The sequence below is a fragment of the Malus sylvestris genome, chromosome 5, assembly GCF_916048215.2.
Source record: "Malus sylvestris chromosome 5, drMalSylv7.2, whole genome shotgun sequence".
Taxonomy (NCBI): Eukaryota; Viridiplantae; Streptophyta; class Magnoliopsida; order Rosales; family Rosaceae; genus Malus; species Malus sylvestris.
The window spans coordinates 16,337,952-16,410,040 of NC_062264.1; the positions used below are offsets into that span (position 1 = coordinate 16,337,952).

A 72,089-nucleotide genomic window follows, 5' to 3' on the forward strand; every position below is an offset into this window, starting at 1 on the left:
GATGGGGTCATTTCTGAGACGTTCAACATCGCAGATGCCATTAGGATAAGACTTTGAAAGCCTTTGAGGTTTAGGTATGAATGTCATTGTCAGATTCCTGCGTGCCCGGCTACACCAGCTTGTAAGTCTTGCTTCGCGGGCCAAGAGGATGAGGAGCTTGGACTCCAAGCCTTGGAGGCAAAGCTTTTGGAAGTTAAAGAGGCCATAACTAGTCTCGACTCAAAACCGCAAATACAAGTTCGGAGAAGCTTGAGCTTATGTTCCAAGTGATTTCTAGAAAAACGCTTCAAAGCGTTTCTATGAACCAAAATCACTTTTAGACTTTTAGTTGTTAGAAAACATGTTAGCCCTTCATTAGCAATACTAAATCGTCCTGGAGCATTACAAGCTGGTTTGGTGTTGTGGTGCTTTCAAAAAAATTAAAAAAAAATTATTAAAAAATTTGAAATAACAAATGTGTTAAGTAAAACAAAAAAAAAATGAATTTTTAAAAAAGCTGCTGTCAGTAGCAAAGCGAAAAGTATGAGCAAGGTCCACCACACTTCTAAAAAACATGTGTTTTTTTTCAAAACATAGTGAACAATGGCCATTTAATGAAGGCTCTTTAGCCAAAATGGTCCATAAGATTTGCATAACACATCACTTTGGTTTCTGAGATTGAAAATCAATAGAAATGGTCCTTGAGATTGTCCACAATCCATTATTTTGGTCATTCCGTTAAAAACTCCATTCAGTGTCCTGGAGCTCTTGGCCGGAAGTTTGGGCAATTTTCAAAGCTTCGTAACTCAATCGTTTCTTAACCAAATTCAACCCATAATATATCAAAATGAAGAGAGGAAAGTGTAGAACAAGAATATACCTATTTAGAAGCCAAATGGTTTCCAAAGATGGCCGGAAAATAGCCTGAATGGTGACTAGTCAGTGGAAAAACTGAAAAACTCGCCTGAAACTGGGTAAACTTTAAACGTTCATAACTTCTTCAATACTCAATGAAATTAAGTGATTCAAAAATAAAAATCATACTTCTCAATGAGATGAAGAGAATGTTACCTTTATCGATGGCTAATTTTCCATGGTTTGGCCGGAAAGTGGCTCGAAAGTGGCTAACTCGAGACCAAGGCAGCCACTTTTGAGCGTGTCAGCCAAATCATGGTGATTTAGCCATTGAAAATGGTACCATTCTCTTTATCTCGTCGAGAAGTATGATTTTCTTTTTTGAATCACTCGATTTCGTTGAGTATTGAAGAAGTTATGAACGTTTAAAGTTTACTAAGTTTCTGGCGAGTTTTTTAGTTTTATCACCTTTCAGGCTATTTTCTGGCCATCTCTGGTAACCATTGTGCTTACAAATAGGTATGATCTTGTTCTACACTTTCCTATCTTCATTTTAATACATTATGGGTCGAATTTGGTTAAGAAACGATTGAGTTACGAAACTTTGAAAATTGCCCAAACTTTCAGCCAAGAGCTCCGGGACACTTAACGATGTTTTTAACGGAATGACCAAAATAATGGATAGTGAACAATCTCAGGAACCATTTCTATTGATTTTCAATTTCTGTTGATTTTCAATCTCAAGCACCAAAGTAATGTGTTATGCAAATTTCAAAGATCATTTTAGCTAAAAAGCCTTTAATGAAATTTCAAATGAAAAGTATACATCCACGTATTTTACATATGGGCCGGGTCTAGTGAACATGAAAGAGAGTTAAGGAGGTGGGCGAGTGAAATTTTTTTGTACAGCCTAGACAAGTGAGCTAGTCCAAGTCTCGTATGTTAGAATTTCTCCCTAATTAGGAGAATGACTAAGGTAGTTCATCGCAACAGTAGCATTTTGTACTACTATTATAAATGATTAAGGTAGTTCATCGCAATACTAGCGTTTTGAACTACTGTTATAAGGTTAAATGTAAGGTTATTTTCAATAAATTTTTATTAATAGTCCGACAAATACCATAATAATTATGAACCCATTCCGTAGACAAAACTCTTCTTGACTAGAGGTTGTCCAAGGAACATATTATTTGGATTTATGCAAGTTGTCTTGTTAATTATGAGAGCTCTGTATTTTCTGTGTTTTGTAAGCCATGCACATCACTTTCACATCAGAGAAGACTTGTATGAAAACTTGCTTTCTTTTTTCAGAGGAAACGGCCGCAGCCTCAAATTTTACCATATTTACTTGCTATTTGTCTCATTTTCTCCCCACTTTATTTCTAAACTTTTCAGTCTAATTAATGCCACTCAAACCTATCTACTTTTAGTCCAAAAAAATAAAAAAAACGTTACTGTTATCACTTATTTGTATCATTATTTATATTATCTTTATTATTTGTATAATTATTTATATTATTTCTATAATAGCTATGAGATTCAAATGCATTGATGAACTCTACCTCTATTAGAGAGATAGTACAAATAAATGGTAAGTATGAATGACTTCCAAAAAATTAAGCCAAGTATTCCTCATGATAAATTTAAAAACACAAAATTAGAGTAAGTCTTCAATAGCCTGGACTATTTGATAATTCAGCTTTATGTCTATTAAATTGACAAGTAAACATATTATTTTTTTCAATTCAATCCCCGCTGTTTATATTTTGTATTACTGATTAGTCCAAACTATTAAAGAAAATTTGACAAAGTCAATTCATAATTGAATTTTAGAACTCCGTGATCATAAGACAACACAAGTTATACTTCAACTTGGTCTTTGTTCGAAGTTTGCCTATAGAGTTTTTAGACGGTTTACCTAACGAAGGAATGGGAGAACTTAAGAATATGGAAAGTATGAAAAGAGAATTGGATCAACTACTCCTAGTTGATATGAATCATGATTTTAGTGTTTTTTTTTTTTTTTTTTTTTAACTAAGGGGGAGGGGGTCGGTTTAGCCTCACAAGCAATAATGTGATCCAAATTTGTCTTTGGCGAGAATCGAACCTAAGATCTCTTACTTACCAGTAAAGAAAAATACAACTAAACCGTAGTACTAATTATAAATTTTAAAGGGAAGCTAACACTTCTTTTTATTTTTCATGAGTTGATAAATACAGAGAAAACTTACAAAGTGAAATGGTTCTCATACCTATACTTTTATAAAACGAAAGAAACTCAAACTAATTAAGCTCGCTTGTGAGAAAAGAAAAAATTATTTATCAAACTGTATCAATATGCCATTTTTTTTATTACAAGTAATAGTACCTTAGTCTTTTGTTGAAGTTTGCCCATTGAGCTTAGACGGTTTACGTTTATAACTACTTATTAAAACTTAGATATAGTAAATGGATAGTGCTATCCACACATCAATTTTTACTTCTTACATGCCTCTTTTAATTTTCGGGTTGTTAGATCGAATGAGTTGAAAAAAAATTAATAACCAAAAGTTAACAAGTATGTTCGAAAAAAAAAGTTAACAAGTATGTGTGAGAGATAAAAATAGATGTGTGAATAACAATATCCATAAAAATAAGTCAGAATGATTACTCGAACTAAGCTAAGCTCAATTTTGAGAAAAGAAAAACTCATTTATCAAATTGTGTCATTGCATTATTATTTTTCTTTTCTTTTTATAAGTGATATTATTATTTTAATTTAGAGAAATGCTAAGGGCACTCTCTCAAAAGTGAGACTCTTTATGGATTCTCTGTCATTTTATAATTTTGACACAATATTTTATAATATTAAAACGTAAGTAGTTGTGAGGTGACAGAAAATCTATGAAGTCTGAAGATTTCCACTTTTGAGTAATCCACCACTTATTCTGTCAATGCCTCATTTAGTAACAAATGTTCAAAACATTTTAACCAAACTCAAGTTTAATTAGGGGAAAGTTGAAATACCTTATAAAAATAAAAAAAATTAAAAATTAAAAGTCTAACTAAAAATAAGCATCCTGCTTAATTGACGGCTCGGCTCGTCTCGTTCGGCTCGGCTTCTCTTTACAAAGGAGAGTAAAATATTGGGAAATGTTTCCCCCCAAAACCACCCACCCAGTGCACACAGTCCACCTCTGTCCGCAGACTCCGTACGGTCAGCTCTGTAATGATGTCAGATCGCAGCCAGTACCTTCCCCTTCCGTACGGTCAGCTCTCTAATCAAAACCCGGTCAGGCTGGTCACGCTTCCCTATAATCCCACTACTCTCTCTCTCTCTCTCCATTTGGCTCTCTCTCTTCCATCACCAAAACCCAAACTCCATTTCTTCGTTCTCTATTTTTTCTTCAGCTTCTGCTCATAGCCACAACCGCCGTCCGATTCTCAGTCCCACCGCGCCTTCCTTGCTCCGCCGTACTTCTTCTCAACGCCGTCGGCATGCCCCGGACTCAGTCTTCTCCGCCAGGTACGTACTTAGCGCAACTCGCCATTACATCTCCCTCTCAAACCCCACAAACTAAGCTACCCTTTTGTAAAAAAATATTTTTTCTTTTCTGGCTGTGCATAGAGCTTCGTGGTGTGCAAGATGAGGTTGCGGACAAGCTCGGTTTCGAGAAGGTCTCGGAAGATTTCTTCGGAGACTGCAGCTCCAACGCTGTAGTGTACTCTTCCGCCACAAAAAGATCGGCGCCCAAATCATGTCTCTGTCCAACGACGACGACAGAAAGGTCTTCGGAATTGTTTTCCGAACACCGCCGTGAGTTCTCTTCCAAAAATCCCTTCGTTTTCATGTAATGCAGTTGCCCATTTTGGCTTTTCGCCTATTTGTTGTTAATTTTGTTCAACTGTTGATGAAGGATCGATTCGACTGGAGTCGCTGACATACTGCAGCAGAGTGTGTTATGTGGGTCAAGAAAGTACCCCGTGAAAAAACCATTTGATGAGTTGGTTAGAGGGAGCTTCAGTACTTCTCTGCATGCTAAAACAATGGCTGATAGGACCTACTACTCTGGTTCTTGCACAACTACAAAGGTAAAAACGAGCTGGCAAAGTGGAAAGGAAATTACAATGTGGGTGTGTGAAGAATGTATTTATTCTGTATTCCAAACTTACATGGTTTTCGTAACTGAACCGGGAATTGTATAATATGGTTGATGTACACCTTGATGCCGTTTTCTTTCCTAAATGTTTGGAGGACGTCCAGATTTTCCAGCAACAGGGTTGGCATTACGAGCTCAATATCTTATCAAGGTTGGACATTTGATACTTGTGCCGAGTTCTCGTATTCTTGGTTTCCATTCCCTTGACAAAGTTTATGTTTGTTAATTGGTTATACGTTCAATTCTTTTCCAAGCATAAGACTAATATGGCATTTCCTCTTAAATGAATTGTGGACATAATTTCAGGAGTTGTCTTCAATCAGAGGAAAGAGTTCTATTCTCGGCCTTTGCCTGAAGATATAATGAAGCTGACTGCTCAACAGGCAAGCTTTCCTTCTACTCTTTCGTCCAATCGTTTATTGTTTATGTTTGTGGAGTCTTATTCTTTAGTACACCCCAGTATGCTTATGATTTGAGCACCCAAGTATTCTTTGTTAAATCAGATTTTCTCTTGCTGATGAATCACACCTAGCTTCTGTCCCTGTCTCCGTCTCTATTGTGTTCTTGACAATATCATCATGTCCTTGACAGCTTGTTAATGCTGAACACGAGTACAAAAGACATGAATTTTATTCAACTTCATGAATTGGTTAAAAGAAAAACAGGAGGAATATCAATTGATCCAATGACGTCATCTGTGCGGTGCAAGAAAGATCCCTGTGGCCATATAGTTGTTCGAGGGAAAGTCATGGCAGGACGTGCTGAAGACCTATTTGAACTGGTATTGTCTCCCCTCTTATTTCCCGAGTAGCAAATGAGTGTTTCCAGTTTCCTTTGTTTTTTTTGTTTTTTTTCTGATCAATAGGGACTGGGAATTCGAACTTGGATGAAGCGGGCTCCATCCAGCAAAACTCCTGCCTTATTCAAAAATTTAAAAAACTCAAAGAAAATTTGATAATTTCTCATAGTTTAGGCCATTTGGCCAAGTCAGATTGAGAAACACAGATGTTTTCTCTTGGAGCCATTCTAAATATGTCCCATGCAAAATTGACATTGATCTTAATCAATCGAAATAAAGTTCTCTTCGCTAAGAAACCTATATTATAGTTTCTCATTTACTTGCTTTTGCATGTGAGGAGGTGTCTGGGCATGTAATTGGTGTGCCATTACTCTCTAAATTTTTTTTATCCTTATCTTCTATATCATTGTTGCCATTTTTGTTTGGTGCTCAACTAGTGGTTTGGCAGATAATACATCACGGTTTTAATGCATTCATTTCATGTTATTGCAGATCCACTACATTCTTCAAGAAGTCCGATTTACTGAGCCAGAGCCGGTTTAAGCATAATCTTGACTTCGGCCTAATCTTGACTTCCTGTACCTGTTCCTCTCTCTGCAAAGTGTATTGTCCATAAACCTGGAAATATCTGTTATAATTTCCAGGGCAAATGAAATAAAAATTAACATCTTATTGAAGGATTTAAAAGTTAAGGTTCATCTCAGGACCCTTGCCATTTTAGCATTTTTATAAATTATCCTATGAATCTCTTTGAGATGAGGAATAATGTAGGTTGGCATCTTAGCCTATCTTTATTATGAATAGCTGGAAAGCTTTCAAGTTTTGTGCAAATATTTCCTTATAGTATGATAATTAAGCATCGACTTAGGACAAGTAATGGGACAGAGTCAGTTTCTTATACATTTTGTGTAATCTCTGTGCTTAGTCAAGTGGAGTTTCTGCAAGCGCTTGAAAAGAAGGTTTATCAAGATTGGGACGGCATTTCTTCATCTCTAGAGGAAATTCGCAAGTCAGTAATTTGTGAGAAAGGTTGCTTCAAAATTATGACTGCTGAAGGGAAGAATCTTAATCTCAGAAATTTGTGAGCAAATTTCTGGATTTGCTGCCTAGCAAGTCTCCCTTTGCAAGAAGAACCACTTGGAAAGCTACACTACCTTCTGAAAATGAGGCCATCATAATACCTACAAAGGTTAGAATAAAATTGTCACCGTAACTTTTGTTATGAGTTCTTTTTTTGGGCGGGAATGATATTATTCTTAATCCTTACCTTCTACAGGTTAATCATGTTGGAAAATCTGTTATCCTTCATGACACACAAAAGCTCTGTGACCAAGCCACAATTGTTTCTTAGTTTACTGCTTATCTTACGAACTCTTTCCCATCATTTTCTCTCCTGCAGTTTTTTGAAGCGGGATTTAACGGGAGTCACAGAAGAAGAAAGGCAGAGGAGGCATAAAGAGATATTGTCAACCAGGTAAACAGGTTGTAAATTGTCGTCTGTGTTGCGTTCTAGGAATTTGACAGTACTAAAGTTGCCATCTTGACACAGTTTTGAAGAAGTTTGAGCTATATTTCTGCTAAAACTAGACACGGACAATAAAGAAAGGAATTTTAACGTCCTACATGGAAAATTTAACAATAGTTGATCAAATTTACTTGTTATATTTACCCAAGTGAATGTATCATCGTCTTCATTGCCGCTAAAACATGATGCATGATTCGTCTTAGATTCTTATATACATAGCATCTATTAAGGCGCATACATGCATAGATTTTACGTTGTTTTTCCTTTACCCCGCGTGCAGCTTGAAGGACTTCAAGAAATTTGCAGATGCATCCGATGCAGTTAAAGGCAAAGGCGTTGTGGTGACAGTGGGAGCGCCATTGGGTGTCCAAGCAGCACTAAAGAAGCGACCTAAACTCTTCAAATTAAAGATAGTGCCCCTCTTCAGCGAGCTCGACATCGTATCTGGAAGGACTACTACTTCAGAAAATGCTGCAAAATTAAAACTGAATGTCACTTTCTTCTGTCTTGGCTTCCAAGTAATTAGATTTATTAGTGAAAAACAGATACTGACCTTTTACTGTTAATTTCCTTAAGAAGGAAATCTTTGACGGTAACTATCTGCTAAACTATTACTAGGTAACCTTTTGTTTTACTCTGTTAAAAGTGTCCCAATGCAGTGTTAGCAGTTTCTACTCCTCTATTTTTATAGGATCATTTAGACCTGGCATTTTGGACACGATCCGTTAATATTAGTATTTGGGTGAATGCTTAACAGGTCGGGTCGCTAACGGGTGACCCCGTTAACAACCCGTTAAATAACAGGTTACTTTGGGTTAACCCGTTAAACCTGTTAGCACCAATTAGTTGAGGCTGTTTTAGTAATTTCAGTAAAATCTTAACAATAAAAAAATAAACTCTATGCAAAAAAAAAAAATAATAATAATAATTGTTAATGGATGAAATGGGTGACCCGTTAGCTTAACGGGTCGAGTTCGGATGACCCGTTAACTTAACGGGTCGGATTGAACCCGACCCGTTTACAGGTATAAGATCATTAATTAATTCCTGTGAAAAAGCGAATGTGGCTGAGATCTATTGCAACCCTTAGAGTGAAACTCAAATTTTAGGTTCTACTCCATTTTGCTCCAACCATTAGGCCAAATATGAGTTTTAACTCGAAATTTATTTTTGGGACAAATTTAGGCCAAAATTCTCTTGGGTTAATGAGTTGGTCTATCATAAATGTGTATTTTTTATTAGTTTTATATTTATAAATTTATTGAAGTCAACGGCTAAAATCTAATATGATCAATCTTACGGTAAAATATATATCGGCCCAAATTTAAATGAAACGGTTAAAATAATTAAATTATTATTTTTTTATGTATTTCATATTTTTTTTCATAGTGTTTCACGAGTTTTACGATGTCGGTATAGTAATTTTTCAATATTTATCGAAATCTAAATATTTTTAGGTTATAATGTTCATAAAATTAAATTAAGATAGTTTACATAATTTTTTTAAAAGTTACTTTAAGAAAAAAATATTCTAAATTCATTATTTAATAATCTTGGGCTAAAATTTAACCCAGAAGGGTTGAAGTAAACAAATGTTCTGGATTTCTAGAATAAAAATTTTAGGTTTTAACCCAGTGGTTGGAAATGGGCCTGGGTAATCCTTTGAACTGCAAACGGGGGTTGGTTGGGTCAGTGAGTTTGAAGACCTCACTCTGCATATTTGATTCTAACTCGCCATCAATGAGGATTGAACATAAAACTCTTCACTTACAAGTAAAAATAAATATATCATTAGACCGTTGTAACATCCCATATCGTCCAGGGGAGTGATCATTATATGTATATTCCCATCCCTACTTAGCACGAGGCCTTTTGGGAGCTCACTGGCTTCGGGTTCCATCGGAACTTCGAAGTTAAGCGAGTAGCGCGCGAGAACAATCCCATGATGGGTGACCCACTGGGAAGTTCTCGTGTGAGTTCCCAAAAACAAAACCGTGAGGGCGTAGTCGGGGCTCAAAGCAAACAATATCGTGCTATGGTGGTGGAGCGGGCCTGGGATGTGGTGGACCCCAGGCGGGGATGTGACAATTTGGTATCAGAGCCTAACCCTGGCCGTGGTGTGCCGACGAGGACGTCGGGTTCCTAAAGGGGTGGATTGTAACATCCCACATCGTCCAGGGGAGTGATCCTTATATGTATATTTTCATCCCTACCTAGCACGAGGCCTTTTGGGAGCTCACTGGCTTCGGGTTCCATCGGAACTTCGAAGTTAAGCGAGTAGCGCGCGAGAACAATCTCATGATGGGTGACCCACTGTGAAGTTCTCGTGTGAGTTCCCAAAAACAAAATCGTGAGGGCGTAGTAGGGGCTCAAAGCGGACAATATCGTGCTATGGTGGTGGAGCGGGCCTGGGATGTGGTGGACCCCAAACCGGGATGTGACAACAGTAATATCAAAAGATTTGTAAAAAGAATTTTTAATTGTGATTTAGCAAATGAACGGTCCTGATAATGTTGGCTATACCGTAGGTAAAGATTTGCTGCACCTAATTAGAGTTGAGCCTCTTGGACACGTGGAGCTGATTTAGGGTTTTCTTGGAGCCAAAGTAATATTATTATTTGAATTCTGGTAGCTATCTCTGTCTTTCCGTATTTTCTGTGCGTTTTGGACATCAGACATTTATTTACATGAAAACTTTTTCTCTGTCAATAGTCTGCACTGCACTCTCTTTATATGGAAGAGGATCCTCTTCGGAACCATTTTGTAAGCATTTTAAAGATCTCTACATTCTAATCGTTTATTATAAAACTTGCGATTAGTTTTCGTCAGATGCTATTTATATTTACTGGAGTAATTACTCATTTTTTTGTATTTTATATTTTGTTTAACCCTTTGGAAAAATTAAAACATACAAAGTTCATTTTTCATATTTAATTTAGTTAGTTATCAGTCACTTAATAATACGGTCTAGTGGTATTTCTCATCATATATAAGTGAGAGTTGAACTACATTATTATGGCTCGCTTATTATAATATTTAGCCCACTTTCACCTACTTAGTATAGATAATATCGCTCGTCCAAAAAACAAAAAATTAGTTAGCTATCACATAATCATTACACTTGCCGCAGCTCAAGTATCAAGGACGAAGGCATCCTATTGTAAATTGATATTATATAATTATAGTTAGTTAGGTTCGCTCGTTAGAGTTTTAAGTCAACCGAAATATTATACGTTGATATGGATTCACTATGTTGTCTTTTTTAATAGTATAAGGCTTGAGCGTCATATGTTTTTAATTTATTTTTTAATAGATGGATCTCACTACCAATCCATAGGATGAAAATTAAAGCCATTTAGTTATTTATAGATAGTTTTTTTTTTAAATTTTTTTGCCCAGTTATTTATTGATAGTTAATGTAACATGAGATGCAATATATTATAAAATAAATATTTGACACATTTAGTGGATGAGAAGAAGATTTAATGTTCATATTCAATTGCTACATCCACTATCAAATTAAATTTTGACAATAATTATTCTCTTATTATTATTTCAATTAAAAAAAAAATTAATTGAACTTGATTAAGCACCATGATTACTCGGCGGCTTGAGTTGGCTTGGCTTGTTTTGGTTCGGCTTCTTCCTACTAGGAGTTGTAATTATTTCCCTCCCAAAGCACCGCCCCACTAATACGCTAAGCTTGGCCGTACGGTCAGCTCTGCAATCAAAGTACGGTCAGCTGGTCACGCTTCCCCATAAACCCTCTCTCTCTCTCTCCACTTCATTTACCTCTTTCATCATATTTTCTCACATATTTTTCCTCTCCATTTCAACTTCTCCTCTGAGAAATTGAACCACCGTCGCCACCGCAACTGTCCCATTTCCCAGTCCCACCGCGCCTCCTCTCTCCGCCGTCTCTCTTCTCAAGTGCCGTCGGCATGTCCTCGGCTCAGTTACATCTCCCAACCGACAGTTACATCTGCCTCTCAAAACCCCAATCCAAGCTCTACTCTTTTTGTAAGTTTTCCATTTATGAAGTATTTTTTTCTTCATTATTTCCTTTGTTGGTGTGTGTCTGTGCAGAGCTTCCTGGTGTGCCAGACGACGTTGCGGAGAAGCTCGGTTTCGAGAAGATATCCGAAGAATTCATCGGAGACTGCGACTCCAACGCTGTGCTCTTCCGGCACAAAAAGACCGGCGCCCAAGTCATGTCTCTGTCCAATGGCGCCAGGCAAAAGGTCTTCGGCATTGCTTTTCAAACGATACCGTGAGTTGTCTTCCAAAAATCTCTGCCTTTTCATGTAATGCATTTGCCCTTTTCGGCTTTTCGCCTATTTGTTTGTTAATTTATTCAACTGTTGATGAAGGACCGATTCGACTGGAGTCGCCAGCATACTGCATCACAGTGTGTTATGTGGGTCGAGATAGTACCCGGTGAAAAAACCATTTGATGAGTTGGAAAATGGGAGCTTCAGTACTATTCTGGATTCACAAGCAATGGCTGATAAGACCTACTACTCTGGTGCTTGCACAACTACAAAGGTGAATATGAGAGGCGAAACTGGAAAAGAAATTACAATGTGGGTCTATTCTATGTTGTTTGTATCTAGCTAATCTGTATTAATTCCAAACTTGCATGGTTTTTGTGATTGAACCAGGAATTGTATAATCTCATTGATGTAATCCTGGATGCCGTCTTCTTTCCTAAATGTGTGGAGGACGTCCAGATTTTCCAGGAGCAGGGTTGGCATTACGAGCTCAACGACCCTTCTGGAGATATATCTTATCAAGGTTGGACATTTGATACATATGCCCAGTTCTCTTGTGTTTCTGTAAATTGGTTATAAGTTTCATTGTTTCCAAGTATGAAACTAATGTGCCATTTCCTCTTAAAATGTTTATTGTTCATAATTTCAGGCGTTGTCTTCAATAAGATGAAAGAGTTCTATTCTCGGCCTGGGCCTGATAATGTACTGAGGCAGGCTGCTTGGCAGGCAAGTCTTGTCTAATTGTATATTCTGTATGTTTGTGACATTTTTGCTGGTTTGCATATAACTTTATCCAATCTCTCTCAATTCATTTCCGTGGGAAGTCTTATTGTTTAGTACACCCCAAATGATTATGATTTGAGCCCCCAAATAGTCTTCCGCAATTGTGATTTTCTCTTTGCTGATGGATATCATACCAAGCATTTCCGTCTCTCCCCGCTCCCTCCCTCCCCCCCCTTCCCTACATCATCTCCTTATTCATAGAAATCATTACCTTATGCATAACTACATAATATTAGGCTAAAGGTTTAAAAATGAGTTGTATACCTACTTTACTAAACATAATAGCTTCTGGCAATATATCAGATACTCGTGTGCTTACTACAATGGTAGAGTTTTCTGAGGTCATTTGTTCTGTTTATATACCTGCAATCCCTTTTTCTCACGTATTAAGCTACACAGTCATCTGTTATCAACTGACCGTTGCTGACTAGAGAGCTACCAGTTTGGTTATTAATATTATGCTTGCTTACTGTCATATTTTCTGTTTTTAATTTCTTTCAGTATATTTCTAATATCATACATCTGGTTTCCATTTCTACAGGGCCTTTTTCCAGACAGTACCTACGGGTTTGACTGTGCAGGGGATCCAAACATTATTCCCCAACTGACATTTGAGAACTTCAAGGTTTGCTGTGATCACTGAAGAGGAAGATTAGTTCTTTGTTATATCAGATACCATGATAAACTTTAAAACTGTGGTTGTTCGTGTGTTATGAGTCTTTTGGCGTTAGGATGTATTTTTTTATGGTTTGGTCATCGGTCCAATAGACTTTTTGTTTCCTTCATTTTCAGAAGGATAACTTCTTTTTGTTAGACTTCAGAATCTAATTTTTTGAGGAATGCCCTGGAGAATCCTCTGCATGTTGCCTTCAAAGGCAGCCGAACACTCATCTGAATTTCTGAACCATTTGTAGTAGCATAATAGTATTAAAAATTCTTTTTGATATCTAATAGCCTGATTAATTTCTTTCTATGGGACCATCTTCTGTCAAATTATCTAACTCTGAATTCACACATGCACGTGCACACACACATATATGCGAATTGTTCCTTAAATACTATTTTAGTGCTATAGTGCTTTTCTTTCTGAAATCTGAATTGAGAATAAAATTACAGGAGTTCCACTGGAAAAACTACCATCCGAGCAACGCAAAGATATGGTTTTATGGAGATGACGATCCAACTGAACGCCTGCACATTTTAAGTGGTATTTAAACAAATCTATTTCTGTGTACATACATGTGAATGAATTGTGTTTTCCTGGAAACTTCTTTTGTTGCATGACTATTTGGTCTTTTCTCTAAAATAGTGGGCGAATTCCCAAAAGAAAATCGATGAGAAGCTGTAGTTCAAGAAAGAAACTATTGAGGATACTAATCTGGCATTTAAAAGCATGAATAGAAAATGCCTCTTACACTATCTATTACGACATTTTTTCCCTTTTAGTGACGTACTTTGAACAGTTGTATATTATACAAGTTTGTCATGTCCATCATTTCAGTTTATACCCAATTTGTTTTGCAGAATTAAAATAAACGTTATCTAAAAATAAGAAAACCAATGCGCAGCTGTTAGAGCAATAATTGGTCACTAACATCTTGATTTATGTAATTGTTTTTCCCTTTATTGATTGTGAAGGACAATATAATTTTAAAACTAATCTCTCTCTCTCTCTCTCTCTCTCTCTCTCTCTCTCTCTCTCTCTCTCTCTCTCTCAGAGTACTTAGACATGTATGATGCAAGTTCAGCTCCAAATGTATCAAGGGTTAAACCACAAAGGCTATTTTCAGAGTCAGTTAGGATTTTAAAGAACTATCCTTCTGATAAATCCGGTGATTTAGAGAAGGAAAATGTGGTATGCCTCAGTTGGATGCTCTGTGATAAGCCCTTAGACACAGAAACTGAGCAAACAATTGATGTTTTGGTTTATTTCATGATGGGAAACTTGACACGAATCTTGCAGGAATATGGTTATCATGTTTATATCGAGATTGTTCATCTCCTTCAACCTGTATTTCGCATTGCGGTGTTTAATGTTTCTTGCGATGACATTTTAAAGGTAGAACTATTTGTCACAAGTATACTTGTAGTATTTGTCGAGGAAGGCTTTGATACACATTATGTAGAAGCATCCATAACTGCAATGGAGTTGTTCATTCTCAGAGGAGGCCTTCAAAAATCTCGAGGCTTGACCTTAATGCTTCTGTCCCTAGTAAGATAAACCCCTCTTTAATTTGTTTTTTCTTTGTTTTTGTTTTCTTTCATAAAACTTTCCGGGCATTATAGCCGTTTATTATTGATCATGATCTTAATATATTAATTTTCTATAGGATAAATGGATACATGAGATGAAACCCTTTGAGCCTTTGAAGTTTGGAAAATCTTTAATGGAACTGAATGCCAGAATACAAAAGGAAGGATCTAAGGCTGTCCTCTCTCCTGTAATTGAGAAATTCATATTGAAGAATCCTCATAAAATTGTGGTAGCAATGCGGGTAATCAATCGAATAATTTTGTGCCAAACTTTGTGGCACTGTTTATTACTCCTAACATTTAACTTCTTTTGCAGCCTGATCCACAAAAGGTTTCTTCTGATGAAAAAGCTGAGAAAGAAATATTGAGGAAAGTTAAAGGTGGTATGAGAGAAGAAGATCTTGCTGAGCTGGCACGTGCTACCCAGGAGCTGCAACTGAAGCAGAAAACTCCTGACCCACCAGAAGCTTTGAGAAGTGTTCCAAGCCTATCTCTGCTAGACCTTCCAAAGGAACCTATTCATGTTCCCACAGAGGTTATAATCACCTTAAATTTCTGATTTGTTGTGTTTATGATTAATACGAGTTTATTTATGGTGTAGTTCCTGCAAGAACAAATAATAACAAGCTTTCTATCTGTTGTATGTAGGTTGCGTATGTCAATGGAGTTAAAGTATTGCAGCATGAGCTCTTCACGAATGATGTCCTTTACACTGAAATTGTGTTCAATATGGGTTCACTAAAGCAAGAGCTTCTTCCTTTGGTACCTATTTTCTGGTAAGATGTTTTAAACCCTACCATGAATTATGAAATTAAGAAGGTTGAGTTTCATCCTCATAAATGACCACCTCCCTCAGATTACTTGATATGAAACTTAAAAATAAAAAACAGATTATTTGATATGCGAGAGCCCCTTTTTGATTGAATATTTTTATGTTTTCTCTAACTTTGAGAAATCTATGCTCAGGTCAGCCTTAAACGCAATTTTGTAATATTTGTAGAACCCCCGAGTTTCATTGATAACTTTCTTGTCCGATACTTATGTACACAAAACATGGTCTCCAATTTCTGACACTCTTGTGGTGACATAGAAAAGGTATCAGCTTCAGTTACTTGGGAACTATGCAGAATTATATAACTGCGGGTATCTTTAAGAAGAAACTTGTGATTAAATTTTTCTTTTAATGAACTGTTTCTTACTTGAAGAACAGTCATTTTTTAAAAACAAAAATTCTTTTAAGCCAAATTTGATCTTAATTTTTTAGTATATTGTGATGCTCTTGACAGTTTCACGTTACTGAAGATGGATACAAAAGACATGAGTTCTGACGAACTTCGTCACTTGATTTCAAGAAAAACGGGAGGACTAACAATCGATCCAATGATTTTGTCGGTACGGTGCAAGAAAGATCCATGCGGCCATGTAGTTGTTGGAGGGAAAGTCATGGCAGGACGTGCTGAAGACCTATTTGAACTGGTATTGTTTTGCTTTTTTTTTCAGAGCCAGCAAATGAGCATTTTCAGTTTACTTTGTTTTTTTTCTGATCAATGGTGAAGGGAAATTCGAACTTGGGTGAACTAGGTTTCACATTCTTGGGTGTGTTTATATAATTTATTTCGCTATGAGTCCTTATCGGTTGCATCTCTTAACAAAGACATGTGATGATTTATTTTTATGTACTACTTCCTTGCACCAGTTGACAATAGTTTGTCCAGACTTATGCGTATAGGTTACATCAGAGCAATACCTGAGTGCGGAATGAATCCATTTTCCTACACATTATAATCGTTATTTTGTTGATGTAATGAAGCAATTCTATATATTTTTGGCGAAACAATAATTTTAGTGAAAAACAGAAATGAAATGAAGCAGTTCATCCAGCAATCCAAAATATAAAAATAAAAAATTTAAGGAAATTAAATAATCTCTTAGGTTAGGCCATTTGCCAAGTCACAGTGAGACACCTCAGAATCTTTTCTTCGTCTCACGTTACATGTTAGGGCTGTAAAACGTATGGAGTAAATATCTTGATGCATTCTATGAATAACTGGATTTGAAATGTCCCATGCAAAATTGACAATGATTTTCATTAGTAAATTGATATAAGTTTTGAAGTGGTTTGCCTTTCTTTATAAAAGTCCCTTCACTAAGAAACTGATCTTATAATTTGACACTTTCAATTACTTTTGCACAGGGGAAGGTTTCTGGGCATGCACTTGGTGTGCCATTACTCACTAAATTTTTTTATCATTTTCTTCTATATTGATTTGAATTTTTTGTTTGTTTCTCAAATAGTTGTTTTGGTAGACAATAAATCAAGGTTTTCATGCATTCATTTCATGTTATTGCAGATCAAGATTGTTCTTCAAGAAGTACAGTTTACAGACAAGAGGCGGTTTAAGAAGATAGTTTCCCAGTTTATAGTGAAGGTATTATTGACTTTATTCAGAAAAGCTCAATGTTAACAACTTAAGATTGCTGATCTTTAACAATTAACTATCTAATCTTGCGTTTATATTATGTCATTTCAGTACGAAGAGACTGCTAATTATCATGAAATTGCTGCTGCGAGGATGGAAGCAAAGCTAAATATTTCTGGGTGGATTCGTGAACAACTTTTTGGTATCAGGTTGGATTAAGCTTTTCAAGTTATTTGTCTTCTGGCCTAATCTATGCATCCTTACTTTTCCTGTGTCTGTTCCTCTTGTGTGAAGTGTATTTTTAGAAAACCTGGAATCATTTATAATTTCCGGTTTGCAATTACATAAAAGTTAACCACTTCTTTCTTGTTGTTTAATATACATCTTACTGAAGGATTTAAAAATTTAGGTCTATTGACGTTGCCATTTTAAATATTTGCACTATCCTGTGCATCCCTCTTTGAGATGAGGAATAACTTGTGTAGGTTCAATATGAATAATCAGAAAGCTTTCAAGTCTTGCACAAATAGTTTCTTTTAGTATGGATAATTCAGCATTGAATTATGAGAAGTAATGGGATTGATGTAGTTTCTCATACAGTTTGTATATTCTCTGTACCTAGTCAATTGGAGTTTCTGCAAGTGCTTGGAGAGAAAGTTGATCAAGATTGGGATGGCATTTCTTCATCCCTAGAGGAGATTCGGAAGTCCATAATTTGTAGAAAAGGTTGCCTCATAAATATGATTTCTGAAAGGAAGAATCTTACCAAATCTGAGAAGTTTATTAAGAAATTTCTGGATTTGCTGCCTCATAAGTCTCCATTTGCAAGAAGAACTACATGGAAAGGTAGACTACCTTCCGAAAATGAGGCCATCATAATGCCTATTAAGGTTCGAATATAATCCTTTTTTCTGCGCGGTTCCTTTTTGTATATGGGCTTTTGGGTTTTGGTTTCATATTAATTGTTCTTAATTCTTGCTTTATACAGGTTAATTATGTTGGAAAGTCTGTTAACATTCATGACACTGGTTATCAGCTTAATGGAAGTACACATGTTATCTCCAAATTTATTGATGATGCATGGTTGTGTGATCGGGTAGGAATTAGCGGTGGAGCATCTGCTTCATGTTACTTTGATATTTACACAGGTAAAAATTTTCCATGTTATAAATTTGCATGGACTTGCTGTTTGAAAACCTCACTGACAATTGTTTTATAGGAGTATTCTCTTTCTTGTCTGATGGGGACACCAAGTTGTTAAAGACGCTTGACGTATATGATGGAACTGGAGATTTTCTACGACAACTAGAAATAGATGATAATACTCTTAGAAGGGCCATCATTCAGGCACTCAGAGATGATTCGTGCCCGCTTCGTGATGGCAAAAGTTGTAGTAGGTATGTGGACATCACTTCTTGTTTTGTAAATGATAAACCCTCAATCAACCTTAACTCAAGAAGCCATGAGAGAACTCGAAGAGAGAGAGAGAGAGAGAGAGAAAGACAAAAGGAATTCAGTATTATTCTTAACTGTTTTCTGTTTTCTTACAAACCTCACTATATAGTTTCTGTTCTCTAACTATTCTTATCCAATTACAACTATACCAATAACCTCCTAACAACCTTATTACACTAATACCACTCAATTACTCAATTGATGCCGATCACAACCCCACTTAGCTACTAGTAAATCTCATCAGAATCGTAACAGTAAATAGTGTGAACTGACACCAACGGCTAATTGTTAATATGACTGCTGATGGGAACGACAAAGTGTATGAACCCCATAATTCCACATTTGAATCTAATGCACACAACCTTCCGCAAGAGCTGGGTGATGATCATTTCACAAGTTTTTCTGAGTTTACTCCTAATTTTTCTCCCCATTCCTTTTGTTTTGTTTTGCTGCAGTTTCCTGGAGGACTATTTAATGGGAGTCACAGAAGAAGAAAGGCAAAAGAGACATAAAGAGATATTGTCAACCAGGTAAAGAGGGACAGGATTTGTTTTAGCTGATATTAACTATTGCATTCGAGGGATTTCACTGTACTAAGGCTGTCATCTTTACAAAATTTTTATGAAGTTTTAAGCAGTACTACTGCTATAACTAGATTCGGATGACAAAGAGAAGGGAATTTGAAGCCGTACATGTTGATCTGACATTAGTTGATGAAAATTTACGACTTACATTTGTCCAACTGAAAGCATTATCATTTTCATTGAATCACTGCAGTTCCATTTCATTTCTGGCGGCCATGAACGGCTCACATGATGCATGTAACAGAAGCTAATATTTGATTCGTATTTAGATTTTCTTACGACAACATAAGATGCATACATGTTAAGATTTACATTGATGACACAACATGTTTACATTGTTATTCCTTCACCCTTGATCACAGCTTGAAGGATTTCAAGAAATTTGCAGATGCACTCGACGCAGTTAAATATAAGGGGGTTGTGGTTGCAGTGGGATCGCCATTGGATATCAAAGCAGCAGTAAAGAAGCGACCTAAACTCTTCAAACAATTGATAGCACCTCTCTTCACTCGATGAGACCTCTCAGAAAAAGCAGCAAATTAACAGTGGCTATTTTCGGAACACTTGAATTTCACCTTGTTTAGGATATGGGCTTCTTCTGTCATGGAATGCAAATAATTAAACATGTTACTGCAGAGCAGGGGCCGCGAGCAGATATTAGCGTTTACCGTTGTGGATTTCCGTAGCTATGAAGGAACCTTTGACAGTAACTATCTACTGAACAATTCCTGGGTAACCTTTACTTAGGTAAAAGTTTCCTCATGCCTTTTACAACTTTTTGTCTGAAGGGAAACACCTAACTTGTATTTGCAGTTTCCAATATAAAATATTTTGCTAGGAAATTGTTTTCTTCGTACTACCTACAGAAGCGACCTAAACTCTTTGAATTGTTGATGTGGTTGGGCTAGATGACAGAGGCAGTATGCTCGCCCTTCGCACTCAAATCTAAATACTCTCCGTAAATTAGACTAGTTTAGATTTCACACTTTCTAACGACTCGGCCTAGCCTATCATAAACCTAAAGAAGCGACCTAAACCTAAAGTCTTGAAATTAAAGATAGAAATAGAACCCCTCTTCAAGGATAGCACTACACCATAAATTGAAGGACTAGTTCAGAAATTGCTGCAACATTGACTCCCACCTTCTGTCTTGGCTTTCAAGTAACTAGACTTGAAAGCCAATGACATGTATATGCCATATTGTGAAGATTCATTAATTAGTTAGTTTTGATGATGACATGTATATGGTGAAAGTTCGATAATTATTACAGGAGAATTTATCATATATGGCCAAAAGTAGTTGGTCTCTAATTTCACAAATGTCAGTTTTTTTTTTTTACTCCCAAACCCAAATTTTGGGTAGGATTTTAACTGTCTCTTACCTCTTCCTTGCACTATCATCTCTCTGCCTTTTTTTTCTGATTTTTATTTTTTTATATAATAGACTTGTGTGATGTCGCTTGTATTGTTATATGTGTGCTCATTGTGCTTTTCATCCTCTATTATATATATATATATATATATATATATATAATATATGTGTGTGCTCAGGGTGATTATTGATTAAAAATATTTTTTTAATGTAATATATGTGTACGATTAGTGTATATATTAAAAAATTTAGGTCCCGTGAGGCTTCGCCTCACGCCTAGGCTGGGCTATCCCTCGGATGCCTCGCCCACGCCTCACGCTTTTAATACATAGGTTTCTGTTGTTTTTTAAGTTTGAGGGTATTTGAGTCTATTCACTTGTGGTTTTGGCTATGTTTGAATTTGTTTTTATAAAAACTACCATTTATGAAATTGGGGATTAAATTTAGGCCATCCATGATAAAAACTCTTAGGTGCACCTCAGTAGAGTCTAGCCGCCTCTTGAACACGAGCTTCTTCAGGACAAGAACTTAGACCATCTCCAACCGAACGAGGGCCAGATGGCTCGTTTTAGCCCTTTGGCCCTCCAAGATATTAATATTTTAATGAACAGTACAGGGCCATATGTGCCTACATCTCCAACCGATGACCAAAGGGTCATAGGGCTCGTTTTAGCCCAGCTACAAAAAACCGTCTCCAACTGAAGGCCAAAGGGCCATAGGGTCAAACATAATTTATTATTTAAATTTAAAAACTACAACAACTTAAATTTAAAAACTACAACAACTTAAATTTGTAGGAAAAAAATGAGAATTCAAAAATGCTGTTTAAGTTTCATGTTGTTAAACGTTTTTTTTTTTTTATGTTGTATAATTTTTATGTTGGTTAATGTTATTTAATGTTGTTTCATATTGTTTAATGTTGTATAATGGCTTAGGAAGTTATAGGAAAAAATAGAATTTAAAAAAAAAATGAAACAAATGTTGTGAAATAGAAGTTATAGGAAGTTATAGAAAAAAATAGAATTTAAAAAAAATGAAGTTATAGGGAAAAAAATTTGTAAAAAAAAAAAAAATTCAAAAATAACGGCTAGTTAAGTGATGATTACGCCGCTCAACAAGAAGTGGCAGCCTCATTGCGATTAATGGCATATCAAAATGCCATTGCTGTGGAAGAAAGGATCCGTAAGCATGAAGAACGGGCCAAACAAATACAAGAGAGATGGATGATAAGAATATGGAAAGGAACACTTCGAATTACACTCCATTGAGTAAGGCCTATTTTGATAGGAAACAAAATGATATTATGACCCAACGACAGTTGTTTACCTCTGACTATATCCTACAATGGCGGATGATGAAGATGTGTTGATTATGGATATTAAATTTAAGGTGTTGTAGTTTTTAAATTTAAGTTAATGTTGTTTTTAAATTTAATTTTTAGTTTTAAATATAAGTTGTTGTTGTTTTTAAATTTAAGTTGTAGTTTTTAAATTTAAATAATAAATTATGTTGGGCCCTATGGCCCTTTGGCCCTTGGTTGGAGACGGTTTTTTGTGACAAGGCTAAAACAAGCCCTATGGCCCTTTGGCCCTCGGTTGGAGATGGAGGCAAATATGATCATGTACTGTTCATTAAAATATTAATATCTTGGATGGCCAGAAGGTTAAAATGACCCATCTGGCCAGCCTTCGGTTTGAGATGACCTTACATGAATTGAGTTTAACATTACTTAACATCTTGGATTAATAATACAATGCTAAGATATTACAATATTGAGTTGTGGTTGCTGTCATGCTACGAGAGCTCTGATATTTAAGTCTTCCATAATGATCAAGGTGAGTTTTAAAGAGCTACACAATAGCTAGTTGTAATATTGTTAAAAGTTTGTTACAACTGTCCATGTAACTAATACTAGTTTAGTGAGTTAACCAACCTTAATTAGTTACTAAGCTATTTTCCAAAGTGTATATAAACCTGATTGTAATTTCTTATCGACTAAGAAATGAAATACCAAGAGTTATTTCACATATGGTATCAACCGCCTCTCTGCTCACACACTAATCCTAGCTTCCCCTGCAATCTTCGATTTCTTTGATCAAATTTGCCCATTTCTCTGCAAATCTTGATCGACAATGGCGTATTCTCCTTCTTCGTCTTCGAATCTAGAAGTTTTCGCCTCTCATTCCACCCATCTCTCATCAAACTCTGCTCCGATGAACCCTAATCCTTCTAATTTCTCTTCGATCTCTTCGATCTCCATCCAAAATATCAGTTGTTTGGTTCCTACAAAGCTCAAGAGAGACAATTATCTGGCATGGAAAGCTCATTTTGCTCTAATTTTCCGTCGATACAAACTCACTGGTATCATCGATGGATTGGAAAAATGTCCACCACCATTCATTCTTGATCAATCTGGTGTACTGGAATTCCTAACCCTAATTTCAAGATATGGTATGAGAAGGACCAAAATATCTTGATCTGGTTGAATTCAACTCTACCTAATTCTGTTCACCGTTGGTGTAACCTCATCTCGAGAGTTATGACAAAATCTTAAGCAACATTTTGGTGAAGTCTCAGCTACTCACATTCATCAGCTTCGATCACGTCTTCATGCGATTCAGAAAGGAGATCTCCTTATATCTGATTATCTATAACATATCAAAGGCATTTCAGATGCTCTTATGGCTGCCGGAGCCCCAATTTCAGAATCGGATCTTATTGTTGTCACTCTCAATGGTCTCTTTGATGATTACAAATCCTTCATTTATTCAATCATGCTTTAGATTTCATCTACTTCATTAGATGAACTTCATGGATTACTCTTAAACAAAGAACTTTTCATGCATTAGAAGAAGAAATCCCCTTCCTCTTCTGTTACAAAACCCTTCCAAGCTTTTGCTGCTCAAGCTCCGCCACCACATCAAGGTCTTCTACCCACGCCCTCTCTCTCCCAAGCATATGTTGTTCAACACTCTAACTACAATAATCGCACCAATTTTTAGCGAAACAATCGTAGCAAAGGTAATTTTCAGAAAAAACAATAGAGGAAGAGGCAATTATCGTGGCAACTACAACAATTATGGCAATGACTATGGTAATTACAATGGTAATATTGGCAACTACAGTTGAAATTCTGGTGGTTCTAGTCGTAATTCTGGCAACCGATCTCCCTGTCAAATTTGCAACTCCTTTAATCATAAGGCCATTGACTGCTATGCTCGAATGAACCATGCTTTTGCTGGTAAAATACCACCTGCTCAACTTGCCATGATGTGTGTCAATACGACATCTTCTTCTCAGCCTTAACGGTTTCTAGATTCTGGAGCCACTTCACATGTTACTAATGATATCTCAGCAATCTTTTCTCCTATCTCAGACTCTGGTGAAGACAAAGTTTATGTTGGTAATGGAAAAGGTATGAAAACCCATCACACTGGTTCATCTGTTCTTAATACCCCATATGCTGCCTTTCGCTTAACTAATGTTCTTCATGTCCCAATAATGCAATTTAATTTGCTCTTTGCGTATCAATTTTTAAAGGACAATTATTGCTTTTTAACTCTTGATTCTGATGGTTCTGTCATCAAGGACCGTTCCACTGGGAAGATGCTTTTTCGAGGCTCAGTCAAGAATGGTTTCTATCCCTTCCAAGGTCAGCCACTCAAAGCTTCACACTCTGCTCTTGTCAGCACCAAAGCTTCTTTACAACAATGGCACAACAGGCTTGGTCACCCTTCCACATCCATTCTAAGAAGGATTCTACATACTCATAAACTTGTTAAAGATAGTTATGCTTCTGTTAAGTTTTTTTTTTTTTTGTGAAGATTGTGCAATAGGTAAAAACCACAAGTTGCCCTTTTCATATAGTTCCACTACTGTTTCTCATAGCTTGGAATTAGTTCACTGTGATGTTTGAGGTCTATCTGTCAGTGGCTATAAGTGCTATGTACTATTTGTGGATGAGTTTATCAAATACAACTGGTTATTCCCTGTAAAAGCAAAGTCTGAAATATTCTCCATCTTTGTAATTTTCAAAACCTATGTTGAAAATCTACTTGGAAATAAAATCAAGACTTTCAGAACTGATTCAGGGGGTGAATTTTCAAGTTCTACATTTACTAATTTCTTACTCCAGCATGGTATTTCTCATTAATTCAGCTGTCCACACACACCTGAGCAAAATGGGTGTGTTGAACGTAAGCACATACATCTCACTGAAACTGCAAGGACTATTCTTGTTTGTTCTGAGGTTCCACACAGATTTTGGGTAGAAGCCTTTTCTACTACAGTATATCTTATCAATAGGCTACCTATTTCTGGTTCCTACAAGTCTCAATGGGAGATTTTTTTCAAAAAAAAAAAACCCCTAACTATTCCAAGTTGAAGATATTTGGTTGCAGTTGCTATCCTTGGCTCAAACCTTATGTGACATCTAAGTTGGATGGTAAAAGTAAACACTGTATTTTTCTGGGATATAGTCTTCAACATAAAGGCTATAGGTGTTTAGATGTGCTCTCTAATAAGGTATGTATCTCACAACATGTGCTCTTTAATGAAGAACATATTCCATTTCAAGATCTCTCTTCACTCACAACTTGTTTTTCTCAGTGGTCTTCTTCTGTTACACCAACTACAACAACTGAGTTTCTATTGCCATTCCCTTATTTACACACACCTGCAACACCAAGATCAACCTTATCTTCGAGACAGAGTCCATGTTTCTCCAGAGACACTTCTTTAACACAATTAGTGTCTTCTCAACAGCAACCTTATGAACCTACTACATCTCAGGAGCATCATACTTCTCCTTGTTTAGGGCCAGTCTCAAATCCAACAAATACTCATCCCATGATAACAAGGTCCAAAGCTGGAATTTTCAAGCCTAAGGTGTTAGCAGCTACCAAACATCTGATTGATCCAAGTTCATTTTTGCCTACAACTCATTTACAAGCCTCCAAACATGCTCACTGGACTCAAGCAATGCTTGAAGAGTTTCAGGCTCTTCAATCCACAAACACCTGGACTCTTGTGCCCTCTTCTCCACATCAAAATTTGGTAGACTGCAAATAGGTGTTTCAGATCAAAGGAAACCTAATGGTTCCATTGATAGATAAAAAGCCCGCCTTGTTGCTAAAGGCTTTCATCAACATGAAGGCATTGATTTCAAAGATACCTTCAGTCATGTTGCCAAACCTGTTACCATTTGCATACTTCTCACTCTTGCTGTGCAATATGATTGGTTTTAAAACCAACTTGACATTAGCAATGCCTTTGTTCATGGCAACCTTCAAGAATAAGTTTTTATGCAACAACCCCTCAGTTTCATTGATTCCTCCAAGCCTTCCTATGTTTGCAAACTCAACAAATCGCTCAATGGCTTAAAGCAAGCCCCTAGGGCATGGTATGACAAGCTATTTCAAACTATGGTCTCTCTTGGTTTTACAAATTCACAGTCTGATTGCTCTCTATTTGTGAAACTTCAACCATTTCTTGTGATAGTTCTTGTCTATGTGGATGATATTTTGGTAACCGATCCTAATACCTCTCTGTGTCAAAAATTCATTTAGCAGCTTAGTTCTTTATTTCCAGTTAAGGATTTAGGTACCCTACATTACTTTCTTGGCTTAGAGGTTCACATATCCCCTGAAGGCATTTTTCTTTCTCAAAGTAAGTATACTTTAGATCTCTTAGTCAAGACCCACATGGACAGATGTAAACCATGTATTACTCCTTTAGGAACTCAAAAGCTTGATCATGTTAGTGTCCCTTTGGCTGATCCAACAGAGTACATATCCTTAGTAGGGGCCTTACAATATCTTACTTGGATAAGACCTGATCTTTCCTTTGCAGTGAATTAGGTCTGCCAATTCCTTCATTATCCATGAGATTCACACTTTCAAGCTGTCAAAAGGATATTGAGGTTTTTAAAGGCACGTTTGATCAAGGTATGTGGTTCATGAAAAGTCCCTTGCATCTTACAGCCTTCTCTGATGTAGATTGGGCAAGCTGTGTGTTTGATCGACGATCCACCAGTGGATATTGCATCTACTTGGGCATAAATTTGATTAGTTGGAGTGCCAAAAAGCAACATACTATTGCTCGTTCATCCATCGGGGCTGAATATAAATATCTTGCACATACTGCAGCTGAATTAACTTGGGTGTGTAAGATTTTCAGAGATGTGGCCTTCCAACTATCTACTATTCCTAAAATCTGTTGTGACAATGTTTATGCAATATCTCTAGCCTCCAATCCAGTCTTCCATGCTCACACAAAGCATGTGGAAATTAATTATCACTACATTCGTGAACTCGTTCTTGCCAAATTGCTTAGAATACAATATATTAATACTCAGCACGAAGTTGCTGATATACGTACCAAGTCTCTTCCTAAAGCTCGATTTCAATATCTTCAGTCCAAGCTTTCCCTCGATCCTCCTCCGTTCATCTTGAGGGGGTGTAAAGAGCTACATAATAGCTAGTTGTAATATTGTTAAAAGTTTGTTACAATTGTCCATGTAACTAATACTAGTTTAGTAAGTTAACCAAGCTGAATTAGTTACTAAGCTATTTTCCAAAGTGTATATAAACCTGATTGTAATTTCTTATTGAGTAAGAAATGAAATACCAAGAGTTATTTCACATAAGTTTAACATTTATATATAATAATCAAACTCAATTTTGGGCCACTGTGGAAAGCCTTAAAGTTTGGTGCGTAAAAGAAACAAAGTAAGCCTAAGCATTAGTCGATTACAAGCTGATAGGTGCATGATGATTGATTTCATAGTGTCAATAACATATTTAATTAAAATAGTCAAGTTATAATTGAGTCTTAAACCTCGAATGTAACACGCCCCGACCCGATATTCCCCGAACATCAGGATAGGTACGTGCTGGCTGACACTCGAGGTGACGAAAGCTATTTATTGAATACAAGAGTAAAGATTAGGAGAAAGTATAAATATAATTCTCAGAAGGTCTAAAGGAAATAAACAGTGCTTAAGAAAGTGACTAGAGTGCACAGAGCATGTTCTAATTCGAGATTTCAAAAAGAAAGACTATTACAGATTTCACACAAAGAAAATAGACGCAGCTACTGGTAGGGGAATGCCTCGTATATTGCGTTGTAGTCCTCGTCCCTAAGACCTGAATGGAGGCGCAAAACAAAGGTGAGTGGACCAAGTTTATATACATACATAATACAAAAACAATTATAAACATACTAACCCCCACAGTTAAGATAATGAAAACTACTAAATAATAAGTGATAGGTTTCTCAAAACCTCTAGCATGCCATAAAAATAATTCATATATCTCTCTGCAAATCAATCTCAGAAAATCATATCAGAAATCATATCAGGAAGCATAACACAAGTTGTGCTGCTAGTGAGTGCACTGAATAACAATACTCCCGGCCCAATGCCTGCACCTCAGTCTCTGTGCCCGTAGCCAGAGATATCTCCCTCCCGGCCCAATGCCTGTCTCCGTGTCCCTCAGCCTTTCGCTAGGGATTATTTCTCCCGGCCGCAATGCCAACACCAGATCCTCGCCCCAGGCGGCATAGTGTTCACTAGATACGCACAAAACATAATTCATCTCTAAAATACAACTTCGTAGCATAAATTCATCGATCCTCTATATTACGAAGAGGTGTTCAAAAATCATTTGAAACAACATTCTTAGCATCCTATCGTCATCGATTAGATAGTCTACCAGAATGAGGGTTCTATAGAAAATACGATATAATGAAAATAATTGAAAACATATATATAATCACGTATAATCAAATCATCATGCTTCCTGTAAAGCATTCCTCAAATCAATCAATCTGCAAGGCATGCTATTAAATTATACAATTCTATCAATAAAACATGCAATTTTTGAAGGTGGTCCACTCACAGATACTCCGAAGCAGCAGAATTGTGCGGAAAAAGATTAAGGAAGTCTTCACTAGCAACTTCACCTAAGCACGAAAATGTACAATTTAATAAACTACCCAAAAGATGGAATTTTAGGAAATGGAAATGGGTTTTGGGTTGAGTGGGTTAGGGACAAGAGGTGTTTTGGGCTTAAGCCCAAACCCATGCTCACCAACAAACACACACACACACACACATGCAAAGCATGCACTGCTCACACACACTTGCATATACATATACATATATAAACACACACACACACACAGAGCATGCATTAGCATGCGCTGCACCCACACATGCATATATATATATATATATATACATATATATATATATATATACATATACATATATAAACACATACACACGCACGCAGCATGCATAAGCATGCGCTGCACACACACATGCATATATATATATACATATATAAACACATACACACGCAGCATGCATAAGCATGCACTGCACACACACATGCATATATATATACATATATAAACACACACACACGCAGCATGCATACACGGCATGCACAGCATGCTCACACACACACACACGGTTCACGCACACACACACCACACACGCCTGCACCCCGTACACACACACACACCCACGAACTCGCCGGAGTTCGTCGTCGGAACCGGACATGCATGCACAAAGGATGGCAAGAGTTAGGGCTTGAATAAAGGGTTCTAAAACTTCACAAATATACATAAGAACTTACCCAGATGCACTGCAGCAGGTTTTGGGAAGAGATGGACCTCGAACTCGTCGGAGTTCGTCGTCGGAGCTAGATTATTGGCACAGAGAAAAAATAAGGTCGAAACCCTCGAGTTTTGTCATAAAACCAACATGAATAACCCATAAATTTGAAGAAGGAACACACTTCTCACCTGGGTTCGAGTTTTAGAGCTTTGAAGCTCTCGGCTTCAATGGCAGAAAACTCCACGATGCTCTGATGGCGCATGCAAGGGTACCATTGAGCTCGTTAAGTCTCAAGGATTCCAAATATATGATTTTGGGGTTTGATTTGTGAAGGAAAGGGCACTGGTGGTGTCTGGTTTCTTTCTCGGCGCCGGAGAGAAAGGAAAGAAAAGGTACAGGGAAATATAAGAGGAAAAGAGAACTGAGAGGGAGAGATAGGAGACTTGGGGACAACAATTCAGGAGTGGGCCCTACGGCTCACCATTTAAAATTTAAAAACCATTTTTTATTTTTTTTATATTTTTTTAAGTATAAAGTAGGTGGGGTGTTACAGAATGAGACCATGATCAAAGAAAAAATAATTCAGTGGTGTAGTTTGAATAGTTTCCAAAATATTCAACAAATCTTCTATTATTTATGAACTAGCCGTTTAAGAGAAGGGAACCCCTCTTTTATAAAAATAGAGATTAGTTGTACATTTGATGAACTCACTCTCTATCAAACTTCAATGATTCTAATCATTTATCTGTAAATCTTGATTTATAGATTATTCTTACAAAACTTCAATTCAATTCGAAACCATTTGCCTATTTAATTGTTACGATGAAATCTTAATGTTTCTTAAAACATAGAATTCATCAATTTATTTAATCTCAATTAAATACTTCAAATATTTTTTATTTGCTAATATTTTGTAATAATAATCTAAACTAAACAGTTCAGATAATTGAAGTTAAAGCCTCACAAGCTACCATTTTTGTAAATTTGAGATTAATCGACCATTATTTTCTCTGTTTCTTTTCTGGGTGTGCTTAGAGCTTCCTGTTCCTGGTGTGCAAGATGACGTTGCGGAGAAGCTCGGTTTCGAGAAGGTCTCCGAAGAGTTCATCGGATACTGCAACGCCAACGCTGTGCTTTTCCGGCACAAAAAGACGGGTGCCCAAATCATGTCTCTGTCCAACACCTCCAAGAAAAGGGTCTTCGGCATTACTTTCCAAACGATACAGTGAGTTCTCTTCCAAAAATCTCTGCCTTTTCATGTAATGCAGTTGTGGATTTCGCGCTTTTGTTCATATATTTGTTGAACTGTCGAGATGCAGGAACGATTCGACTGGAGTGGCCAACATATTGCAGCAGAGTGTGATATGTGGGTCAAGAAAGTACCCATTGAAAAGACCATTTGACGAGTTGGTTTTAAAGAGCTTCAGTACTTATATGTATTGTAAAGTCATGGCTGATAGGACCTATTACTCTGGTAATTGCACAACTACAAAGGTAAATACGGGTTGGAAAACTGGAAACGAAACTACAATGTGGGTCTAATTTGTGTTGTTTGTATCTGATTAATCTGTATTCCTAAAATTATATGGTTTTCATAACTGCTTCAGGAATTGCATAATTTCGTTGATCTACTCCCGATGCTGTCTTCTTTCCTAATTGTGTGGAGGACATCCAGATTTTCTGGCAACAGGGTTTGCGTTATGAGCTTAACGACCCATCCGAAGATTTATCTTATCAAGGTTGGACATTTGATGCATGTGCCCGGTTCTCTTGTGTTTTGTTTTCTTTGGTTTTGCATTATGCTGGCAAAATTTTATGTTTCTTAATTAATTATGAGTTTCATTAATTTCCAAGCACGAAATTAATGTGCCATTTCATCGTAAAATGAATTTTGTTCATAATTTCAGGACTTGTCTTCAATCAGATGAAGAAATTCCAATTTTGGCCACTGGCGAGAGATGTACTGAAGCTTACTGCTCGACAGGCAATTTTTCTCTCTACTTTTTATTCATATTGTATAGGTTTTCGTACAACGTCATCTTTACTAACTGTGATTAGGTTCCATAAACATGATAGCTTGTGGCTGTATAATCACAATCACATACTTGTGTGCTTACTACAGTGGTAACATTCAGATTTGTTGAGGTCATTTGTTGTGTTTATATACCACCCGTCGCTTTTTCTGACATATTAAGCTACACAATCATTTGTTACCACTGATGACTACAGAGCTACAAGTTTGGTTATTTTGCTTGCCTAGTGTTCATATTTTTTTTTCCTAATTTGTTTAGTATATCTCTAATATCATACATCTGCTTCTCATTTTCTACAGGCCGCTTTTCTGGACAGTACCTACAATTTTGACCATGCTGGGGATCCACAAATTATGCCCCAATTGACATTTGAGGACTTCAAGGTTTGTTGTGTTCACTAAACAGGATGATTATTTCTTTGATATATCAGATACCATGATAAACTTTAAAACTGTGGTTTTTCATGTGTTATGAGTCTTGTGACGTTAATTAAGATGTCTTTTTTTATGGTTTGGTCATCGATCCAACAGACTTACATTTTTCTTTCATATTCGGAAGGATAAATTTTTATGAATTATTCCTTAAATATTGTTTTAGTGCTACAGTGCTTTTCTTTCTGAATTTCTGAGAATAAAATTACAGGAGTTCCACTGGAATAACTACCATCGCAGTAACGCAAGGATATGGTTTTATGGAAATGATGATCCAACTAAGCGTCTGCACATTTTGAGTGGTATTGAAACAAATCTGTGTTTTACGTACATACAAGTGAATAACTTATGTTTACCTACTATATAACTTGCAAGACTATTTTCGCCATTTCTATAATAAAATAGTGGGCGAATTTTCTGAAAATAAACTCGATGAGAATCTATAGTTAAAAAAAGAGCGTATTGAGGATATTAATCTGGCCATTTAAAATCATGAATATATAATGCCTCTTACAGGATTTGTTACTACATTTTATCCCTTCTAGTCACTTACTTTAATAGATTTCCTTTACAAGGCTGTCAAGTCTGTAAATCGCAAATGTCCCATTATTTCAGTTTTATATCCAATTTGTTTTGAAGAATTAAATCAGAGGTTAATTGAAAAAAGAAACAAATTAGAAGCTGTTAGAGAAATATAGACATGTTTGATGCAAGTTCCAGCACCAAATTTATCAAGGATCAAACCACACAGACCATTTTCAGAGTCAGTCAGGATTCTTAAGAACTATCCTTTTGGTAATTCAGGTGACTTAGAGAAGAAAAACATGGTATGCCTCAGTTGGTTGCTCTGTGGAGACTGAGCGAACAATTGACGTTTTTGTTCATCTCATTTCGACAATTATTCTTTCTCCATTGAGGAGAATGTTGCTGGAATATGGCTATGGAGATATTTTTATTGAGGTTAATTTTCATCTCCTTCAACCTCTATTGAGTATATTGGTGATGAATGTTTCTCGCGATGGCATTTCAAAGGTAGAGCTAGTAGTCACGAGTACACTTATACTATTTGCGGAGAAAGGCTTTGATACAGATGCTGTAGAAGCATCCATGAATACAATGGAGTTCATTTGCGGGGAACATAATAAGAAAATACTTCCTGAAGGCTTGTTCTTAATGCTCCAGTCCATTGTAAGATATACTCGTCTTTGTTTTCTTTTACGTTCATAATATACATTCTTTATTAATAGCCATTTATTCTTAATCATGAACTTAATATATTAAATCTCTATAGGATAAATGGATAAATGGTATGGATCCCTTTGATCCACTGAAGCATGGCAATTTTTTAAAGGAACTGAATGCCAGAATAAAAAAGGAAGGCTCTAAAGCTGTTTTCTCTCCTCTGATAAAGAAATTCATTTTGAACAATGAACAATCCTCATAAAGTTGTGGTAGCAATGCAGGTAATTGTTCAAAGAATTTTTCGCCAAACTTTGTTTGTTTATTACTCCTAACATTCGACTTCTTGGACAGCCTGATCCACAAAAGTTTTCTGGTGATAAAAAAGATGAGGAAGAAATCTTGGGGAAAGTTAAAGCCGGTATGACAGAAAATGATCTCGCTGAACTGGTACATGCTACCCGAGAGCTGCGACTGAAGCAGATAAATCCTGACCCACCAGAAGCTTTGAGAAGTGTTCCAAGCCTCTCTCTGCAAGACATTCCAAAACCTATTCATGTTCCCCCAAGGGTCTTAATCACCCTAAAAATCTGATTTATTGTGTTTCAGTTTGTACACGTTTTCTTTATGGATTAGTTCCTTCAAGAATAAAGAATGAAACAAATAAAAATCTTCTATCTGTTGTATGCAGGTTGTGTGTTTAAATGGAGTTAAAGTCTTGCAACATGATTTCTTCACGAATGATGTCCTTTCTGTTGACATTGTGTTCCATATGGGTTCACTAAAGCAAGAGCTTCTTCCCTTGGTCCCTATTTTCTGGTAAGATGTTATCTCAATGAGTGACCTGACGAGTCAGACTATGCCATTGGCACCATGATATGCTGAGCCATACTACGTCATTGAGCTAGTTTTAATTCCCTGTCATTAATTAAGAAACTAAGAAGGCTGAGCATTAAATCATATCAGCCACCTTTCTCAGATTACTCAATAATCATATGACCCATACTTTGACTCTATTTTGGTTTTCTAGGCAGTTTGTCATTGGTGAACCTAGGTACAAAGACATGACTTTTGCTGAACTTCATCAATTGATTGCAAGAAAAACGGGAGGAATATCAGTTAATCCAGTTACGTCATCTGTACGGTGAAAGAAAGATCCATGTGCTCATATAATTATTCAAGGGAAAGTCATGGCAGAACGTGCAGAAGACCTATTTAAAGTGGTATTATTTTCCTTTTCTTTTCAGAGTCAGCTGATGAGTATCTTCAGTTTCCTTTGTATATTTTACTGATCAATCAGGGAGGGGTATTCTAATCTGGATGAAGGGGGTTTCACGTTCTCGGGTGTGTTTATACAATTTGATATGCTATTGGTACTTAATGGTCTTAGCTCAAAACTTCTCAGAATTTTTGGTTGCACAGAGTTGCAAGTTTATAGTCTTTGCATGTGATGCTTTATTTATGTGTACTACGTCCTTGCACCAGTTGACCATAGTTTGTCTGGTAAGGACATAGGCTTATGCATATAGGTTTACATCAGGCCAATACCTGAATGCTGATGGAATCCATTGTCCTACACATATAGTTGTTATTTTGTCGACTTAACTATATTTTCATGTGAAAAAATAATTTTAGTGAAAAACAGAAATGAATTGCAAAAGTTGATGGCCTCACACACAAGCAGTTCAGTGAGCAGATCTCCTGCCCAATCCAAAAATAAACAAATTTGAAGGCAAATAAATAATCCCTTAGGTTCAACCATTTGCCAAGTCATACTGAGACACTCGGAATCTTTTCTCTGTCGTCTACGTTATATGTTTGGCTGCAAAAGTATGCGCTAAACATCTTGCACCATTCTAAATACGAATAACTGGATTAAAAATATGTCATGCAAAATATGGAGTAAATCTTCTTTAATCAATAGAATAAGTTGTTAAGTGGTTACCCTTTCTTTATAAAAGTTCCCTTCACTAAGAAGCCTATCTTATACTTTTTTGATTGCTTTTGTTTGTACCATATTGGAACAGGGAGAAGTTTCTAGGCATGCACAATTAGTGTGCCATTGCTCACTAATTTTTTTAATCCTTTCCTTCCATTTTTTGCAAGTTTTTTTATTATTATTTATTTTTGGTTCTGAACGAGTGGTTTGGTAGATAGTAGATCAAGGTTTTAATGCATTCATTTCATGTTATTGCAGATCTACTATGTTCTTCAAGAAGTCCAGTTTACAGACAAGATGTGGTTTAAAGAGACAGTTTCCCAGTTTATAGGGGAGGTATTGTTAACTTTATTAAAATAAGCTCAATGTTAACAGTGACAATCCTTCACAATTAACTATCAAAGCTTGAGTTTATATAATGTCATTTTCAGTTCCAAAAGAGTGATAATCATCACGAAATTGCTGCTGTAAGGACGGATGCAAAGCTAAATGTTTTTGGGTGGAATCGTGAACAGCTTTTTGGTATCAGGTTGGAGTAAGCTTTTCAAGTTATTTGTCTTGTGCCCTGATCTTTGCATATGCTTACTTGACCTGTGTTCGTTTCTCTCTCCGAGAAGTGTATTTTCCAGAAACATGGAAATATCGTTTATAAATTCAATGTGCAACAGTGTATTAAAAGCGTGAGGCATGGGCGAGGCGTCCGAGGGGAAGCCCGGCCTAGGCGTGAGGCGAAGCCTCACGGGACCTAAATTTTTTAATATATACACTGAGCGTACACATATATTATATTAAAAATAAGAAGATTATTAATCAATAATCACCCTGAGCACACACATATATTATAAATATATATATACACATATATATACATATATTATATTATATATGCATAAAACAGAGGATGAAAAGTACAATGAGCACATATATAACAATGCATGCAAACAACACACACATCCATTATATAAAAAATAAAAATCAGAAAAAAGGCATAGAGACAAAAGTGCAAGGAAGAGGTATGAAGCAGTTAAAATCCTAGCCAAAATTTGGGTTTGGGAGTAAAGAAAAAAAAAGAAAAAAAAAACCCACTAAGGCGCGCCTAGGCGTCTCCGGCAAAGCCTTTCGCCCACTCCAGCAAAACTGAGGCGTTAGCCATGGCGCCCAGCCTCAAGGGCGCCCTAGGCGCGCCTCGAGGCGAGTTTTTTAAAACATTGATGTGCAATGACATAAAATTTAACCATTTTTTTTCCTGTTGTTTAATGTAATCTTATTAAATGTTTAAAGATTAGGTTTGTTCCAGGACCTTGGCATTTTAAACCTTTTTCAAAATTATCATACGCATCTCTCTTTGAGATTATTTATGCAGGTTGACATCCTAGCTAATATGAATAATCATAAAGCTTTAAAGTTCTGTGCAGTTATTTTGTCTTGGTATGGAAAATTCAGCACTGACTTAGAAAAGTAATGGGACAGATACAATTTCTCATACTGTTTGTATATTCTCTATAATTAGTCAATTGGAGTTTCTGCAAGCACTTGAAAGGAAAGTTGATCAAGATTGGGACGGCATTTCTTCATCTCTAGAGGAGATCCACAAGTCCGTAGTTTGTAAGAAAGGTTGCTTCATAAATATGACTGCTGAAGGGAAGAGTCTTACCAAATCTGAGAAGTTTGTTAGCAAATTTCTGGACTTGCTGCCTAGTAAGTCTCCCTTTGCAAGAAAAACTACTTGGAAAGCTAGACTACCGTCTGAAAATGAGGTCATTGTAATGCCTATTAAGGTTAGCATATAAAGTTTGTTTTGTGCACGGTTCCTTTTTTTATACCAGCTTTCTTGTTTGGTGGGGAATGATTATTCTTGATTCTTACCTTCAACAGGTTAATAATGTTGCAAAATCTGTTAACATCCATGACACTGGTTATCGGGTTAATGGAATTACACACGTTGTCTCCCAATTTATTACTAATACATGGTCGTGTAATCAGGTGGGACCTAATGATGCAGCTTATGGTGGTTACTTTGATATTTACACAGGTAAAAATTTGCTGTGTTACAAATTTGCTGTTTGAGAAGCTCGCTGACAATCTTTTTTTTTTTTTTTTTTTTTTTTGTAGGAGTATTCTCTTTCTTGTCTTAAAGATGCTTGACCTATATGATGGAACTGGAGATTTTCTACGAGAATTAGAAATAGATGAGGACACTCTTAGAAAGGCCATTATTCGGGCACTTCAGAGAGGATTTTGCCATGCCTCCTGATTCCAAAGGTTGTCAGTTTAGGTATGTGGACATGACTTCTTGTTTTGTTAAAGAGGTGAGATTTAAAAGCGTCTGTGATAGTGTGATACTAATACAAAAGGGGATAAGGAAAAAGAAAGAACAGGTTAGAATGTCAATATGGCCGTTGATGGGAACTACAAAGTGTACGAACCCTTTACTTCACATTTAAATCTAGCACACAACCTGCTGCAAAAGCCCGGTGGTGATCACGTCACAAGTGTTTCTGAGTTTACTTCTTATTTTTAGCATCGTTATGTACTCTTTCCCGTCATTTTTGTTATGCAGTTTTCTGATGGACTATTTAATGGGAGTCGCATCAGAAGATAGGAAAAAGACACAAAGACATATTGTCAACCAGGTAAAGTGGACTACTTTTTTTCGGATGATTTTAGCTGATGTTATAGCTATATTGCATTCCAGGAATTGCACAGTACTAAGTCTGTTATCTTCATAAAATTATGACGTTTTAAGCGATATTACTCTAAACAAGTGACAGCATCATCATCTTTATTGAAGTTCCATTTCATTTGTGTGAAGATAGTACCCCTCTTCATGCCATGAGAAGGGAATTTGAACATCCAAGTTTACTATTTATGCACAACTCATGATGCATACCATTTAGGTTCTTTTATGACAACACTGCATTGACTAAGGCACATACCTGTGACGATTTAACATTAATGTTACAACTTGTTTACGTTATCTCTCTTTGATCCTGTGCGCAGTGTGCAGGACTTCAAGAAATTTGCAGATGCAATCGACTCAGTTAAAAACAAAGGGGTTGTGGTTGCAGTGGGATCGCCATTGGATGTCACCGAAGCAATAGGGAAGCGACCTAAACTCTTCAAACCAAAGTTGGTACGCCGCTATGCTACATGAGACGGTCTCAGAAAATGCTGCAAATGAACACTTGCTTTTGTGTGACACTGAATTTCACCTGGATTCGGATACACGCTTCTTCTGTCTTGAGATTCAAGTAACTAATTAGACTTGTATTATTATTATTATTTTTTGTTGAGAACTAATTAGACTTGTATTAGCTGTTAGGACAATATTTTCTTTATAATTTTTATTTAAAAAAAAACTTAATATCAAGCAGCAAAAAGCAAGCCTCACCCTAGTTCCAACGTGAATCATTCCACATTGCGCTCAATTTTTCTGGCAAGTTGGTTCGGCAGTGGGCTATTAGAAGAAATGTACAATTTTTCTGGCTTAATTCGTACGCATTAATATTTCTTCGTCTTCGGGGCAGGCAGCTTTAACTGGAACATTGAAGAGAGGTGGCTTGGAGTTGTCGGGGACCATGAGAGATTCGTCGTTGCTTGCATATTCGGAACAATTTGTACTCATAGCACCACTATCCAGTTTGCTGCTTTTAACTTCGGCCGGTTTGTTTGGTTCTTGGACTTGGCCTTCGATTTTCCTGTTAATAACAAGGACAATAATTAAACATCTATTTGGACCCGAATTTACATCATCGGCCCGAGCAATTGAGGCCGTTGAATAAGCAGATATTAAACCGTTGGATAATAAAGTGGTTGAGAGGATTTTTAGTTATTATTGAGAAGTAATATTATTTTAATCATAATATTATCTCTTAATATTAACTGGGATAGTTAAAACCTAATTTTTGATATATCCAGTTGGTTGTTTTGGAAAAATGATCTAATCTATCTTCAAAGGATTGCGCGGAGACATTTAAATTGTCTTATCATAACAGATTCCAAGTGTATGTAGTCTCCTATGTGTCTTGTTTCTGATATAGGAGTGGGTGGTGCAGTTCAAATGGACCTTGAATTCATGGACAGGGTCAAGGCACGTGGTTTTTTGGGATATGATGATGAATTTCATCAATTGTTTTTTAGAGTTTAAGATGATGAAGGAATCATCATGCATGTGGTCTTCGTGAAGGGAGATATACATGATGGATTTGATTGGTGAAGTGATTGCATGGATATAAACTTGTTTATTTTATGGAAATAAACTTGTTTATTTGTGGTGATGTGATACCAAGCCTAAAAAGGGGGATAGGCCTTAACCTATGGCACAGATCAGCTGCACTAGTTTGAATTGTAGATGAACTCTACTTAATTATTAGGCCGTGCAGAGGTAAAGATGTTCTATAAATACAGAAACATGAGCAGCGCATAGAGGACCTCCAATTCAACACACAACTGCCCTGCGCAAATTCTCTCAACAACTGAGATTTTTTTATTTTCTCTTTTTCGCTGACACATCTTCCGTTGGTATCAACAGCGCTGTGGAAGCAACCGGTGATATCTTAAGTCGGCATAGATAGCTCTATCACCGTAGAATCAGCTGATCCCGCAGCATCTTCCGTTGGCATCAACAGCACTGCGGCGAGGACGGTTGATTACCTATCCAAGTCTCGGTCGAGAAGGATTTTTGAATCCTTATTGGTCGAGGTCATCTCATCAGCCTTCTCGGCGAAGTGAGGTGTTACAAGTGATCACATTCGGCACGTTGAAAGCCGAATTTGATATTGGACTTCGTAAAAATAGTAACCTTGTCTTCAGGTTCGAGAGCCCAAGAGGCCGAGACGTGTTCCTTTCTCGGCCGCAATCGCAAGACGCAGAAGTCAGCCGCGCGCCCAACGCAACATCAAAAAATTTACTCCTCGGCCGAGCTCGGCCGACAAGTTGGCACGCCCCGCAATCACCGAATGACGTAGTTAGCCTTTAGATTACTCGGCCTGCGCGCCACATAGGCTTTGTAGTTTCTAGGGTCAACAACATCACAAACCAAATCGAAAAAGAAAATTAAAAAATAGTCTACCTTCTTCTAAGCCTTCTCCACATCAGATAGAACTTGAATTGAACATTGTCTAGGGATTGGAAATATGCATATCTCCATGTCCTCTTGAGAAGCAAAGGGCAACGGAATCCCAAGAACCCTACAACGAAACCAAGCACCACAGATAACACAACCCATAGATTTTGATCCTCATCGTCGTCCGGATCCTGGTTCTTCTTATTCTTACTTCACAAGCACTGGTTTGGAAGTGGGGCACCGTAAAGTTTTGGATTCCCGTCAAATGCAGACATACTGAAGCCTTGGAGCTGAGTGCCGCCTGGTATTGATCCTTCGAGATTATTGTATGCAACAGTAGACGTAGACAAGAAATGGAGACTTGATAGTGATGATGGGATTTCGCCTGACAGACGGTTACAATTGAGTTCTAATCTCTCCAAATTTGTGAGGTTGGATATTTGGTCTGGAATGTTGCCAGAGAAGTTGTTGATGCTTAGATCCAGTTGTTGAAGAAACTGCAATTGGCCGATCTCAAAGAGTATGCTGCCACTTAAATTGTTGTTCCTGAGGGAGATTACTCTGGGCATGTAGGCCACATACTTGTACTGTGAAGCCACCACAGATGCATTATTACGGCGTTGGAAGTAGACGGGCAACTCAAGAGAACAATCGTTCACAGCCTTTTGCGATTCTAACGCTTGTAGTCTGCAAAGCTCCTTCGGAAATTCACCCGAATTCAAGTTGTCATTCAACAACAAATAGAAAAGTCTCGGAAGAGTCCCCAACCAACCAGGTATTGTGCCAGTGAGTCTGTTAAAAGACAAATCCAGGACTTCCAGTTTCCTTAGCTTTGAAATCCATGCAGGTATGTGACCTGTCATATGACTGTCAAAGAAATTGAAAACACAGATTTTGTAACCCGGAATCGACAGTTATTGTTAAGAAAGAGATATCTGATTGATTCTGATTGATTGGTCAAATATTGTAAATTAATATTAGTTATTCACTTTCTTATTTAGCTCTTTGTTAACCTTGATTGTGGGCAATAGAGTAAGATTGTACCATGCAATATGTGTATAAAAGTGTAACCCTAGTTTTGTGAATAAATGAGAAAAGACAATTCCATTATACTACTATTCTTTAGATGGTACCAGAGCACTGATCTGGGAAAACACACAACACAAACTTAACCCTAGCTAACACGGCATGGGTGACAAGTCAGAATCAAAGTCAACCACTTCAGGCATGACTTCCCACTCACAATGGGAAAATCCCAACCATCCACTTTTCCTTCATCATTCGGACCAACCTGGTGCAATTCTTGTACCACAACCATTGATGGAAGATAATTATAGCACATGGGTTCAACTATTCCATGTAGAGAATGAAATCCATGATTGCATACAAGGTAACATGAGTATAAGTTCTTATTTCACAAAACTTAAAAGCTTGTGGGATGAACGTGATGTCTTATGTTTAATCCCAGCATGCAATTGTGGAACAAAGAAAGAAATCACATCATATGTTGAAACTCAGAAAACAATGAAGTTTCTTATGGGACTGAATGAATCATATGCTACTGTTCGAAGCAATACTCTTCTTCTCAACCCACTGCCCACGGTGAATAAGGCCTATGCATTAGTCCTTCGACATGAACGACAGGCAGAAGTTTCTAGCAGGAAGAACATTCAACCAGAAGCTGTTGTTTTTACGGTGAAAAACCTCAACCGAGAACCTGAATCAGACGACAATGGGACTCGATGTGGTAAGTGTAACAAAACTAACCATACCACCAAGAACTGTCGTGCACAACTCAAGTGCACTTTATGTGGGTGGAAAGGTCATACCTTCGAGTTCTGTCGAAAGAGAAAGGTCGCTGCTGAGACCGAGTCAAATCGTTACTTTTCTTCAAAAGGAAATCAAGTCACAACATAGGCAAAGATGGATACACCCAATTTTCCATTTTCCCAGGAGGATTGCAAGCAAATCCTTCAAATGCTCAACAAGAACAAGTCATCATTTGTCAATCAAGTTGGTAATTCTTCTACTCATGAAGAACTTTCAAGTAAAGCCTTCTCTTTCACACATAATGGCATGAAAAACATATGGATCCTGGACAGTGGTGCTACGGACCACATTGTTTGTATCCCCAATCTTCTTACAAATTCAAAACCTGTTGAAAACCACACTGTTGAACTACCAAATGGGTCATTTGCCAAAGTCACTCATATTGGACAAATAGTGTTCTCTCCCAATCTCATCCTTGATAATGTCTTGTGTGTGCCACCTTTTAGGTTGAATTTGATATCCATCAGTAAACTAGCCTACAATTCCCTATATGTCACAATTTTTCTAAAACATTTTTGTGTCATACATGACCTAGTCTCGGGGAAGATGATTGGGATGGGAATTGAACGGGAGGGGCTCTACTACCTCGATCCACCAAAGAAAAGAATATGCAACATTGTTCACATCATGTCTCCAAACCTTTGGCACCAACGTCTTGGACATCCATCTCATAAAGTGTCTTTGTTATTCCCTTTTTTCATAATAAGTCTTGTGTTACCAACAATTGTTTAATTTGTCCTTTGGCTAAACAAACAAGATCACCATTTCCTTCCAGTTCCATTTCTAGTAAATCAGCTTTTGAATTACTTCATATTGATATCTGGGGTCGTTATAAAGTTACTTCTCTTTCAGGTGCCAAATATTTCCTTACTATTGTCGATGATCATACTAGGACCACATGGGCCTATTTGATGAAGCATAAATCTGACACAAAAGATCTCTTAGTCAAATTTATCCATATGGTTGAAACTTAATTTAATACTAAGGTCAAAATAATCAGAAGTGACAATGGTCCTGAATTTAAACTTGAGATTTTTTATGCTCTCAAAGGGATTATTCATCAGTCTAGTTGTGTTAACACACCACAACAAAATGGTGTTGCTGAATGCAAGCATCGACATTTGCTCAACGTAACTAAGGCGCTACTTTTTCAAGCCTCTCTGCCAAAACATTTTTGGAGGGATGCTATACTTGCTTCAGCTTACCTCATCAATCGTACACCAACTCCACTTCTCCAAGGTAAAACACCTTATGAAAAATTATTTCATAAAGAACCTACCTATTCCCATTTAAGAGTTTTTGGCAGTTTGTGTTTTGCCTCCACACACACACACAGACCTTCTAAATTTGACCCCCGTGCAACACGTTGTATTTTTCTTGGATATCCTTATGGAAAAAAGGGTTATCGACTATTTAATCTCACTCTGAATAAAGTCTTTGTTTCACGGGATGTTGTGTTCTTTGAGGACCAATTTCCCTATCAAAATAATCAAACTTCCGCTGCCCAACACCACATCTTGCCACCTACTATCATTTCACTGTTACCATCCCATATGGCCTCCTTTAATGAGTCCCCAACTTTAGCCGACACATCAGGGGACCTCCCTCCTGATTTTTCCCCTCAACTTGCTGATTCTACTCCACCACTTAATGCACCTACCCCACCCTCATCAAACACACACCATTCCCCTATTTTGACTCCTATTTCACCACCCTCCATCATAAACCCCTCATCACCTACTTCACCACTTCCCGCTTCACCCATCCCATCCCCTTTACCGTCCTCTCCTCCCCGTGTCCCCACCCTCCTCGTCGCAGCACACATCCCACTAAACCCTCCACCTTTTTGCAGGATTTTCACATAGAAGCAACTCTCTTCTCTCACGTTGTTCCCAACTCTTCCACGAGCATGGTTCAATCATCAAGTACGTCTCATTCTCTCTCTCGTTATTTATCCTATGACCACCTCTTTCATAAACACAAAACCTTCACCACTAATCTCACCCTTATCAAGGAACCTACTAGTTTTTCACAGGCTGTTCAAGACTCCAGATGGCATGATGCCATGCAACATGAGATTGCAGCACTCCAGGCAAATCATACCTAGACTCTTGTGCCCTTACCATCTCATAAACGTCCTATTAGTTGCAAATGGGTGTACAAAGTGAAGCTCAAACCTGATGGGAGTGTCGAGCGCTACAACGCTCGACTTGTTGCAAAAGGTTACAATCAAATAGAGGGGATTGATTATCGGGAAACTTTTGCTCTTGTTGCCAAGCTCACCACTGTCCGTGTCCTTCTGAGCGTTGCTACACTCCGTGGTTGGCATCTCCACCAACTCGACATGAATAATGCATTCTTGAATGATGATTTGTACGAAGATGTCCATATGACCTTGCCTCCTGGGTTCGGACGAAAGGGGGAACCTCGTGTATGCAAACTAAACAAATCACTTTATGGTTTAAAACAGACTTCGAGACAATGGTTTATCAAGCTATCCAATGCCCTCAAAGCCGCTGGTTTCCATCAATCGTGGTCTGATTACTCACTGTTTGTCCGAAGTCGTCAAGGTAGTTTTATGGCATTACTAGTCTATGTTGATGATGTAATACTTGCAGGAAATAACCTACAAGAGATTGAAGAGACTAAACACTTTCTTTCCCAACATTTCAAACTAAAGGATTTGGGACAGCTCAAATATTTCCTGGGAATAGAAGTTGCAAGATCAAGCAAAGGAATTACTTTATGTCAACGCAAGTATACGTTGGAAATATTAGACGATGCTGGTTTCCTTGGATCAAAGACTTCATGGTTTCCTATGGAACAAAATTTGTCCCTCACGCAAACAAGTGGGACACTATTGAGTAATCCATCTTCATATAGACGGCTTGTGGGCAGGTTAATTTATTTAACAATTACAAGATCGGACCTAACCTATGTGGTTCATGTGTTGAGCCAATTCATGGATAAACCACGACAACCACACCTTGAAGCAGCACATAAAGTCCTCAGATACATTAAACAGGCTCCTGGACAGGGAATTTTTCTACCTACTACAGGTCCGTTGCAATTACGCTTTTTGTGACGCTGACTGGGCTCGATGTAAAGACATAAGAAGATCAGTAACTAGTTATTGTATCTTTCTTGGACAAGCACCTATCTCTTGGAAGACAAAGAAACAAAGCACTGTATCTCGTTCTAGTGCAGAGGCAGAATATTGCTCCATGGCCACTTCCTGTTGCGAAGTCACATGGCTCAAGAATATTTTGAAGGACTTATGATTGAATCATGCACAACCTGTTACATTATTCTATGACAATCAAGCCGCCATGCACATTGCTTCAAACCCAGTATTTCATGAACGAACGAAGCATATAGAAATAGACTGTCACCTAGTACGCGAGAAAATTCAAGGAGGGATGGTGCGAACAGCCTATATACGAACATAAAATCAACCAGCAGATTTATTCACCAAGCCATTGAGTTCAACACAGTTTGAGACCTTACTTGGCAAGTTGGGTGTCATTAACATACACTCCAACTTGAGGGGGAGTGTTAAGAAAGAGATCTCTGATCGATTTTGATTGATTGGTCAAATATTGTAAATTAATATTAGTTATTCACCTTCTTATTTAGCTCCCTGTTAGCCTTGATTGTAGGCAATATAATAGGATCGTACTATGCAATATGTGTATAAAAGTGTAACCCTAGTTCTGTGGATAAATGAGCAAAGACAATTCCATCATACTACTGTTCTTTAGAGTTATATCCCCGTCTGGCATTTCTTCACCTGCAAAAACTTTTGAAAGGAGCACCTTGAGACTTTTTAAGCTCGTCAATATATTCATTGCCCCCGTGACATTGGTGAGTCTGTTGTTAGAAAGCGAGAGGAAGGTCAAGTTTTTCAATTGAAGAATCTCAGGTTGGATTTGTCCCTCGAAATAATTTGCAGCCAATTGAAGTGCTTTGAGGGACTTGCATGAGTAAAGGCTTATTGGCAAGATACCAGTGAACATATTATTTATAAAATCTAGTTTACTAAGTTGAGTAAGTTTAGAGAAATCAAGCGCGGAGATATTCCCACTAAAACGGTTGAATCCGAGTTTTATTTCAACAAGATTTGTGCAATTCATCAAAGATGGGGGCAGATGACCTTCTAGATTGTTGTAATGAAGATGCATGAGCTTTAATTTGGAGAGCTTCCCAACATTCTCACCGATGGGTCCGAAAAGGCTATTAGTAGATAATGAAATTTCTTGAAGTGCTTGAGCTTTGTAGATATCAGCAGGAAGGGACCTTGAGAGAGTATTGTCACCAGCACGAAAGACCTCCAATTCGGAACAGTTTCCTAGTCCTAGAGGAATTGAGCCACTGAAATTATTGTGGGAGAAATCCAAGACTCTAAGTGAAGAGAAACGGAGACAGATAAGGGATGGTATTTGGCTTGTAAAATGATTATTGCTGACATTAAAACTGCTCAAATTCCAGGAATGCTGGAGGAATGAAGATGGAATTGTTCCGTTGAATTGATTGCTCGAAAGATCAACCGTTTGGATGTAACTTGATGATAAAGACAATGCTACTTCTCCGGAGAAAAGATTATAGCTCAAATCAAGGATCTCAAGGTGACTCAAGGACAAAGACATCCTGGCTTCAAGAGAGCCGGAAAGTAGATTGTGGGAGAGGTTGAGGTGCGAAAGAAGCTTAAGGTTTCCAAGTGATGAAGGAAAAATACCTCCTTTGAGTCCCTTGGATGGCAACCGCAATTGGATGATCCAACCATTCTGATTACATGTGATGCCTTCCCACTGGCATCAATCAACTGAAGCAGTCCAGTTCAATGTAGGGGACGACAGAGTGCTCATGAAGGACGTGAGAGCACTGCGTTCGGTTAGATCGCATGTATGTATTGTAAATATAATGGAAGAAAATAAGAGGATGAGAAGGAAGCCATGAGAGAATGAATGATCCATCTCAGATTTAGATTACTTACAGGTTTTATGAATGATTCATCTCATATTTAGATTACTTACAGGTTTTCTTCTACACGAGTATATATGTATGAAGGTTGCATCTTATATATGGTGAAGTGCTGATTTAGTCTTGAACTATCAACTCAGTGAAAATTAGAACCCGAATTATTATTTTTTTGTAAAATAAGGCCCTAAATTCATTAAAAATTGCTAATTTCATCTTTACTATTATATTCAAAGTTATTTTATCCAATTTTTCGTCAACTTACCTCACTTGACACACTTTAAAGTGTAATACTGTTATTTTCTCACTTGTAAGCCCTTAATAGTTTATATATTTGTGAATCTAACTTCTAGTTTACCCTCCAAAGTTAACTCTATACACTATTTCTTTATGAAAAATTATCATTCTACCACATGAAAGTAACGTGACTTAAATTGATGGAAAATTGAATATAGTAGCTTCAAATCTAATATTAGGGATGTAATTGGCAAATTTTATAATTCAAGGACTGATTTTTCTGAAAAAAATAGTTTAGGGATTTAACTTTTACTCGGACGATAATTCAGAGACTAAATTAGCAGTTCACCATATATATATATATATATATATTGTGTACAATAAGCTAACGACTTCAAAGTCGTTGAAAGATTCCTAGTCTTTGGTTTGACCTTAGCTGAAGATAGCAAACAAAATATTACAATTTCTTAGATATAAAGGAAGCACCAGAAAAAGAAAAGACGATTTTCTTTTCTTTTAGGCGTTCTATTTCTGTTTGTTTCTGCATAATTCAGCAAGCGAAATCCGTGAAATTTCATGTCGATATAAATTTCCTGGTTTTGTTTTTGAAAAATAAAAAACCAGAAAATTTAGGAGCGAGATTTGAACTTTTTTCAGTATGTATAGGTAAGTGCCCTACCACTTGAGTAATAAGTCCCGCAATTTATTTTTTATTTTTTAATATTTGCTTCCTGTTTTCCGGAGAAATGGAAAACTGTGATGTGAAATAACGGTAGATTACTTATACATCAAGGTACAAATACCAAAAGACCAGTAAAATTTACCGTTTTCGTGTACACCTTCCATGTTGTTTTTTTTTTGGCGAACTGGAATCAATATCAACCGGGCAAAGATGCCAAAGATACAAAGAAGCCTACCCCGAGGCAAAAGCAAGCAGCAACAACTAAGGAAAAGCAGTACAAAGAGGTAAATACGACATCGCACCAAATGCTAAAAATGTCACTCCTCATACTGCCTGGAAGAAATTAATGGGGACAAGGGAGACCATCATTACACAGAACATGAACAAGGGATGATGGGGGTCTGTTGACCCAAAAAATATCACATACCTCCCTACTTTGCCGCATCGCCAGACAATCCGCAGCCATATTGGCCGGTCTTGGTACCCAAGACCAGCGGCAGTCATCAAAAGCCTCCCCCATTCTTTTGCATCGCGCTAAAATTGGGAAAGCTTCCCAACTGCCCCTCGTATCCGAGTCTCGAATACAGGATATGGATTCCTGAGAGTCAGATTCCACAATGACAAAATTCCATCCCATACTTCTTCCAAGCTCACACCCATGCAGCACCGCCAAAGCTTCAGCCACTGCCACTGAAGAGGCCGTGACCCTCCTCCTAATCGCTGCCACAAACCTGCCCGCATCGTCCCGAGCCACCACCCCCACAAATCCTGAGGCCCCACTCCTTAACCAACTAGCATCCACATTAATTTTGATAAAACCCACACAAGGAGGAGACCACTGGACATCAATAGCTGAACCATTGACAGAAATAGGCAAACTACATACCGTAGCCTGAGTATAATTCTTGAAGGCAGCCACAGACTGGGTGATGGCTGCGATGATCTGTCGAGGAAAGATAGGTTGTTGATTGAAGAGAAAATTGCATCTTGCCTTCCATATAAACCAACAAGTTGTAGCAACATATGAAAGCATGTTGTTCTGCACACTTATCTGCCCATTTACTGAATCAACAATACCCCCCAACCAATTAGCCCAATTTGTGAACGCACCCCTCCGCAAGCCTCTAGTTAATCTCCCCCCAAGCCATACCTCCTCAACCCACGAACATTGGAGAAAAAGATGTACCAAAGATTCGTCATACCTATTGCAAATAGGGCAGATTGTTGACGAAGAGGATTGACGTATAAACAAATTTACTTTCGTGGCCACTGCCTCTTGTAAGGTCTTCCACATGAAGGATCTAATTTTTGGCTGAACCTCAAGCTTCCAAACACACTTCCAAACCTGTTTTGGGATGAGGGCAGATCGGTGAGGGTTTCCATTTCGCTGCTGTAGATTCCTGGTCATAGCCCAATGATATCCGGATTTTACAGAATAGATTCCATTCTTCACAAAAGGCCACACTAATCTGTCTTTCAAAATCGGATCACCCGAATGTGTCTCGTAAATCGCCTTGAGCTCCTCCTCCAACAGAAAGGGTTTAAGGAAATCAATCTCCCAGCTATCATTATCAGTGCTTAACAAAGAATTCACCCTGAGATTTAAAGAAACAGGAACTGAACCCAAGGGAGATGGGTGTCCTGACGGGATAGATGGCAGCCATCTATCCACCCAGACCCTGACATCCTTTCCATTCATTATCTGCCAGTGAGCACCCCCCCGAAGTATTTCTCTACCAACCAGGAGGCTTGACCATGCCCATGAAGCTCTTCCGCCCCTCTTTGCGTCGAAGAAAGAACAGTTGGGGAAGTATCGGCCTTTAATGACCGACGCCCACAAAGAGTTTGGTTCCAATAACAACCGCCAACACTGTTTCGCCAAAAGAGCGTTGTTGAACTCCGTAAAGCACCTCAAGCCTAGCCCACCTTCTTCTTTCGACTTCCCCATTTGTTCCTTAGAAACCCAGTGAATCCGGTTCTCCCCTTCTTTTTGCCCCCACCAAAACTTGGATATCAGAGCGTCCAGATCATTGCAAAAAGTCTTAGGAAACTTGAAGAGATTCATAGGATAAGCTGGAACAGCTTGCGCCACTGCCTTAATTAAAACTTCCCGCCCCGCTTGCGAGAGAGTGGAGCATTTCCAGCCTTGAATTTTTCCTAAAAGCCTTCCTTTTACATACGCAAGGCCACATCTTTTTGATCTACCCCAGATGGCCGGCACTCCCAGGTAAGCTCCCGGGTCCCCTACTTTCTCCATCCCAAGAATGGTTGCCAGATGGAGAGATAAATGTTCCGGCACATTCCCCCCAAAGAACACACTGGATTTGGATTTATTTACCTGTTGACCCGAAGCCGAGCAATATTCGTCAATAACCTGGACTAAATTTCTACAGTTCCTCGCCTCCGCCTTCAGAAAGATCAAAGTATCATCCGCAAAGAAAATGTGAGAAATCATGGGACCGACACGGTCCATTTGGATCCCCTCAATCCGCCCCCTATCACTCTCCCGTTGAATAAGAAGTGATAACACTTCACTGACCAGCAAGAATAAATAAGGGGATAATGGATCCCCCTGTCTAAGCCCCCTTGAGGGAGTGAATTTGGAACCTGGCTGTCCGTTTAGAAGAATGGAAAAATTCACAGTAGAAATGCATCCCATAATCAGACTTCTCCATCGACTATTAAAACCCATCTTCTCCATAACTGCCATTAAAAAATCCCACTCCACACGATCATACGCCTTATGCATGTCCAGTTTAATTCCCAGCTCAAAGTTGCATTTTGTCTTTCTATTTTTTAGAAAATGGAAAAGCTCATGCGCAATACCGATATTATCTTGTATCTGTCTTCCTTCCACAAACGCATTTTGTGTTGTGGAGATCAACACCGGCAGCAATCTTTTTAATCGGCTGGCTAAGACCTTGGAGAGAATCTTGTAGGAGTAGTTGCAAAGACTTATGGGTCGAAATTGAGACACAGATTCCGGATTTTGAATCTTTGGGATTAAAGCCAGATGAGTAGCATTTAGGCGCAAAGGCTGCAACGACCCGTTCATCAAATCAACAATCATATTATTCACATCATAAGCTATTATGTCCCACTGTGATTGATAGAATATCCCTTGGAATCCGTCAGGACCTGGAGCTTTGAGTCCTCCCATTTTCATGGCAGCAGTTTTAATCTCCTCCACAGAGACCGTAGCCGTTAACGCAACATTCATCTCCTCCGAAACCTTTGAGGTAACGCAGTCAAGCATATCACCCCACTCCCTGTTGCCCGAAGACGTGAATAATTCCACAAAATGATCATCAATTAAGCGCCGGATCTGCCCTGGATTATCCACCCAGTTCCCCTGCCCATTTTTAAGCGATATTACTTGATTTCGCCTTCTTCTTTGTAGGGTAGATTGATGGAAGAATTTAGTATTCGCATCTCCTTCCTTAAGCCATTGCACCCTTGATTTTTGTTGCCAAACGCTCTCCTCCTGTCTCCATAAACGATCAACCTTCTTAGTAAGCTCATCTATCTCATGGGAGTTGCATCTCCAATTTAGTTGGAGTTGTCCCAGGTGGTATATCATCTCCTGAATTTGCCACGATCTCTGTCTAAACTTATCCCTACTCCACTTGGAAAGATTAGAGCGAGCCTCATTGATTTTGAGATTCCACCTCTCCACCGAGTTACCTTGTCGGACCTTATCCCAAGCTTTTTTCACAATTTCTTTGCAATCTGTATCATTTGCCCAGTGAGCTTCAAAGCGGAAAATCCTCTTCCTCTTCCCAATACGCGGTTCGCACTGAACAATAACTGGGCTGTGATCAGAGCCCATTGTCGTACCATTAGTGACCCTAGAGTTAGGCCAAAGAGTCTGCCAAGATTCATTCACCAGCCCCCTATCCAACCGAGCCTCCACTAGCTGCCCATTTCTTTTCCCACGCCATGTGAATTTTGGGCCGTTAAAACCCAAGTCAAACACCTCTAGCTTGCTCATGAACTCCTCCAAATATCTAGTTCGGTTATATCTCACCTCAGCTCCGCCCGACTTCTCGTGGTCCCACAAGAATTCGTTGAAATCTCCCCCGCAGATCCACGGGATATTGTCAGGATCAAACTTATGAATCATTCATCCCCAAAACCCAACCTTCTCCGCACGGTAAGAAGTACCGTACACACCGGTAAACCTGAACACAATCTGAGAATCCACCAAGGTACATCGAGCGTCAATGAGGTGTTTTGAGAAATCATTCACAATTACATGTACCGACTCATCCCACCAGAGGCTAAGACCTCCAGCCCTTCCCACAGGAGCTACATCAAAACCATTACAATACCCCATTCTTCGTCTCACACCTATAATTCTATGATTTTTCATTTTTGTTTCAGAAAGAAAAATCATAGCGGGTCTATATTTCCTTATCAGCCCATGAAGGGCTCGAACTACCGTGTCAGACCCTAAACCACGGCAGTTCCAAAATAAGTGTATCATGGCGATCGTGCGGCTGTTGAGGGCCAGCCGCCACCACCCCGGGAATATGATCCCGATTTCTTATCCAACAGTGCTTCTTTCGTCTTCACAGATAACTCCTCCATGCCTTCCCCCATATCCTGATACCCTATCGGGATGTCCTGCAACTTCTCCCCCGCATAGGTCGCCCTTTCCTTCATTGACACGTTCTTTTGCCGTCCTGCAGCTCTATCCTTCCTTTCCTTAATCTTTTTAGGTTCCACCTCTATTCTAGTTTTCTTCTGGGGTGGGATTCCCATCTCTGAACCTAGTTTTTCCAGCACCCTTTTATTATGACTGCCAGCCCCTTCTATCAGTGGAACTTGGCCATACTGTCCCACTACCCCTCCTGTAGGCAAGAGTGACTCCTCTTCCTGTATCTCTTCAATCATGACTGCCGAGCTTCTTAGAAACTCCCTTCTTATTTCCACTGGTTCCATGCCCATCACAAAACGTTGCTGCCCAAAAGACCCACACCCTTCCATTCTCCATTGATCCTGATTAAAGTTCATTCCTTCTTCCCATCGTTTGACTTTTTGCCATTTCTTCGAGCCAATATTTTTCCCCTGAATCAGAATTGGTGGTTTGGGATCCCTATCAGTCAGGGCATTCTTCCTACTAGTTCCCCCAGTGATTTCTTCCCTGGCACCTTGACTTTCCTTCCTAGGCCGGACTCTAGTTGCTCCAGCATGTCTTCGCTCACCCACAGTGATAGAAATCGGTCTTGGAATATCAATGAAATCCCGAACTGGAGCCGCTTTGGTCCATTCACCATATCCTGCCATACCCCCCCTGACGGCATTGAATGAACACTCTGTGTTTGGATGGCCGATTCTTCCGCATTTGTAGCAGAAGTCTTGTAGTCTTTCGAAACGAAACTCAATCCATGTTTCCTTATCATTTTCCCTCGGGAGCCAGCAACCTGTGGTCAGCGGGTTCAAGGTATTGACTGCTACTTTAATTCTTAGGAAACCTCGTGCTTTATCAGGATCCTCAAGTTCTTGAAATTCCCCTATCTGCATCGCGAGGCGTTTAACATTGTCTTCAGAGCTGAGATAAGGCGGAACGCCCCTAACTTGTATCCAGAACGAGACTATATTCATGTTGATTTCCTCCAGCGCTAACTCTTTTTCCCATCTTCTTACTGAAAAATTCTGCTTCATGACAGCCCATGGGACTTGGCTTAGAATCTTCATAGCAGTGCTTTCATCTTGGACAGTGATAATGAAAGTATTGTCTTTAACCCACTTAACTTCCACTCCCCCCCATTCCTTCCATGAAGATCTCAGTATATTCCGCACGCCCCATTTGTTTAGGGTTTTGTTTGCCAACACCGCACCCACTAGTTTGACTCCTTGCTCCATCGTTGAGAGATCCAAGTTTCTATCCAGATGGACCACTAGTTCCTCTATATCCGCTTCTGCCATTTGACCCCAAAATTGTTCGATTTTCCTATTATCCCGAACCTCTCTCTGTTTCTCCTCTTCCCACTTTCTCTCTTCACAGCTTTTTAATTCAAAATGACAAAATTGCAGGAACCCAACCATAATAATGAATATTTGTATCATGTTGAGGAGCCATACCTCGCCATTAATGCCCCCCTTAATACACATAGAGTAGATGGTCTTCAGAACTTTTGTTAACCTCCTCCACGAGAGTTTCTGTCTCCCTTTGACACCACAGTTTGAATTTTTGACTTTAATTCTGTACCCACTTCTGAGAAGTTTGGATCTACCATCCTCTTTAATGTTTCTTATACCTTTTTGCTTCTTGAGGTTTTTCTCCTGCTTTTTGCATCTTGCCATCCCTCCCGCTGACATCTGGCCCGGATTTGATCCTCAGAGGAAGCGACCTGTCAGGAATAAAGGAATGACTTGTACTAATTTGGAAGCGGGGAACTGCGTAATCTCAAGGGCAGTGCATTGAAGATAAGAAACGAAGACTAGATGCGAGGCTAGAATTCCGTCTGACGGATGATTTCTAGAAGATGTCTGAATTCTCTCCAAGTATGTGAGGCTGGAAATCTGGTGTGGAATGTTGCCATAGAAGTCGTCGACGCTAACATCCATTACATTGAAAAGAAATTAAGTGTACAAATTAAACAGTTCTTGGAGAATTAGCAGCACAGGAGGGTCCATACAGTTATTGAATGATGTGAAAAGTCTCACATCGGTATCTTACAAAATAAATTACAACTTATATAAAATGGTTACGCTTCTAATTATATTGATCATTTTTGTGACAAAACCTTACACTTGTTTGAAATTGCTTCTTCAAAACACTTTTTTTCATAAGCACCTTTATTAAAAACGCTTTAATTAGAAGCACGTTTAAATTTTTAATAAAAATTTAAGTTATCGTCATCTTTTTTTTTTTTTGGACAGCACTTCAACTACTTATTTGAACAAAAACACTTATAACTTTTTCTGTCAAACATGATAGAAAGTATTTTTAAAGAATCGAAAGCGCTTTCAATTATTTTAAAAATATTTCCAACAATTGCACAAATTTAGTATAATTAGTAGTGGGTTATTGACCCATCAGTCTGTTGGAAATGTGCTCTAAAACCAATCATGTGATGATACTTTACGGACATTTCACATGTTAAACTAATCTAGTTTAATATAAAGGGCAAAGATTATTGTTTGAGCCGTCTCATATAAATGTTATATGCTTAAACGATAAAGTCCAAGGAATATGTGATTGGAAGAATGTAATCTAATGAAGTTAGATTCATGAGACCATTCTTTCGTAGACACATCCTAAATGTTCCTGATCATAGGATTGCCAATTGGGCATTGACAGTCCGTCAAGATCGGTACGTGCTATGTCTTCTCTCAGGGAGAGTGACTAGTCTCGAGTCATTGGTGTGTGTGACATCAAGACAAGTACGTAGGTGCTCAGTAGAGAATGAGTTCACTGAACGCGATCAACGAAGAGTTCTCATACTCATGTCACATGAGAACTCATGTTTGGGATAATGCAAATTAGTCCTTTGACCTGAGGCATCACAGTTGTCTTGTGGTTAAGTCCTTGATCTTTGATTATGTCAATGTCACCCCATCGGGGTGTCCACGGCATCGTTGGGGTTAAGCCACTTAGTCATGGAGGCAAGTGAATGCGCAACAAGGGATCTCTAACCTTCAAACCGTTTGAGGGAGAATACTCTATGATATGATTTAGAATCTCTGGCCAGAGTATGAATGAGATTTAGAAAAGTCGTTCTAAATCACATTCAAGGAAATCATATAAGAACACGAATCACATTGGATAGTAGACATGAATAAATAAACTATCAAACCAAACAATGTGGTCAGGAGTATTAGATTAGAGAAAGACCGTATTGCATTTGTAATCCTAAACTGAATAGGTTCTTAACCTCTTCTGATTAGCTTGGGTAACCATGACATACGGCTAGGTGTCACTCATGGTTTGTGGAAGCCCTAAAAGTGTATTATCACTAAAGGGAGAATTGAAAGTAAGTTTCAATTCATAATCGATTTGAAAGAGTTTTGATCGCCCACTGCCTCGCTAAAAGGAACCTAATGGATCGTACACCGTATAAGGTGGAGATGGATGAAACAAACTAAATGAGTAAGAATAATTGAATAGTTTAATTATTTATGGCAAGGATTAATTAATATGTTAATTAATCAAACGAATAAGTTCGTTAAAGACCTCGGGATAGGTTTTGGACCTTAAGGCCCAATGGGCTTCGAACGTCAAGCCCATTGACTTAAGTTGTATGACAACTTAATGAATAATGATTCACTAAGACCCAAAAGCCCAAACAACCCCCCATGACCGGCCATATAGAGAAAGGGTAGTGAACTTGCTTTAATTACAAGTTTGCCACTCAAATGAATAAAGGTATAAATATGACTTTATAGCCTTTTATTCATTAGGGGTTTGTTTTGGAGAAAATTGGAGAGAACATGTCTCTCCATTTCTCTCTAGAAAGGCCGGCCACCATGGAAGTTGTAGCTAGCCATCTATTCTTCCATGGTCACTCATTTATCATCCATGCTCTCCTTGGTGTAGATCCATCCAAATCCATGGATCTAAGATGCAAGGAATGAAGGCCCTATCTCTTGGGTGATTAACCTTTGTTTAAATACAAAGAGGAATCTACAAAGGTATATATTTCAACTCACTTTGTTTTGAGTTGTTTATTGGTTCACCAATCTACTAGGCTTTGAATTTCATGGTTAATGTTTTGTTTTTAAGTGCATGCTGGCATGATTCCGCCTTTAATTGTTAATTGCATGCTTATAGTTGTTGCTTAAATGAACATGTTTTCACAAAATATTCATTCACAGTCTAATTTAGTCCGACACGGAAGAGGAGGATTGCTAATGACCTCGCTGACGCTGCCCAGAAACCTTCAAGCGGAGTGGCTGCCTTCTCGTGAACCTCTAACCTCGAGTAACCTTCCCCACTGACCACTCTCGTCCTCCGTTATTGTTTTCCTTTCCATTCTCGCCCTCCGTTGCTTTAGTCCGGCGCTTTACTAAACGTTTGACAGTTCTTATAATATTTAGTCCAAGTTAGGCTACTCTAGCAAGTCCCTCGATTCAATCCAATCCTAGTTAAGAAGGTGAAACAAATGGGCCTTAGGGAAAAAGGACAGTGGGTATAACTTCATGCCTACAATATTTGAATTTTGAAGTGTTTGCTTTCCACTCGTAAAGAAAACAAACGATATACGAATTATGAAATGTAGACTATGAAAAATCAGTAGTAGTCCAGGTTTCAATACCATGACAACTAATGTTCATTACTTCCCACTTAATTAGACAATATTTAGATGCAATCAAGTTAAGAAAATTCGATTAAAACGTAATTAAGAAAAAGATTTTTGAGATCGAAAAAGATAATTTACGAGATTTATGAACTACCAGGTGACAACAACTATTTTAACTAGATTAGTCGACTCAGATTATAATTAATCGTAAAATCATGCATAGTAGATAGCAACAACTATTTCATCCGACATTTACGTACTATAGGATGCATGGCCTACCATATAATTTGTTTCACAATTATATGTAGTTTTTTCTTGACTTTATTAGCCAAGTTATAGTAATTAACTAGAAGAATGTCGAGGCATTATCTTAAGGACTGAAGATTCAAACGTATAGAATCTTATCTATATTTATTTATTTTTTCTGTGCATATTGAATTTAAAGGTTTACTAAAGTCTCGATTGAAAGCCTTCTACAATTTTGGAACACATGTCACAGTAACATCACGTGACATATATTACTAATAAGAGGATATCCACCCGGTTACATGTTAAAATGTAACGTTGATACATTCTGTAAATCCATGCCATAAACACTAATGATTTAGTTATGCAGAAAATGGAAGTTAATTATTTGAATTTCTTACAACTCTTCCTGATCTTCGAGAGCGTTGGGTAATCTTTTTTTTTTTTGAAAGGAGGGTTGAGTTTGGTTGATAAGATCTTCAATTTCAGAGCACATGCATCGTTCAGTTTGAGCCTTTTTAGTCGAATCCTAATTTTAGTCAAATGTAACCTCATGTAGTCAGCTAACAAACGTCACCAACATTTTCAGTTTGAAGGGACGAATATGATCTCCCAGGTGAGATTCACATGTGCCTTTTTAATGGAAGAGTAACAAAAGTTGAGGTTTGGACCTCATTTGCTAACGGGAACGACCACATTGGTTTGTTTAACAATAGGATTTTGTTCGTAGCATTTTTACATTTACCAAAAAACGGACGACGACCACCCGGGTGAACCATGACCACCTAGTTTATTAGACAACCGCCAACAAACCACAAGCACCGAGTTACCCAACATCACTAATCACCAACTGCAACTGCTCTCAGCCACATACCTTCCCGCATAACTGCCTTGCCCCGTCGTGGCACACATTAAGTGGAATGATATTAATACTACGTCATAATTAAGGGTTGTGGGTAAAATTAGCTTTTAATACGTAAAATGGTATATTTAACAAGTATTTGCCCTCATTGAAGCCAACATATGCATGACTTGCATAACAAGAAACGCAAATTGTTGGAATGATCACCAACCGGATCGTTAATAGAATCTAAAGGGGGTCCCGTAGAATCCACCACGTCCACCCACCAACATATTTCAACTGTCTCCACAACCACAAGAAAGAAAAATGCCTACAATCTCCATACTCGTATTAATTTTTCTCTTCTCTTTTGTAACGCCGAGCATGAACGATGAAATAGCATATGATTTCTTCCCTTTCATGAGAATATACAAAAATGGTACAATTGAGCGTTTCATGGGTAAACTAAAGGTTCCTCCATCGCTCGATCCCAAAACTGGCGTGCAATCAAAAGACGTCGTGATCTCACATAAGGAAAACATATCTGCGAGGCTTTACCTCCCCAGTTCCACCGCCAACTCAGCCCGCAAGCTCCCTCTTCTTGTCTACTTTCATGGAGGCGGCTTCTGTGTCGAAAGTGCCTTTTCTCCGGTTTATCACAACTACGTCAACTCTTTAGTTGCCATGGCCAATGTGGTTGCTGTCTCTGTTGAATATAGGCTTGCCCCGGAGCACCCTCTGCCTATTGCTTATAAAGATTCATGGACCACTCTCAAATGGGTTGCTTCACATTTTGATGGAAACAGCTCCGAAGAGTGGCTGAAGAGATATGCAGATCCAACGCGTGTGTTTTTCTCCGGCGACAGCGCTGGGGCTAACATAGCACACCACATGGCTTTAAAAGTGGGCACAGAGGGCTTGGCTGGGTTCAAGCTCAATGGGATAGTCTTGGTGCATCCATTTTTCTGGGGGACAGAACTTAGTGGGGCAGAGTTAAAAATGCCACCAATTGTAAGACTATATATGGCCGGCCTGTGGCGTTTTTTGAACCCGTTGAGTAGTGGAACCGATGATCCGCTTTTCAACCCGATTAAGGATCCAAAACTGAGGGACTTGGGGTGTCAGAAGGTGCTGGTTTTTGTTGCTGAGAAAGATTCGTTGTATGATAGGGGAAGGTATTATAGTATGGCACTGAGAAGGAGTGGATGGAAAGGAGTTGTGAAGGTATGGAAAACAAAGGAGGAGAACCATGTATTCCATTTGCTCCAACCCACTAATGAAAAAGCTGTAGCCATGATGAAAAGGATCGTTTTGTTCTTCAATTAGGTTTTCTTGCCATGGCTTCTAAAGCGAAAAAAACTTTAGCTACAACCGGTATATACAATCATGTGTCGCTCTAGTGTGATAAGAGAGAAACACTCATGGTTGTATACAATTGGTGATAGGGTAAGAAAAAAGCTTTCGTTGTCTTTCTCTCGGTATTGTGCAAGTACCCTTACTATGTAAATAGTGTTGCACTACAGAGCGTTTAGCATTCTGTAAGTTTGGTAGGTCCCAAGAGTCACTTCATATGTAAATACAGAGTTTTTAACTTTATGTAAGAAAATAAGCATGTAACATAATTTGTGTTGATTTCATAATTTTTTTGCAATGTAGAGTCTGATTGATCAACTGCATTTGTAGGCGCATGCTGATTCCGTTCCAGTTATATTTGGACCAAAATTTTAGTTTTGGGACTAATTTCAACGCATGTTTTTTTTTTTTCGATATGTACATTTCTGACTATTAAATCGAATAAAGTAAAATTCAACGGACAAAATGAACAAAGTATGCACATGAAAAAAAAAGGGTGTACAAATGATTTCCCTTTAGTTTTATGTTGTGCCTCAGAGTACATACTGTAGAAATGTTGAAGAAGATATTTCTCATTATATTTTAACTGACAGTACATTGAGATATATATAGTCACTAAGACTCTTTACATAAGTGACCTTATCTTCTACAACTAATTACACAAATACCACAACTAACTATTTACTGTTGTAACTAAATTGTGACTGGGTTAGGTCTCTCAATACACCCCCGCAAGCTGAGCTTGGGATCAATTGAAGAAACAAGAGGAAGCTTGGACTTGAGAGCAGCAAAACGACTTTTGGACAGAGACTTGGTGTGTATGTCAGCAAGCTGATCCTGACTACAAACAAAGTGAACCTTGATGAGATTAGCTAAGACCAACTCACGAATATAATGATAGTCAATCTCCACATGTTTAGTTCGGGCATGAAAGACCGGATTAGAAGCAAGAGAGATGGCGGAAATGTTATCACACCAGAGAGTGGGAGCCTGAGAGAGAGGAAAACCAAGGTCACGAAAAATTTTACAGATCCAAGTCAGTTCAGCTGCAGTGTGGGCTAGAGATCTGTATTCCGCCTCTGTGGAGGACCGTGCCACAGTAGCCTGTTTCTTGGCACTCCAACTGATAAGATTGGATCCGAGAAAGACATTGTAACCACTAGTAGAACGGCGATCAAAGAGACAGCCAGCCCAGTCTGCATCGGAGAAGGCTGTGAGATTAGTGGTACCCTGTCTGAACCACAGACCTTCAGAGACAGTACCCTTGAGATAACGAAGAATCCGTTTGGCAGCTTGCATGTGTTGGTCTCGAGGAGCATGCATGAACTGACAGATTTGATTCACAGCAAACGAAATATCTGGACGTGTCCATGTCAAATACTGTAAACCACCAACAATGGAACGATACTCAGTGGGATGAGAGAAAAGAGGACCACTGTGATCCAATTTGTTAGAGCCAAGGGGAGTGCAGCAAGGCTTCGCACCAGCCATATTAGTTTTCCGGAGAAGATCAAGTAAATACTTTGTTTGATGGAGGAAGAGACCCGTGGAAGATCTATGAATTTCTAAACCCAGGAAGTAGTGTAGTGGACCCAAATCCTTGACTGGAAAAATAGTACCGAGATTTTGAATGAAGAGACTGCATAAGGAAGAGTCAGGTCCAGTGACTAATATATCATCTACATACACAAGCACCATGACAGGAGTAGGACCAGGGAGAACAAATAAGGAAGCATCTGAGGAAGACTGCTGAAAACCAAGCTGAAGAAGAGCTTGAAACAGTTTGTCAAACCAAGCCCGAGGGGCTTGTTTGAGACCATAAAGGGATTTCCTTAATTTGCAGACATGATGCGGCATAGAAGGATCAGAGAAACCGGGAGGCTGCTGCATGTACACATCTTCCTTCAAATCACCATGAAGAAAGGCATTACTGATGTCTAACTGATTTAGAAACCAATTGAACTGCACAGCAAGAGACAAAAGGATTCTAATGGTGACTGGTTTAGCCACAGGACTGAAGGTCTCTTGAAAATCGATACCTTCCTGTTGATGATACCCCTTTGCAACTAAACGAGCTTTAAAGCGCTCAACAGAACCATCAGGTTTCTTCTTGATTCGGAACACCCACTTGCAGCCAACCACATTGTAGGAGGAAGATGGAGGAACAAGGGTCCAGGTGCCTGTTGATTGTAATGCATTAAACTCATCTTGCATGGCAGATCTCCAATGAGCATGTTTGGATGCTTGCAGATATGTAGATGGAATAAAGTCAAGATCAGATGGAAGAGGATGTTTGGTAGCTGCATAAACTTTGGGCTTGAAGATACCAGCTTTGGAGCGAGTGAGCATGGGGTGAGTATTGGAAGGGGGCAGGGACATAGTTGTTGCAGGAGAAGATACAGATGCATTATTCAGAGAATCTGTACTTGGAGCAGCAGTAGGAGAAGTGGACTCTGGAGTATGGCCAACGTGTAGACTTGAATCTGGAACCAAAGGGCCAGGAAGAACACCAGGATGTTGAGAAACGGAGAACTGCAGATCAATGGGAGCGGTAACAGAGTCTGAAGACAGACCAGGAATGGTAGGAGAAGACTGAAAAGGATATGTTGCTTCATCAAACTGCACATGTCTGGAAATGTAGAGACGATTAGTGACTGGATCAAGGCATCTATAACCTTTGTGCTGTAAACTGTACCCCAGAAACACACAGCTTTTGCTTTTAGCGTCCAACTTGGAATGAGTATAAGGTTTGAGCCACGGGAAACATCGACAGCCAAAGACTTTGAGTCTGGAGTAATCAGGTGGCTTGAAGAAGAGTAATTCCCAAGGAGATGTAGAGAGGCCAGAGATTGGCAACCTGTTAATAAGATACACAGCCGTGGAAAAAGCTTCCACCCAATAAAGATGTGGAACATTAGAAGCAACCAGTAATGTGCGGGCAGTTTCCACAATATGGCGGTGTTTTCTTTCAGCACAGCCATTTTGTTCAGGAGTGTGAGGACAGGTTAAACGATGAATAATACCATGAGTGTGAAGAAAAGACTCAAACTGAGCACCAATGAATTCACCCCCTGAATCTGACTGCAAAATTTTGATTTTATTTCCAAGGAGATTTTCTACATATTGTTTGAATACAACAAAAGTAGAATAGGCATCAGATTTTGCCTTTAATGGAAATAACCAACTATATCTACTGAAATCATCTACGAGCAACAAGTAGTACTTAAAGCCACTAGGAGAAGTGATGGAGGCAGGACCCCAAATATCACAGTGTAGTAGTTGCAGACTGTGAGTACTTGTAGAACTGGCAGAACCAAAAGGAAGCTTGTGACTCTTAGCTAAAGCACAATCTGAGCAGAAAAGATCACCAGCAGGTTTGCCTTGCACGACAAGCTTATTTCCTGAAAGAACTTTGCGAAAAATAGAGGAAGATGGATGACCCAATCTTCGGTGCCAAATTTGGACAGGAGCTTTGACACTTATTAAAGCCGAGGGTGAGGAGGAGGTGGGATGACTAGAGCCTTGAAGAGGATAGAAGCCATCTTCAACTCGTCCCCGCAAAAGCGTCTTCCCCGAAACTCGATCCTTTACAGTGGATCCATCAGGGTCAAGAGTCAAGGCACAATTATTATCTTTTAAAAATTGATAGGCAGATAATAAGTTGTGTTTCATAGCAGGTACATGTAAGACATTACGCAACTTGAAGGAAGTATGAGATGTATCTAAAGAAGAGATACCAATATTGTGAATAGGCAGACCTTTACCATCTCCTATATAGACCTTGTCTTCACCAGTGTAAGGAGAGGCAACAGAGAGATTTGCAATGTCATTCGTGATATGTGAGGTGGCTCCAGAATCCAATAGCCAAGATGGGGATGGTTTGGATGAGTAGTGAGCACAAAGAGCAGCAAGTTTGGCTGGTGGCACCCGTCCAAAGATCTCAGGATTCATCCTATCAAAACAATCAATTGCTTCGTGGCTGGTGGAACCACATATTTGACAGGTGGTCTTGTGATTGGATGAAGAACCTTGGTTGTTAGATCGGGAGCCTTGATGAAAGGTACGAGGCTGACTTGTACGATAAGTACCAGTGGAGTTGCCTCGTGAATTACTGACATTTCGATTGCCTCGGAAAAAATTGCGATTGTTCCGGCCTCTGTTAGAATTATACCGAGAAGAAGATTGAAGAGGCTGACTATATGCAGCAAAAGCCTGCGAAGAAGGCGTTGGGAGCAAAGGTGCTTGAGACTGAACAGAGAAAGCTTGAAAGGGCTCCGTAGAAGTGGGAGACAGAGTGTGCTTGCGACGAGCCAGGGAAAGCTCTTTGGTCAGCAACAGACCATGCAATTCATCAAGAGAAGTAGAAGACAACCGCAGCATGATGGAGTCAATAAAGGACTCAAATTCATCAGGAAGACCGTGAAGCGTTGCTGCAATGAGATCACGATCAGATACAGTGGCGCCAGCAGCATTGAGAGAATCCGAAATTTCCTTGATTTGCTGTAGATATTCCGAGATCGATTGAGATCCTTTTTGAATCAATTGAAGACGAGAACGAAGCTGGTGAATGTGAGCTTCAGAGACGCCACCAAAGCGTTGTTCAAGCTTCTGCCAAAGTTCTCGAGATGTGGACACTCCTACCGTGAAGGGAATGAGATCTTCGGATAAAGTCGAGTTGAGCCAAATCAAGAGGTTTTGGTCTTTTTCAAACCACTGCTCAAATGCTGGATTCAGGGAGCGATCAGGGAGAAGAGGAGCCGGACATGGCTCAGTACCGTCGACGAGGCCAAGAAGTTTGTATCGGCGCAAGATCGGAGCAAATAACGCACGCCATGGAAGGTAATTGGTGCGTTTGAGCTTGATAGGCACCATGCTACCAATATTTTGGATTGTTAGAGACATATACGAGGTCTGAGGATTTGCAGAGAAATTAGGGTTTGGCGACGGAGACGAAGAGTCAGAGGGGGAGGCCATGAGATACAAGTGCAAGATGCGAGAGAGGAGGAAGAATCAAAGACAGAAAACACAAGATCGATCACGAAATCGATCAAGAAATCGATCGAGAGAGAGAGAAATCGATCAAGAAAGCCCCAAATCAACGAAATGGTAAGAAAAATCAGATGTATCACCGACTTAAAATTGAAAGAAATTGTAGACAAAAGCCACCATGACAGATCAAGAACAGGGATCGGAATACCAAATCACTGAAGAAATCTGATCAATTTGAACAGAAATCAGAGAAGTAGAGCGGAAGAAATGGAGGATCGAATGCCGGTAGGCTTATGGCGATGAAACCATGTAGAAATGTTGAAGAAGATATTTCTCATTATATTTTAACTGACAGTACATTGAGATATATATAGTCACTAAGACTCTTTACATAAGTGACCTTATCTTCTACAACTAATTACACAAATACCACAACTAACTATTTACTGTTGTAACTAAATTGTGACTGGGTTAGGTCTCTCAATACATACGACTTGTATGAGAATTCTTGTAAGAAGTGAGTTAATGTTAAGAGTTAAATGAAAAATATCATAGAAAAAACTCGATATACCATAGCCAACCCTTCTAATCTTGGAGACCAAGAAGTACACGTACGAAGGCTAGAACTCGTCCATTGAAGATGCAACCCTAGCTAGTGGCTACCCTTTTGTAGATTTCAGATTAATCGACCATCTTTTTCTCTCTGTTTCTTTTCTGGGAGTGCTTAGCCTAGTGTGGTGTGCAAGATGATTGCGGAGTCGGTTTCGAAAAGTTCTCCGAATAGTTCATCAGAGAATCCAACTGAAAAGCTGTGCTTTTCCAGCACAAAAAGACTGGTGGCCAAACAATGGCGGATCCATAAAAAATTATTTGAAGGGCTGCATGTAAAAGTTCACAAATATTTTTTAGACATAATAATCTTAAAACTTAAACCATAGTTCAATCATTCATAATTTACAAAACAAATAACCATATAAGTTACAATTGTTTATACGCGTTTTCATAAGTTCAAAATGATGCATTATAGCTTCATTATCAACAGAAGAAGAAAACAATGCTGTCAACATCACATTTTTCTTCATCTCCATTGTCACCATCACGCAATGGTGTTTTCACTATCTTCATAGCAGAAAAAGCTCTCTCCACCGAAGTGATTGGAACCGGTAAGACCAAAACCAATGTAAGAAGCTTATACAGACTTGTAGCTTGCACACCGCTCGGTCTTCACCAACTCCTTTGCAAGATCACTAATTCCTTTCAATGATGAAAACTCACTATGCATCTTCATATGATGATTGTATTTGTCAAATTAAATTGGAAGATTCATAAGGTCCATACAATCTAAATCTTGAGGATAAAATTGGGCTAAACGAACAATTTTTTGTTGATCAAAAAATGAAAAATATTCAATGGACCCAAACATGCCATACAAAGAAGCAATTTGGTGTTTACCTCATTAAAGCGATCATTCAATTTTTCTAGTTGCATATCAAGGACTTGAAAATAGAGGTTCACACGATAGTAATGGAAGTTTACGAGTCTTGGAGCTTAGCGCTTTGATTTTCCAACTATGAAATGCAAATCATATTAGATAATATCATTTTCCTCACAAAACTTTTGTACATCATGAAACAAGTCCCCAAAATCATTATCTCATAAGGATTGTAGTCTTTACTTGCATACTTCCATTAACGTCATTGCATTCATAATATCTTGATCTTGCATACATCCTCCTTCGACGATGACGATCCCGAAGCGTTCGGACCTCGTTTCGATGGGAAATCATGCTCCAAGATAAATGCGGAATCTTTCAAAACTCTACCTCTACTGGATAATGATGCTCTGCCTCCTGCTATGATGCCGACGACAATTCTTATGTCGGCAAGAGTAAGAACCATTGCTGTTTCAACTATGAAATCGAGGTCTGGGAAAGATTGGGAATCTTTGGAAAATGTCATGAGAGCACAATCGAAATTGAGGTCGAATAAATTTAAAGAAATGCTGCATAGAATAATGTTGACGGCGCCAGCGTGGATTCAGAAAGACGTCGTGCTGTTAATAATTGGCTCAGCGACAGTGGAGGAGTCGTGGGAAAGACTCAACATGTCAAGGGCATACCGATGCCAGTGGGCACTCTTCAGCTGTAGCATATATATGACTATGTTTTTTATTTTTTGTATCTTTTAATTTTAATTTTCATAATTTCATTATTATATATGTATGTTCAATTGTGTGTATAATGTTACCAAGAATAATTTAAAATTATGATAATTCTAAGCCTGTTGATAAGCTATGGGTTTTGAAACAATAGAAACCTTTTTGCTCTCAAATTAGAGCATAAGGCAAATATTTAATGTTCAATAGAAACGACCAAGATTTTAGGGGGATTTACAACTATGCAATTGCTCTGGTGTCCCCTATAATTAGATCGGAATCTTTGGCCGTTGGATGATTGGTCAAGGATTCAATGACCAATGTATCAGATACATCGAAACATACCAATGTATCAGATACATCGAAACATACTAGAATTTTTTAGGAATTTTAATTTGAAAAGTGCATTAGGACTTTTATAGAAAAATGTCTTTATTAATTTTGGATAGGGAAAATACTAGGTAGACCATCTTTTGTAAACCACATGATATGGCGGATGATGGTTGTACTCCTTTTTAATTTTAAAGAAGAAGTCCAATTATCAACTATCACCTCATGTAGTTTACAAAAATGTGTTTCATTCGGATTCTTATTTGAAAATATGGGTCATTGATTTGTATTTAATGTTCAATAGATATGACCATGATTTAGGGGGATTTACAACTATGCAATTGCTCTGGTGTTCCCTATGATTAGATCGGAATCTTTGGCCGCTGGATGATTGGTCAAGGATTCAATGATCAATGTATCAGATACATCGAAACATACCAATGTATCAGATACATCGAAACATACTAGAATTTTCGAGGGATTTTAATTTGAAAAGTGCATTAAGAATTTTATAGAAAAATGTCTTTATTAATTTTGGATAGGGAAAATACTAGGTAGACCATCTTTTGTAAACCACATGATATGGCGGATGATGGTCGTACTCCTTTTTAATGATTTAAAGAAGAAGTCCAATATCAACTATCACCTCATGTAGTTTACAAAAAAATGTGTTTCAGTCGGATTCTTATTTGAAAATATGGGTCATTGATTTGTATTTAATGTTAAATAGAAATGACCAAGATTTTAGGGGGATTTACAACTATGCAATTGCTTTGGTGGCCCCTATGATTAGATCAGAATCTTTGGCCGCTGGATGATTGATCAAGGATTCAATGACCAATGTATCAGATACATCAAAACATACCAATGTATCAGATACATCGAAACATACTAGAATTTTCGAGGGATTTTAATTTGAAAAGTGGATTAGGACTTTTATAGAAAAATGTCTTTATTAATTTTGGATAGGGAAAATACTAGGTAGACCATCTTTTGTAAACCACATGATATGGCGGATGATGGTTGTACTCCTTTTTAATGATTTAAAGAAGTCCAATCTCAACTATCACCTCATGTAGTTTACAAAAAATGTGTTTCATTCGGATTCTTATTTGAAAATATGGGTCATTGATTTGTATTTAATGTTCAATAGAAATGACCAAGATTTTAGGGGGATTTACAACTATGCAATTGCTCTGGTGTTCCCTATGATTAGATCAAAATCTTTGGCCGCTAGATGATTGGTCAAGGATTCAATGACCAATGTATCAGATACATCGAAACATACTAGAATTTTCGAGGGATTTTAATTTGAAAAGTGCATTAAAAATTTTATAAAAAAATGTCTTTATTAATTTTGGATAGGGAAAATACTAGGTAGACCAACTTTTGTAAACCACATGATATGGCGGATGATGGTTGTACTCCTTTTTAATGATTTAAAGAAGAAGTCCAATCATCAACTATCACCTCATGTTGTTTACAAAAGATGTGTTTCATTCGGATTCTTATTTGAAAATATGGGTCATTGATTTGTATTTAATGTTCAATAGAAATGACCATGATTTTAGGGGGATTTACAACTATGCAATTGCTCTGGTGTCCCCTATGATTAGATCAGAATCTTTGGTCAAGGATTCAATGACCAATGTATGAGATACATCGAAACATACTAGAATTTTCGAGGGATTTTAATTTGAAAAGTTCATTAAAACATTTATAAAAAAAATGTCTTTATTAATTTTGGATAGGGAAAATACTAGGTAGACCATCTTTTGTAAACCACATGATATAGTGGATGATGGTTGTACTCCTTTTTAATGATTTAAAGAAGAAGTCCAATCATCAACTTAAAGAAGAAGTCCAATCATCAACTATCACCTTATGTAGTTTACAAAAACTGTGTTTCATTCGGATTCTTATTTGAAAATATGGGTCATTGATTTGTATTGCATATTTACTTATCCTATGATTAAAACTAAAAGTAACTCACTGTATGATATACATCCTAGGTTATTGCCTCTCTTTTTGGAGAGATCTTAGTATAGGCCCAAAGCCAAATCATAGTATAACAACTTTTATCTCCAATAAACGAACAAATAAGATTAGTGAGAAAGAAGAGGTAGACGAGGAAAAAGAAGGTGAAATAGATGAGGAGGAAGAAGAACGTGAAGCATATGAGGAAGCATAAGGTGAAACAAATGAGAAAGGAAAAGGTGATGGTGATGATGAAGAGGAAGAAAAAGGTGATGGTGACGATAAGGGGAAGAAAAATATGATGGTGACGATGGGGACGGAGAAAAATGTGATGTTTACATTAAAAAAAGATAGTTACTTCGACTTCTTACGACTAAGGGCCAAGTATTTTATTCAGCTTCTCACAATTGGTAGAGTTTGAACTTGATGTTATTAGAAAATTGCTTCCTCCCTGTTTGCAAACCACATTCTCACACTACTTGTGTATAAAAGACTCGGAGAAAATACAGAAAACTGTTTCCTCCATGTCAAGTAACAGCAAGGAAGTTGTAGGACACCACAAAATAACAGAACATATCACAACTCAACAAGAAGTTATCATGTAGCATTATCAGATTGACGAATACCAAAGTTGTACAAGTAGGAGGGTTTTATTCTGCTCATCATATTAAAACTATCGATGACAAAGTTTTTGTTTTCAAAGATGATTACCAGTAGCCCCACATTAATTCCTAATCGTAAATCAACTCTCTTGGAGTGAGAGATCACCAGCACACCAGACTCCACTTTCTTTCACTTTTCTCAAAGAAGCTACAGAAAAAACAACAAAAGAAAATAAGTGGAACCTGGCAGGCCTTACTCTAACCCTCATCTGCATTTTCCAATATGACCAGATTCAGCAAATTATGCATCTCTTTCCACAGTAACTCGTCGTCCAAATGCTCTTCAACTCCGTCTTCTAGGATTGTGCAATACCTGAATTGATGCATTACAGAAATCTACCATCCCCTTCTTCCAAGGAATCCACATCTCATTGCCATCTTGCCATGCATAATATTCCAGATCCCTATCCTTCACTGCAACCACCTCTCGAACTAAATGACTGAACAACTCCCAATCAGTCTCTAAACTCAACTCCATCTCTTCTCCATCCAAAATCTCATTTCTATCTTAAAGTTTAGTGTAGTAGACAATAGTATATGTGTCTTCATCCTCATCAGCATGTTGTATGAAATAATCCCCACCATTTCGTCTAATATTTCCACATTATCACCACAACTTGACACTGGAATACCTTTCCAACCTACCAATTGATTTACCTCAGCTCTCAGGTAAACATTCAATACAAGTCTGCCATCACACACAGCAACCTGATGAACAATTTCGCGAAAGAACCCCTAATCCATCTCCTTACTATCAAGCCTCTCAAATTATTCGTCGCCTAGTTGTTGGAGATAGAAAATGGAGTAATATTCGACAATACGATCTAGGACATCCTCATGAAAATCATTTGAGTTTGCATAATTTTCAATTTGGAGTGATGTCAAATAATGGGATAATTCATCCTCTAGTGTTATTCTATAGACTGCCAACGACAACTATTCCTCATCCTCAAAGTGTCCAAAATCATTACCTTCTTCCTCTTCCTCGTCCCCATCACCTTCATCTTCATCTTCATCCCCTTCATCTGCATCCCCTTCATCTCCATTCTCATCGTCATCGTCTTCTTCCTCCTCATCACCTTGTTCTTCCTCATATGCTTTTCCTACTTCACCTTTTGCTTCCTCATCATCCGCTTCGCCTTCTACTTCCTTATCTGCCTCTTCCTCCCCTTCCTCCTCATTGCTCTCATCTACTTGTTTATTGGAGATACAAGTTGACACCCAAGGTTTTGGCTTTGGGCATGTACCCAAATCTGTCCAGAGAGAGGCAAGAACCTGGAGGTATATACTATACAATTAAATTAGCTTTCTTTTAATGAATTCAAGAGCTATAGCCTATAATATTAATCACAGGAAATACAAATAATGAAACACATTTTCAAATGAGAGTTCTAAAACAACTACACAAATTAATTAACACATTTTTCGATAATAATGCAACTACACCACTATTCAAAATTAATAAACACATTTTTCTTTTAAAATCTCATTGCAATTATCCAAATTAAGGTTGAAAAGATAAAATCAAAGATAGCTTCTCCCCTAATTCCTCGAAATTTAGGTGTATACAATTCCTTGATCAATCATTTAGTGGCCCAATATTCCAATGTATACATAAGAGACACGGATCTATGGTAAATCCACTAAAATCTTTCATTTCTATTGAACTTTGCTCTAATATGAGAGAAAGGGGTTTCTCTAAAACCCCAAATTATCACAGTTTTAAAATATTCTTGCATAACATAAAACATTCAATTCTGTTTACTACATTGTATATGAAGAATTGGTACAGAGGAAGAGGAAGATGATAGAGAGATTCTAGAGAAAGAGTTTAGAGGGAGAAATATGATTTGTATTAACTAACTAAATGAAGATTACACACACTGTTTTATAAGAGAAATCCTAACTTCTTTAACCAAATACTAACAACCTTACTAACTATATTACTAACTGTATTTCTAACTGTATTACATTTGTACCCTTAATACTCCCCCTCAACCCCAGTTGAGATTGGAAGAACATATCTGCAATTACTGCTACGAAAACAGAACACAGTTGAACAAGTCGCAGTCTTGCAATCACTTGAAACTTCAAAAGCTGCTTTTAATGGAATCACTTCTCAGTTAGGCATCAGACCCATCAACAAAAATCAACAGATCGACTACTTCTCTTCTTTCAATTCTATATTCTTCCACAAACCATAAGTTCTTCAATCTCCACCATACATTCAATGCCACAATGCATCATCTATTTTTCTTCCTGTATGTCCACAAACCATAAAACAGAACACAATTGCAGTAATGTGAGTATAAAATAGACCGTTGAATCATGCAATTTGAGACATTTGTTTGATCTTCATAGCTGCAATGATATAGAAAAGCTAGAACATATACTACAACAACTTGCCAAAACACAAAAGAGAAATCTGGAAGGAAGTTCAAAATACTTCCAATGGACCAAAGGACCTGCAACCTGCCAAAGACCCGACGTATAAATTTTTCTGCTAGACTTGCACCAAAATTCGATGAATTTGGACCAAACTATGGATGAACTTCTTGCTAATATTGTACAAAATACTTCCAATGGGCAGCAGCAACTTGTAGAAACATAGGACAGCAGTAGCAACAATATCTTTTCCTTTCTCATTTTTGTGTCTTGATTCACCAACCAATAGTTTTCCTTCAAAATATCTTACTACCTCTAACAACAAAAAACCTTATTGCCTCTAACATGAGCTTCAATCAAAGAACAACCTCTTATAAAGTTGTAACACATCCTCACACCGGTTATAACAATTTCTTGCGGGTTACCCTTCGTGGGATTTACCGTCAACAATCTCATTCAACTTGGCTTCGGCC

The 72,089-nt window shown here is 38.1% G+C and overlaps 2 protein-coding genes, 1 long non-coding RNA gene and 3 pseudogenes across 4 annotated transcripts; 4 read left to right on the top strand and 2 right to left on the bottom strand.

Moving 5' to 3' along the window:
* Positions 1–4,217: 4,217 nt before the first annotated feature.
* On the top strand, positions 4,218–6,315 carry LOC126622584 (presequence protease 2, chloroplastic/mitochondrial-like; annotated as a pseudogene).
* Positions 6,316–10,896: 4,581 nt separating this feature from the next.
* On the top strand, positions 10,897–19,905 carry LOC126624133 (presequence protease 1, chloroplastic/mitochondrial-like). The gene is made up of 18 exons (XM_050293152.1): positions 10,897–11,567; positions 11,668–11,842; positions 11,959–12,091; positions 12,218–12,294; positions 12,893–12,976; positions 13,468–13,558; positions 14,070–14,563; positions 14,682–14,846; positions 14,921–15,139; positions 15,253–15,380; positions 15,891–16,080; positions 16,956–17,033; positions 17,136–17,233; positions 17,647–17,914; positions 18,013–18,172; positions 18,244–18,421; positions 18,935–19,009; positions 19,426–19,905. The coding sequence occupies exons 2-18, from the start codon at positions 11,798–11,800 to the stop codon at positions 19,577–19,579; spliced, it is 2,637 nt and encodes an 878-aa protein (XP_050149109.1). The 5' UTR covers positions 10,897–11,567; positions 11,668–11,797; the 3' UTR covers positions 19,580–19,905.
* Positions 19,906–27,379: 7,474 nt separating this feature from the next.
* On the bottom strand, positions 27,380–29,466 carry LOC126624135 (uncharacterized). Of its 2 annotated transcripts, XR_007623991.1 has the most exons (4): positions 29,247–29,466; positions 29,078–29,143; positions 28,334–28,397; positions 27,380–27,580 (listed from the first exon to the last, which is right to left on the bottom strand). It is a non-coding gene; the product is annotated as an uncharacterized LOC126624135 (long non-coding RNA). The 2 variants fall into 2 exon arrangements; XR_007623990.1 differs by having other exon boundaries at positions 27,380–28,397.
* A 614-nt stretch (positions 29,467–30,080) lies between these two features.
* Positions 30,081–38,035, top strand: LOC126622585 (presequence protease 1, chloroplastic/mitochondrial-like; annotated as a pseudogene).
* A 92-nt stretch (positions 38,036–38,127) lies between these two features.
* LOC126624134 (receptor-like protein 2) lies at positions 38,128–46,552 on the bottom strand (annotated as a pseudogene).
* An 11,407-nt stretch (positions 46,553–57,959) lies between these two features.
* LOC126621615 (probable carboxylesterase 12) lies at positions 57,960–59,437 on the top strand. Its single transcript, XM_050290154.1, has one exon. The coding sequence runs from the start codon at positions 58,094–58,096 to the stop codon at positions 59,090–59,092; it is 999 nt and encodes a 332-aa protein (XP_050146111.1). The 5' UTR covers positions 57,960–58,093; the 3' UTR covers positions 59,093–59,437.
* The last annotated feature ends 12,652 nt before the right edge of the window (positions 59,438–72,089 follow it).

Excerpts from the sequence above, each read along its gene's own strand:
- LOC126624133 (XM_050293152.1), top strand. The coding sequence starts at position 11,798 with ATGGCTGATAAGACCTACTACTCTGGTGCTTGCACAACTACAAAG. Across the intron at positions 11,843-11,958 it reads GTGCTTGCACAACTACAAAG|GAATTGTATAATCTCATTGA; the intron begins GTGAATATGAGA and ends TGATTGAACCAG. Across the intron at positions 12,092-12,217 it reads TGGAGATATATCTTATCAAG|GCGTTGTCTTCAATAAGATG; the intron begins GTTGGACATTTG and ends TCATAATTTCAG.
- LOC126621615 (XM_050290154.1), top strand. The coding sequence starts at position 58,094 with ATGCCTACAATCTCCATACTCGTATTAATTTTTCTCTTCTCTTTTGTA.